The 72089-nt window shown below is 39.2% G+C and overlaps 1 protein-coding gene across 4 annotated transcripts; it reads left to right on the top strand.

Moving 5' to 3' along the window:
• The first annotated feature begins 18031 nt into the window (after window positions 1-18031).
• Window positions 18032-69993, top strand: top2b (DNA topoisomerase II beta). 4 transcript variants are annotated; one of them, XM_079590172.1, is made up of 35 exons: window positions 18032-18537; window positions 19865-20044; window positions 20297-20387; window positions 21040-21103; window positions 21694-21839; window positions 26902-26999; window positions 27125-27337; window positions 28177-28350; window positions 28700-28801; window positions 31189-31326; window positions 31597-31735; window positions 35500-35657; window positions 36296-36421; window positions 36562-36672; window positions 36765-36870; window positions 36953-37062; window positions 37200-37292; window positions 49582-49696; window positions 49913-50034; window positions 50330-50478; window positions 51954-52185; window positions 54733-54867; window positions 54967-55167; window positions 57261-57456; window positions 57705-57796; window positions 59595-59750; window positions 61908-61991; window positions 62081-62278; window positions 63585-63738; window positions 63956-64120; window positions 64444-64612; window positions 65132-65214; window positions 65292-65381; window positions 66780-67003; window positions 68587-69993. In XM_079590172.1, the coding sequence occupies exons 1-35, from the start codon at window positions 18496-18498 to the stop codon at window positions 68749-68751; spliced, it is 4821 nt and encodes a 1606-aa protein (XP_079446298.1). In that variant the 5' UTR covers window positions 18032-18495; the 3' UTR covers window positions 68752-69993. The 4 variants fall into 4 exon arrangements, with proteins under 4 accessions (XP_079446298.1, XP_079446296.1, XP_079446297.1 ...); XM_079590170.1 differs by having other exon boundaries at window positions 19850-20044; XM_079590171.1 differs by having other exon boundaries at window positions 66780-67009; window positions 68587-69765.
• Window positions 69994-72089: the final 2096 nt, after the last annotated feature.

The raw sequence follows: 72089 nt of genomic DNA, 5'->3' as shown, positions 1-72089 counted from the left end.
AGGAAATTACTACTCAGCTATGCATTCTGTTAATTTTGTGAATTGGTAAGTTTCGTCAGGGCGTGAAGAAATACAGAGCTGATTATCATCAACATAACAGTGAAAACTAATGCCATGCTTCGTAATGATATCTCCTAAGGGTAGCATGTAAAGAGTGAACAGCAACGGTCCTATTACTGAGCCTTGTGGTACTCCATACTGAACTTGTGATCAATAAGACATCTCTTCATTTACTGCAACAAACTGATAATGGTCAGATGAGTATGATTTAAACCATGCTAATGCAATTTCACTAATGCAACATAATTTTCGAGTCTATTTAAGAAAATGTTGTGGTCAATGGTATTAAATGCAGCACTAAGATCGAGTAACACTAATAGAGAGATACAACCATGATCGGATGATAAGAGAAAATAATTTGTGACTCTAATGAGCTGTCTCAGTACTTTGGTACGGTCTAAATCCTGACTGGATATATTTATTTCTAAAAAGGAACATAGTTGTGAGGATACTGCCTTTTCTAGTATCTTTGACAGAAAGGTAGATTTAATATAGTAATTGATCCGAAATTGATTAATTCTGTAGGATCAAGTTGCGTTTTTTTTAACAAGCAGTTTAATAATAGCCAGCTTAAAAGTTTTTGGTATCCTAATGATAAAGATGAATTAATGATATTAAGAAGAGGATCTATGACCTCTGGAAGCATCTCTTTCAATAGCTTAGTCGGCATAGGGTCTAACATACAGTACATATTGTTGATTTAGATTATTTAACGAGTTTAGAAAATTCTCCCTCTCCTATAGCAATGAATTAATATTTTTTTTCCTTAGGGAGACTACAATGCACTGCCTGTTGCGATACTGTAGTAGACGGTTGCATAGTTATAATTTGATCCCTAATATTATCAATCTTGTAAGTAAAGAAGTTCATAAAGTCATTACTGCTGTGCTGTTTGGAAACGTCTGGGGTTGAAGCTTTACTTCTCATTAATTTAGCCTCGGTTTCAAATAAATACCTAGGGTTTTGTTTGTTTTCTTCTAAGAGGGTTGAAAAATAAGCAGATATAGCAGTTTTTAAGGCCTTTCTGTACGCAATCGTGCTCTCTCTACATGAAATGCGAAAAAAACACTAGTTTTGGTTTCTTCCAGTTGCGCTCCATTTTTTTCTGGCCGCTCTCTTAAGGGCCGGAGTGTGCTCGTTGTACCATGGTGTTGGACTATTTTCTTTAATCTTTAAGTGCAAAGGAGCAACTGTGTGTCAAGTCACCTTTATTTATATAGCTTTTTTTTTTTACAATATAGATTGTATCAAAGCAGCTTCACAGAGATAACATGAAAATAATACAACAAAATTTGTTTCTAGAAGAAAATTGCGTCATCGTCCACCTTAAGTAAGGCAGATCAATAATATTGTTGAATATTAAATGTCCCCAACTAAGCAAGCCAAAAGCCTAGGCAACAGTGGCAAGGAACCAAAACTACACCAGGTGACAGAATGGAGAAAAAAACCTTGGGAGAAACCAGGCTCAGTCGGGGGCCAGTTCTCCTCTGGCCAACGAACGAACAGTGTATGCTTCAGGCAGCATTACAGGTCAGAAGTCAGATTGGATAAGAACATTCAGAGTATTTATCTATTTCCATCTGAGTCATCACGCCGGTATGGAGACAAGTTTGTTGAGGATCAATGCCGATGGCTGTCGTGTCGATGAGGCCTTCACAGGGCTGATGAGGCTGGCACTTCAGGGATGCGTTGTGGATGGGTCCGGCTTACTTCAGTAAACCTAGGAATAAACAGAAAGACTAACATTAGCGTAGATGCCATTCTTTTTATAATGTAACGAGTACATCAGGTGTTATAGGAAGTGTCCCCGGTTCCGTCTGACCTAATCTATGCAGCCTAATAATCATTTAACTGATTTGAATAATATAAATGTTATAATGTTCTATATGAATGCCAGGTAAAAAGAGATGTTTTTTTAGTCTAGATTTAAACTGACAGAGTTTGTCTGCTTTCATGACAATTTTAGGAAGACTGTTCCATAGTTTTGGTGCTAAATAGAAGTATCTACCGCCTGCAGTTGATTTTGACTATAATGCATTAAGAGCTCGCTCAAGTACTGGGGAGCTAAACCATTTGGTGGTTTGTAAGTAGTCAGCAATATTTAAAAATTTACACAATGTTTAATAGGGAGCCAATGCAGTGTTGACAGAACGAGGGTAATATGGTCATACTTTACGGCTGCGTTTTGGACCAACTCGACTTTGTTAATTAAAAGTGCAGGGCAACCACCCAGTAGAACATACAATAATCTAGCCTTGAGGTCATGAACGCATGAACTAACTGTTCCGCATTTTTCATTGAAAGCATATGTCGTAATTTAGATATATTTTTAAGATGGAAGAATGCGGTGCACTAAAAAAAGAGAGAATGCTGGAAAAGAGAGAGTCAAAAGTTTCTGTTGCAATATCTAGTTCTTTTAAGCTATCTGGGATGCTAAGGAGATGAAACTGATCAGGATATTATTAGTAAAGCAATCTTTAGTGGCAGAAGTGATAGGTCTAACATATTTGTAACACAGAGTCGGCTTTGGGAGAACAAAATAATATAGAATTCATAGACAATTGGAAAAGTTTTTGGGGCAGACCTGACCTGTTAAAAAGAGATGGTATTCATCCCTCCTGGGATGGTGCTGCTCTTCTCTCTAGTAATTTGGCACATAGTCTTAGAGCTCAAACATGACTATCTGGGGCTCAGGTCAGGAAGCAGACAGACTGACTTAACCGACCATCTGCTAGCGCCTCACGTCACCAAGGTCAGATAAATCCCATCACATAGTGCCTCTTTCACCTAGATATCATCATATAGAGACTGTGTCTGTTCCCCGAACTTGGAAATCCAAAAAAACTCCCAAACCCATTTAAGGGTAAAAATGTGATTGATGTTCAACAAATAAAAAACAAATATAATGCAGATGAACAAATGATAAAGCTTGGGTTGCTGAATATTCAATCCCTTTCTTCAAAAGCACTTTTTGTTAATATGATAACAGACCATAACCTAGATATGCTTTGTTTGACAGAAACTTGGGTAAAACCAGACAATTACAATACTTTACATGAGTCCACCCTGCAAGATTTCAACTATAAACACGAGGCTCGTTTAAAAGGAAAAGGGGGAGGTGTTGCTGTAATTTATAGCAATATCTTCAGTATTACTGAGAAATCTAGTTTCAAATATAATTAATTTGAAGTGTTGGTGGCGCTTTCTGTTACGTTATGTAGCGTAAGTGATAAATCCTGTTCGACTTTTGTGCTGGCTACTGTATACAGGCCACCAGGGCACAATTCAGATTTGATCAAAGAATTTGCTGATTTAGTACTGGCTGCAGATAAAGTTCTAATTGTTGGTGATTTTAATATCCATGTCATGAAAAAGATGCATTGGGATTGGCATTTAAAGACATTCTGAACTATTGGAGTTAGACAACACGTGTCAGGACCTACTCATTGTCATAATCATACTTTAGATCTAATATTGTCACATGGAATAAATGTTGATGCCGTTAAAATTCTGCAGCAGAGCGATGACATCTCAGATCATTATATAATCTCATGTATACTTAATTTAGCCAAGGCTGCAAAGCCGACTCTGTGTTATAAATATGGTAGATCTATCACTTCTGCCACTAAATATTGCTTTATAAATAATCTTCCTGATAAGTTTCATCTTGTCAGCATCCCAGATAGCTTAGAAGAACTAGATTTTGCAACAGAAATGATTGACTCTCTCTTTTCCCTTCTTTTAAAGAAGATTAAAGAAAATCCAACGCCCTGGTACAACGAGCACACTCGGGCCCTTAAGAGAGCAGCCAGAAAAATGGAGCGTATGTGATGCCCCAATTGTTGGTTCGTCACAATTGATGAATGTGGTATTGTCGCTGTATGTGAAAATACATTGAGTGGATGGTGGTTCTGCCAGACCAGTGGAGGGCGCTATGTGAGTGCAGTGTGTTGCGAAGGGTCTGCTGCGTTGCACGTCATAACCATAGTTGCCCACTTATAATACGCGACTTTGGGCTTTAAAAAAAAAAAAAGTCTTGTTAAAACAGCACGGGTTGCGGGTTGCGTTTTTTTGGGGCTTATTAAAAAAAAAAAGGTTGCTTGTTAGGAAAATCTGACAAGCAACTTCGTTTTCTTTACATCTATGGTCACGGTAGCCGTTTTCTCAATCTCCAATGCATTGATTGACAATGTCTGTTCACAGCTATAGCCAATCAGTGCAATCATGTAAGTGCTGTGGTGTAATTCGTCAAAACATTCCGCCGATTGACCTCGTTCAACATGCAGGCACGTGCGATGCTGTAATCCAAGCTATGATAGACTATGATAGTAAATGCACATATTTCAATTTCCACAAACAATGCCTCCAACGAAGTGGTCCAAGTATGGCAAAAAGTACAACAACGACTGGGAAAATGATAAACAACTTAAAGACTGGATAGGTCAAGTGGTTGGTGATCAGAGTAAAGTGATGTTGCCGGTAGTGTAAAACGGAGATTCGTGCTCACCATGGAGACCTCCTACAACATGAAAGCACAGAAAAACACAAGCGGAATGCCAAACCATTTTCCTCAACACGTCTAACAGACAAAACCTTCGACTACAAATCTAATGGCTGAGCTTCAGCAATCAAGCTATATAGCTTGCCACACAGCAGTTAGTTCAGTTGATCACTTGGGTAAATTGGTAAATTCGGCCTTTGAAAAGGACGTGAGCATCCATCGTACAAAACGTACAGGACTTATCAGCAATGTCATAGCCCCCTACATGTTTAAAGACTTGCTAAAAGATATTGGAGAGGCTCTGTATTGACTGGTAATCGACGAGAGCACAGATGTCGCTTCGGTAATGCAGCTGTGTGTGGTTGTGCGTTAGGTACTTCAGTATCTCATTAAACAAAATTGTTTCAACATTTTTGGGTTTAGTAGATATGCAGGGAGACGGCAGAAGCAATCGCGACAACACTGACGCAGTTTCTTGACAGTATCAGTATCTTGTGTGTAGGCATTGGAACTGATGGTTGTAGTGGTTGGACAGAAAAAAAATATACCCACCTTCTCAAAAAGAATGAGAAACTACAACTGCTTAAGTGCGTGTGTCATTCAATTCAACTTTGTGCCACAAAGCCGTTGAAACACTGCCTCGCAATCTCAAGTTTTTAATTTCACATTCGCACAACTGGTTTTCTCACAGTGCACTGAGGCGCAGAGAATATGCCAAAATTCACCAATTAATCAACCCAGGTGAAACGCCATTGATGCTAGAGCAGCTTTCAGACACTAGATGGCTCTCCATATGTGACTGCTGTGTCCGTGTGTTAAAGCAATGGGATGAGCTGAAGTTACATTTTCAGCTGTGTAAAGATGCAAAACGACCAGATGTACCGTCATCCTGTAAATAAACTGTACCTGGAGTTCCTTATGCCCATCTTACATGAGTTTTCTAGAGTCAACAAATTGTTCCAACTCGAAAATGGGTATGCATTTAAAATGGACTGCCTATAGTCATTTTTCCGTACCTCAAGAGTAATCACAGCCAGCGCCATACCTCCTTCTGATTCCAAACTCCTTGATGTCAATTTGAATGACACAACCAATCATCTGCCCGTGTGTGCAGTTAATTTCGGCTTGCAGTTTACTATTGCTCTTAGAGAGGCAAAGCTGGACAGCACAGTCGAAACAAATATGAAGAACAGATGTCCGGGATTTCCTTCGGGAAGCAGCAAAGCAGGTGCAAAGCAAGCTCCCAGCAATTATCAATACCTGGAAATCCATGTCATCATTCAGCCTATCTGTGATTTTTTCAGAGAACAAGCCACAGTATCCATGCTGAAAATGTACGCTGGTGATCTCGGGGCCCTGGATGCACAGTATCAGGCAATGAGCTTCCATGAGTGGAAAATAAAGGATGACTGTCAAGCAGAACAGTTCTGGGCCTAAGTTCTGAACTTCAAGGACAGCAGTGTGGAACAGTGTTTTAAAGATCTGGCCCTGTTTGCGCTCTCCCTTCTTGCGATGCCTTTGAGCAATGCTGACGTTGAAAGGGTTTTTTCCTCAAAATTAACCATGTAAAATCTAAATTGCGGAACAGAATGGGGCAGAAAACTCTCAGTATCGTGCATTCGCTACGGCCTAAGAAGACTCTTAGAATTTGTTGCAAGGACTTTGTCCCAAGCCAAGAGATGTTGCAGCGCTTCAGTGTTGGGATGTACAGAGGTGGAGAGGAGACAGCTGGGGAGATGATGGACAGTGCAGGGGAGGAGAGGGATGACTTTCATTTGTAAGGTAAATTTGTAATTTTTTACAATGTTCTTTGTAATATATTAATTATCACAGGCTTTAATAAAAAACAAGTAGGCCTAATACTAACAGAAGATACATATGGTTCAAATTTATTTTATTAAGCTAAATATGTTACAGCTCCCCTTAATGCTCGTCTTTCTTTTCCTGCTTGTCTTTTTGTCCTTTTCCATGTCTCCAATCCTATCCAACCTCACAGGTGATCGGAGATGAGGATATTGCGTGCCCTCCGCTTTGTTGCAGTTCGCTTTTTTAAAAATCCTAATCCGTTTATCCTTTTCTAATAAAGGAGTGGTTTCAGTTTAATATGTTGCAAGCTCATTTATTGGTAATACATAATAAATGATAATGCTGAGTTGCTTATCTGGTCATAACCCAGCAAGACCGGAGCTGATCACACGCATATTGTTGTCCTGTGTTTATTCCACCATTCCACAGGTTAGTCGATTGTTTTACTGTATATGTCAATCTCCATGGATGTTGAAAGAATACACGTTAGTGCATATTAAGGGTTGCAAATTGATTAGTTTTGATCAAGTTTTACATGGTTAATCACAAAATGAAATCGCGATGTTCACCCGCGATTGAATGGTAGCCTATGTATGCTGCATTACAGAGTTGATTGAAGGTGAACATGTTTAAATGTCATTATATCAGTCCTAGTACTGAGCCTTGTGGTACGCCATACTGAACTTGTGATTGATAAGACATCTCTTCATTTACTGCTACAAACTGATAACGGTCAGATAAGTATGATTTAAATCATGCTAGTGCAATTCCACTAATGCCAACATAATGTTCAAGTCTATTTAAAAGGATGTTGTGGTCAATGGTGTCAAATGCAGCACTAAGATCAAGTAACACTAATACAGAGTTACAACCACGATCGGATGATAAGAGCAAATCATTTGTGACTCGAACGAGAGCTGTCTCGGTACTATGGTACGGTCTAAATCCGGACTGAAAATCCTCGCAGATATCATTTCTTTCAAGAAAAGAACACAGTTGTGAGGATACTACTTTTTCTAATATATTTGACAGAAAAGGCATATTAGAGATCGGCCTGTAATTGACTAGTTTTGTAGGATCAAATTGCGTTTTTTTAACAAGCGGTTTAATCATAGATAGCTTAAAGGTTTTTGGTACGTATCCTAGAGACAAAGATGAATTAATGATATTAAGAAGAGGATCTATGACATCTGGAAGCATCTCTTTCAGCAGCTTAGTCGGTATAGGGTCTAACATACACGTTGTCAATTTAGATGATTTGACGAGTTTGCAAAATTCTTCCTCTCCTATAGCAATGAATGAATCAAATTTTCCCTCAGGGAGACTACAATGCACTTCCTGATGCGATACTGTATTAGACGGTTGCATAGTTATAATTTTGTCCTTGATATTATCGATCTTATAAGTGAAGAAGTTCATAAAGTCATTACTGCTGTGTTGCTTGGAATATTTCTGGGCTTGAAGCTTTCTTATTCGTTAGTTTAGCCACTGTTTCAAACAAATACCTAGGATTATGTTTATTTTCTTCTAATAGGGTTGAAAAATAAGCAGATCTAGCAGCTTTTAAAGCCTCTCTGTAAGCAATCGAGCTCTCCTTCCAAGAAATCCGAAACACCTCTAGTTTTGTTTTCTTCCAGTTGCGCTCCATTTTTCTGGCTGCTCTCTTAAGGGCCTGAGTGTGCTCGTTGTGCCACGGAGTTGGACTATGTTCTTTAATCTTCTTTAAGCGCAACGGAGCAACTGTGTCTAAAGTGCTGGAAAAGAGAGAGTTAAAAGTTTCTGTTGCAATATCAAGTTCTTCTAAGTTACCTGGGATGCTGAGATGATGAAACTGATTAGGAAGATTATTGATAAAGCAATCTTTAGTGGCAGAAGTGATCGGTCTAACATATTTATAACACGGAGTCGGCTTTGCAGCCTTGGCTAAATGTAATTTACACGGGACTAGATAATGATCTGAGATGTCATCGCTCTGCTGCAGTATTTCAACGGCATCAACATATTCCATGTGATAGTATTAGATCTAGAGTATGATTACGGCAATGAGTCGGTCCTGACACGTGTTGTCTAACTCCAAGTTTACAATGTCTTTAAATGCCAATCCCAATGCATCTTTTTCATTATCTATGTGTATATTAAAATCACCAACAATTAGTACTTTATCTGCAGCCAATACTAATTCTGATAGAAAGTCCACAAATTCTTTGATAAAGTCTGTATGGTACCCTGGTGGCCTGTATACAGTAGCCAGCAGAATTTTCAAACGTGATTTATCGTTTACACTATATATTTTTACATTAAGCACCAACACTTCAAAATAATTATATTTACAACTAGATTTCTTAGTGGTTTTGAAAATATTACTATAAATTACAGCAACACCTCCTCCTTTGCGTTTCAGACCAGGTTCATGTTTATAACCGTAATCTTGTGGGGTGGACTCATTTAAAGCAATGTAATCGTTTGGTTTTAGCCAGGTTTCTGTCAAACACAGCACATCTAGGTTATAATCTGTAATCATATCATTAACTATTAGCGCTTTTGAAGAGATCGAATATTCAGCAACCCAAGCTTTATAATTTGCTCATTTGTATTATATCTGTTTTTTATTTGTTGAACATCAATAAAAATTTTAACCTTAGATAGGTTTGAACGTTTTTTGGATTTCCAAGTTCGGGGAACGGTCGGTTAAGCCAGTCTGTCTGCTTCCTGACCTGAGCCCCAGATTGTCTCTAAGATTTTAATTTAATTTATCTCTAAGACTATGAGCCAAATTACTAGAGAGAAGAGCAGCACCATCCCAGGAGGGATGAATACCATCTCTTTTCAACAGGTCAGGTTTGCCCCAAAAACTTTTCCAATTGTCTATAAATTCTATATTATTTCGCGGACACCACCCAGACAGCCAGCCATTGAGTGAACACAATCTACTAACTATCTCATCACTCCTGCGAACAGGAAGGGGGCCAGAGCAAATTACAGTGCTTGACATCATACTTGCAAGTTCACACACCTCTTTAATATTAATTTTGGTGATCTCCGACTGGCGGAGTCGAACATCATTAGTGCCGACGTGAATAATAATCTTAGAGAATTTACGTTTAGCATTAGCCAGCACTTTTAAATTTGCTTTGATGTCAGGCGCTCTGGCTCCCGGCAAATATGTGACTATGGTGGCTGGTGTCTCTATTTTCACGTTCCGTGTAATAGAATCGCCAATAACTAGGGCACAATCAGAATAATTCTCAGTGGGTGTTTCACTGAGCGGGACAAATCGATTTGTTATCAGAACGGAAAAGTGGTTTTTTGATCCGCGACTAAAGCGGTCTCTCACTGTCACCCATCTGCCCTGCTGCACGGGCTCTACTTCAGCCGGAATCGAATCGTGTAAAGGGTTCACTAGGCTAGGCGCATCCAAAAAAGTATCTAAAGCTCTAGCACCGTTCTTACTATTCTCGATTAATGTTTGGATGCGTGTCTCTAGTTCTGAAATCTTCTCCGTCAGCCTGACTGTCTTATCACATATAATCACATATTGCCGACAGAGAAGGCTATGGTAAACATGTGACATGAAGTGCAGGTGACAATAACAGGATGAGACATTACTCACCATGTTTGCATTGTGTGAACAAATAACATGCAAAGTATAAAAGTATAAAAATAATTTGTAAAAACATTGTAAAAGCACACATTCACATCCATGAGATGTTATAAGTTAGCCCTCATACGCATTTACGCTCAATTTTCATTTTCCTTCAGTACTTGGTCTGGGATTGTGGTGTATTCTTTGGTTTTCTGAAATAAAAATTTCACCGGTCAAATCAGCGAACAGAGGGAGTGGCTGCAGAACGATGACGTTGATGTCATGCGTTAGTTTGAGTTGTAGTTCAGTAATGGCAGCGGAGAAAGATGCGAGCGATCACTGATCACTACACAGCATTTGCGGCAGATCCGAACCGAGCGCAGCGGCGTATTGTTAATGATTACACCCAGCTTCGACAGTTGACTGAAAACATTATCACTGTCCTTAGTGTCAAATATACATTTAGAGTTTGTAATTGTTCCGTGAATTCTTAAATTCGAAGAACAAAACCTGCAGCTCTCGTTGACAGACATCTTATTCTAAACACAATCCTCTGATCATTCGGATATGCGTTTACGGCCAGTTTCGGCGCATGACATACGTCACGACCAAACATTAGCGATTGGTTATGGCAGATCCTCAGTGGCTCTGGGCAGATCCAATAGTTTTAAACTTCAACAGAGTACCTGCCTACAAGGAAGTTAATGCTTGTCAATGGAGAGAGGCCAGACTCTCTGTACAAATGAAATGTACGAGAGTCTGGTAGAACCAGCTAGTTAGTAGCATCAGCAACAAAAAATACAATGACAAATAGCCATTTTTCACATAGCTAACAAACTTAAGGGTCTTGCACATGGCCTGAGATGAGGGCAGCCAGTCTGTCCCTTGTAGCATTCCCAGAGCTCTCGTTAACCGCTAGGGGCTCACAGGATGGTTGGGGTTCAAGGATGTCCAAATCTGCATCTTCATCTGGCTCCTGCATCTTTCAAGGCTCTGAAAAGGGTAAACCTCCATCTGGTTTTCATCATCACTAAAGCTCTTTGGATTATGCTGCGGGCCCTGGCATGATAAAAATTGAAGCGCCCTTGTATTTGTCAATTAACTGGCTCCTTGTAAAGTGTGATTAGGCAGACAGGTGTGTCCAAACAGGGATAGCCACCATCACCCATCAGGATGTACCTGTAACCTGCATGTGGGAGGATACTGTCTTGCCCTGTAAAAGCTGCTGTTCTTAATGATGCGTGTGTCATGAACTGATCCTGGGTAACCAACAACGATATCTAGAAACCTGCTATTAGAATCACATGGCTTGCATGTTAAGTTAATAGAATCCTTTGTAATTCAGGTAGTCTAATCTGTACTGTTGAGGAGGTTTAATTCTGACATGGCTGCCATCTATTGCTCACACAACATTGCTGAATGCAGGCCTTCCTGATAGCAGGACAAATCCTTGACCAACTGCATGAAGCTCTCCTGCCAGTGGGAAAGAAATGGCTCGCTTTCAGGTTGGTCATTATATTTCGTGCAAATCTGTGGATGCTGCGATGGACTGTAGACTTGGGCACATTGAAAATCCGGGATACAACTCAGTAGGACAGTCCATGAGCCAGCCAGTAAACGTAGATCAGGACTTCCAGTTGGTTACCCCAGCCATGATCCTGTTCCCTCTGGAACCTCTGCAGACCATGCATGACTCTCCTGCTGAGGCAAAAGTCCTGCTTCGGCTCAGCCTCTACATTAAAGGAGAACTCCGGTAAATTTTAACATTGAGCTCAATTTTTAGTAAATTTGGAGTGCTGTCAGTACAGAGAACAACGACAAAAATCGGTGTTGCCTACACAGTGTTATCCTCTTTTTAAAATTTGCACCCTATTGACTTGAATGGGGTCTAATTTTAAACCTGCTTTTATTTCTCTTATCATCCTTGATGTGTCATACAAGTGCCCAGCCATGTTGAGTTATTCCTTCAGAGTGAACACGAGTGCATCTGACTGCAGTAGATGTGAAAGATATGAATAAAAATGATGTTATTTCAGCCAGCACACATACCTGTATTTAGTTCCTGTTTTAAGTCCAAGTCCAAAGTAGTCGATTGTCGAGTTCACGCGCGTGATCATAGGTAACTAAACCTATGCGTGTGAACTCGACAATATTGTGAAGTAAAATCAAGATTTTGGGTCATATTATTTGCTACACTCTAAAACATGCTGGGTTGTTTTAACCCAATTTTGGGTCAAATATGGACAAAACCAAACGTTGGATCAAAAATGCAATAAAAATGTAACCCAATGGCTGGGTTTGTCCTTATTTGACCCAAAATTGGGTTAAAACAACCCAGCATTTTTTAGAGTAGATAGCAGAAAAGGTTCCCACAGTTTTACATAGAGTATACATTTTTAGTAGTTATATTTTAATAAATGAATAGTGTTCACCACAATTAATCGACTATATTGTAGCCTGGTCAGAAATAAGTATATTAATGGCTGCTATTTTGCACAAGTTTATTTGTAATGGCCAGCAATAGGCCTATGTAGTTTCTTCATTCACTGTGACCTATACCTGCACTGGATGGCCAATTTCACATGTATTTAGTGTATTTTCAAAATACTGTATTTGTATTTAAATACATTTTTGCACAAAGTATTTTGTATTTGTATGTAAATACATTTTTCCACACAGTATTTTGTATTTGTATTTTAAATAAATGTCAATGTATTTATGCCCATTCACGGTATTCCATCTTATCAGACCAGCACACATATCACACAATATAGCTAGGCTAAATGCAACAAAATATGTTAATATGTTTGCTGTCCATCCTACATACCACATACATGTCCATCAGCATTCGCAGGCGTTGAAGACGTCTCTGTTTTCTTGTCGCGGCAGACAAGTGCAGAAAGATGCTTACAGCCCATATGACAGAGATTGCCACAGTGGAGGACGGCATTTTGGCATTGTTGTCAGTCATGGAGAAATCCTGTAAAAACTTGTTGCTTCCGTAACGTCAGAGCCATCGACGACGAATGATTACGTATCGGGTTCATGAAGGATTGTTCCATTTCGTAGGGGAATATTTCAACCCCTTTGCCATAGTAAATCTGTTTTAAGGGCCAAGGGGTACACTCGAAAACAAGGGGTATGGGCAAGGGGTGAATTGGGATTGAGCCTTAGAAGAAAACAAACACAACCCTAGGTATTTATTTGAAACCGTAGCTAAATTAACGAAAAATAAAAACTTCAACACCGGACGTTTTCAAGCAGCACAGCAGTAATGCTTATCTACAAAGCACTACCGGTAAATGATTTAGCTCCCTAGGACTTGAGCGAGCTCTTAACGCATTATAGTCCTTCACGTTTATAGCGATCTCAAAATTCGGGCCAGTTGATAATCATAAGAATATCAAAATCAACTGCTGGCGGTAGATCATTTTCCTATTTAGCTCCTAAACTTTGGAACAGTCTCCCTAACATTGTCCGGGAAGCAGATACACTCTGTCAGTTTAAATCTAGACTAAAAAAACATCTCTTTTTACTCGCAATCACATAGAACATTATACATTTCTATTATTCAAATCAGTTAAATTATTATTAGGCTGCATAGATTAGGTCAGCCGGAACAGGGGACACTTTCTATAACACCTGATGTACTCGTTACATCATAAGAAGAATGGCATCTACGCTAATGTTAGTCTTTCCATTTATTCTGAGCTTTACTGAAGTCAGCCGGATCCGGGCCGTATCCAGATCAGACGGTGAACCTGCGCCTGGACACGACCACAACGCATCCCTGAAGTGCCAGCCTCATCTGTCCTGTGAAGGCCTCATCGACACCTCAACAAACTTGTCTCCATACCTGCGTGATGACTCCGACCTCCAACCAGATGGAACTGGATAAATATTGTGAATGTTCTGATCCAATCTGACTTCTGACCTGTAATATTGCCTGAATCATAATCATACACTGTTCGTTCCACTGGCCCCCGACTGTGCCTGGTTTCTCCCAAGGTTTTTTTCTTTATTTTCACCTGGAGTTTTGGTTCCTTGCCACTGTTGCCTTGGCTTTTGGCTTGCTTAGTTGGGGACATTTAATATTCAGCAATATTATTGATCTGCCTTACTTCAGGTGGACGACCACGTCCACGGCGGACACCGGCTCAGGAACAGGAACGGACACCGGCTCAGGAAATGGAACGGACACCGGCTCAGGAACAGGAACGGACACCGGCTCAGGAACAGGAACGGACACCGGCTCAGGAACAGGAACGGACACCGGCTCGGCGGTGGTCATCTTGTCCAGAGACACTGGATCGTCAGACGTGACGTGAACAGTCTCTGGATCCGCAGAACTCATGAGCTTCCTCCATGCATGCAGAGCCGCCAATGCATAAAAAAGGAAGACAGCTCTCTTGGCCATGGCAGGACTGATGGTGGACAGCCCCGGGGTGACCTCCGGGACGATAGCGGGCTGCTCGGTAACTTCCGGGATGATAGCGGGCTGCACGGGCACGGCCTCCGGGATGACAGCGGCTGCTCCGGAACGGCCTCCGAGATGACAGCGGGCTGTTCGGGTAACCTCCGCGATGATGGCGGACTGCACTTGCACGGCCTTCGGGATGACAGTAGCCTGTTCAGGGACGGCCTCCGGGACGACAGCGGGCTGCTCCGGGACGGTCTCCGGGACGACAGTGGCCTGTTCGGGGACGGCCTCCGGGACGACAGCGGGCTGCTCCGGGACAGTCTCCGGGAAACAGTCTGTTCGGGAATGTTATGATGGCAGGAAGTCTTCCTTCTCCCTCAACGTTTTCGAAAGCGAATAGATGCTGCTGTCTCTCCGGAATTCACAGGGAGCACAGTGGTCTCCTCTCCACAGTGAAGCCCACAACGCAAAGCACATACACATATATTCATACCAGGCGGAACCTCTCCAGATCGAGAATTCCCCTTCTGCTGCCTCCTCTCCCTCTCGTGGCTGGGGAGGAGACGCGAAAACCCATACCGCTGGATCTATGCATGACGGAGTCCTTCTGTCACGATACACACACGGGAAATGGTAAGATCCATTCACAGTATTTTATTAGGGTAATCCGTACTCACAAAACCAGTCCAGGCAAGGGTCAAACTCCAGAATAGTCAATCCAAACTTTATTTTTTTGTGTTGATTTCTTGTGTTACACATTTCTGGTTTCACAAAGATAGCCTCATTGCATTTTACATTTTTTTTTGGCATTCAACAGTCCATTCAACTCAGCCATTCAACCCTAACCACATTATTGTAAGTGATGAATTACTGAAGTTATAAGTGAAATTACATTTTATGTTATGTTTACTTTGTGTGAGAAATTGCTAAATACATTTATCGATAACTACATAGGCCCATAGGCCCAACTACATAGGCCTATTAGTCGAACTAGCTAGATTGAAAAATCACAAACTTAGTGTAAAAGCAGCATACATTAAGTTTGACCTCCTGAAGAGCACAATAAATTTTTTTATGGTTAGCCACCTCCTTCTCCAGATTGTATGTAACTAACTGTGAATGTATACAGTAATTACAAACTGTTTTAAAAATTCAAATATTATTTTTTTGTGCTTTTTGAAATAACAATATATCCTGTCTCTTCCTAGCTTTATAATGGGTGTGAATAGAGCTTGAGGTTTTGAAGCTCCATAAAGCTCATTCACCCATCATAAAAGTAATCCATACGGCTCCAGGGGGTAAATGAATCGTTCTGAAGCAAAGCGATATGTTTTTGTAAGAAATAAAATCCATATTTAAAAAGTTTTTATACAGTGAACACTGACCAGGCGCATTGCGTAACGAACAAAACAAAACACATGAATTAGAAGTCTAAAAAGGAGCATTTTTAAAGAGAAATGTCTGCAGAGTTTATTGTCCAGCCCTATTTGTTTGAACCACGAGAGGCATCTACTCTCAAGTACTGATCAGAGGTCACTCTTCTGCCGGAACTAGACTCAGATAGGCTAAGGCTATTACCGGAAGCCAGTGATTATAGTTTATAAAGTTATAAATATGGATATTCTTCTTACAAAAACGCATTGCTTCAGAAGGCATATTACTCCCTAGAGCCACATGGATTATTTTTTATGATGGATGGATGCACTTTTTGGAGCTTCAAAAACTCAATCTCTATAGCTCCCAGAGATGGGACCAAGTCACACATGTGCAAGTCTCAAGTAAGTCTCAAGTCTTAACCTTCAAGTCTCAAGTAAGTCCCAAGTATTTTTTTCTTGGGCAAGTCAAGTCAAGTCACAGGCTATGTCAAGTCAAGTCAAGTCAAGTCCTGTAGTAAGTCAAGTCAAGTCCAAGTCAAGTCACCTTATTATTGTAATTTTAACTGCAGAATCTGATCTTAATAAAGTGAAAAGACAAGATATAAGTAACTGTCAGTAAATGACAATAATTTGGATTTGCATTGTAAATACTCATGTTCAGTAAAATACATCATGGAATCAAACAAAATTGTAACTTTTTCACTTCTGCCAACAGTGTTTGAAATGTTTTAAATTTTCAACATTCGAGTCCATAAAACAAATAACAGCTTAACATCCAACAGACTCCTCTCTGAACACCTCCCTCTCTCTCAAACACAGTTTACATACAACATTAAACTTTGTTACATTTCTCCTCTCTCTCTCACACACACTCACTCTCACACTCACAAACACACTCACTCGCTCTCTCTCTCTCTCACACACACACACACACAACTCTCTCACACACACACACACACACACACACACACACACACACACACGCGCGCCTATGCGCGCATCTCGTCGGTTATTGGTTAGAACACTTTATTTTGCCTTTGAGTGGTTGGTTAACACTTGTTGGTAGCAATTGTTTTTGTGTACAGATCTCGGAGCCTAGGCTGCTTACAGAGACGCGTTTTTTTTTGACGGCCTGCTCATGAAGCGGGCATCTAGCGGATCGTTAGGAAAGATTAGATGAATATGATTATTTATGTTTGGGCTTTTTTTGGGCCTGAAATCGCTGATACAACCTTTAATGGCTTTAGCTATTATTACATTAGCTAACTACCAACTAACCAGATAACATTAACAAATTGACAAGCACTGGGCAGAATGGCTCTTAAATGACGGACGAAATTGGAGGTGTTGTCTGGCTGTCCGCGATGTTAATGTTGCATGTCTTGCAAAGCGCTGTTCGTCTTTTGCCATCTTGTGAATAATTATTGAAGCCGAAAGCGATGAACCGATCGGTACCCCTCCGGCTGACATGTTGATCTGATCTAAGTGGGCGTGGTGTGCGTAAGGTACGAGAGGGCATGACTGATGTCGTGATCCAGTCATGACAACGCTACTGTATTCTCAGCCTGCGCTCCAGCTGGATCAACTTTTTTTTTTTAAATAATTTTTATATTTTATATTTAAACTGAAAACATGATGTGATTAACACTCAAGTCATTCAAGTCATCGTGTCTCAAGTCAAGTCCCGAGTCTTTAACTTCCAAGTCCGAGTCAAGTCTCAAGTATTTTATTTTTTGTCAAGTCAAGTCACAAGTCATAAAAATAGCGACTCGAGTCGACTCGAGTCCAAGTCACCAAGTCACAAGTCCCCATGTCTGATAGCTCCCGTTAGGAACTGGACGTAATAGGCTTGACGGTGCAATATTATGGGATAATTTTCATTTTTGGGTTAAGTAACCCTTTAAGTAACCCTTAAAGTCTTCATGACTGAAGTAGCGTAGCAAGAATAGGGAATCAGTGTAGCTAGCTGCCCACTCTTTTGGTAAAAAAAAATCACTACTTGACTGCTCTGGCCTCTGGCAACCATCAGTCTATGCTTGCTGGTCTGGCTTTTTGTAGTGGGTTGTTTTGAACCTGATGTAAAACGGGGACAGGTCAGGTCGACTGGACACCCTACCGTATTTTTACAGACAGAAAGGGAAATTGCTTGGGTCTGTGGCAACGGGACAAGTCAGTTATTCCTGAAATTTAAAGTGTGTGACGTTGCACGACGCCTACCATACTGCTATTGGTTGAAATGCCGGCGCCTCAGATTCTTTGGCATCTTATTGGTCGGGTGGAGCTGTGGGGGCATGTCGCCATGCGGATGGTGTAGCCGGACGGACGCCGCGGCTGTTTGTTATTGAATGGAAATTCTTTTTATGTGGCAATATTCATACTTAGCACACGAGAAATTAAATGTATTTATTTGTATCTTTTATTAACTTTTTTGTTTTTATTAGCATGTAATTACGCAGTTTTTTAAAACATCTTTTAATATTAAGGAGCTATTTAAAAGTCTTAGTTAAAGCCCTAGGCCTTGAGCAGGCGCCGGTGGTCGATTTTAACAATAGCCGAGGAACAGTCAGGAAGAGCGGGCACACTTCCTCCATGAAATCAGCCCGCAGAACCTCACCTCCATCACAGAAGTAAACAAACAAAGGAAAGAGAAACCACGGTAGCCCAGCCCGGATGGTGCCCGGCGTTTGAGGCGTTTGGAGATCACATATGGACAATTCCTGATTATTTTTCTGGGCACACACAATAGAAAATGTCTAACGGTGCAGCGGGGAGCGGGGGCTTAACCTGGGTGGTAAGTCATATATGATTACTAACGTTGTAATTCACGTGTTATTACCACGTACATACTACGCGTATTAAAGATTATAACCACTATGTGTAACGTTAACTTAACAGTTACTCACGCGTGTGCTTTAGCCTTTTAGCTGCAATATTCACCCAGTTCAACATAAATTATCCCACAAACTCATCTGCATCTCCTTATTATTCATGCAGTGCACATAAAATTAATTTACTTATATTTTAAACGCCTCACATTTAATCAATTTGTGTATAAACATAATGATTTGTGAAGCTCTTCTTGGTGATGTAGAGGAAAGTTCTTTTGTGTTGATTCTCAGCTGTGAATAACTCTTTCCACTGATTTCAACTCTCTCATCTTTGTTAGAGTCAAACCTACAGATATGATGTTTACACACCAACAGACGGTTGCTCTTACAACCAAAAGTCCAAGATTATGTGCTGATCTTAAACCGGGACAGGGTGGAAGGGTTTATTTGGGTTTGATCACTCAAAGCCACAACAATAGGGCAGTTAATGGAGAGATAGCTAGATGTTAATTATAATAACTGATCCCAGGCCAGTACTAATGAACTACGGTAGGCTACTATGAATTCAAATGACTGATTTTAGATTTTTGCAAGTGACATTGTTAGACTTTGGGAAAAATAACGTACACCCAAACATGTAGAGATTTGCTTTTATTATTTACTTTTCTTTTGTAGATAATATTTACACATTTGTAATAGGAATCTTATATTTACAGTTAATAAATTAGGCTACAGATAGAATGTTACTACCCTTGCTATCATAATTAATTTCAGCCAAAAAAAAAAAGAATTCTGCTATAACGGCAACTTAATAAATGAGTGTGTGATGCCGTTTGAGACCATTACATTGTAAAAGTCACTGGAAAATGTGGAAATCTTACATCATGTTAATTCAGTGTAATCTAGGAAATAACCACTCAGAGTATTATAAAGCACTGACATTACACTGTTTTGAAAATAATTTTGACAAAATAAAAAAGACATGTTAAAAGATTATAGGGTAGGTTCAACAAACTACAGACTAGACAGACAGACAGATAATATAGGCTACACCACCAGTACATGAATTTACAGAGATGATCTATTACACAAGTATAGTTGCAAAGCAATTAATACAGGCAATCTAGATGATTCACCAAATATTTCAGCTACCTTTTGTTTCTGTAAAATAAATCCAACCTCAAAAGCAACTAAAAGGTTCGCAAACTTTTTGAGAGAACCACTTGATAGCCGCGGACAAGTTTAACAAAGTTGCATGGATGTATCTAACAACAGACCCTCTTTGACAAGAACAATGGTGCGAAGAAAGAGGAAGTGAACGGCCGGGGAGATGCAGGGAAGAGTGAGTCGGGCAAGAAAGAGAGCTCTAAGAAGATGTCAGTGGAGAGGATCTACCAGAAGAAGACTCAACTCGAACACATCCTCCTCCGTCCAGACACCTATATCGGCTCCGTGGAACCCGTCACTCAGGTAACAGAAAACTTTTATCAAGAAATGTATCATTAAAATTTAGACTGACGTTCAGAAAAATGTGAATCCAACCTTTTATAATAAAACTAATTTTAAGTCAGAAACAAATAATTTTAGCATGTAATGCTTATAGTAGTAGAATTACTGTTAAAGTAAATGTTTAACTGATTGACTTCTTCAAAGCTGGTTTCAGTGTCATCAAATGCATTTTAATTACTTTATATAATAGCCTACTGATTGTGTGTTCTACAGCAAATGTGGGTTTTTGATGAAGAAATCGGAATGAACTTGAGGGAGATCACATTCGTCCCTGGATTATATAAAATCTTTGATGAGATCCTTGGTAAGATTTCTGTTATTTTCCTTTCAGTGAAAAGAAAAATCAGGATTGCCTTGTGATCATTTGCTTCCACGTCATTGTTCAGTAGTCTTCATTAAACTTATCAATAACAGATGTGCTCAGAAGTTATCTATGTTTTTCATGTTATTCAACTATTATGTTGTGCCAATCAATTTTGCAATCCTTTCTTGTCTTACAACTTGCAGGTTTGAAAGCATTAATAAACAGAGAGGTTTTTGTCTCTTGTAAATATCTGTAGCAAAAATTACAAAATGAATATTTAAGTTTTGTTCATTTCTCATTTCAGTGAATCGATTCAAAACTGATTCAACCATTGTTTTGTATAATCACTCAAAAATGTTCACAAGTCTCAGCGTGGCATTTTTCAGATATTTAAATGTTTTAGTAATATATTTTTAATAACATATATCAGTAATAACATTTTTCTGAATGTTTCTGCAGTTTGTCAACATTTTGCAGTACAATTCATTTTTGGAAATGCTTTATTTTTCTTATTGATACTATCACTAGTAGTAATAATATATATATTATCACTATTAGGATTATTTTATAGGCAATCTGCTATTTTCCAACATCTGTATGATAAATGTCTGTGATCTTTCATGCTGTAAGCAGTGATTTTCTTTACCATCAGTCAATGCAGCTGATAACAAACAAAGAGACAAGAACATGACCACCATCAAAATCACCATCGACCCGTGAGTACAGCTTTAACAGTCTCATTCGCATCTGCACTGATTAAAGACTCTGACTCTAAATGCTCTTGAATCAAGTAAATGTTGGTGCTGGCAGACAGTTGACTACTGCAGTGGCAAAATGTTGATGTGATTGATTCTTGGGAGAGCATGCAGTGGGTGTTACGATCTAATAAAGTCCCATGTCTGCTCATTTCACATTCACTTCACCTCCAACACACACACACACACACACACACACACACACACACACACACACACACACACACACACACACACACACACACACACACACACACACACACACACACACACACTGCTTCTGTCTGTGTTTGCTGTCTCTAGATTTGCAGATTTAGTCACTTTCTTTGGACAAATATTTTTATAATGCTAAACTGTCCTAGGCAGATGTTTTGTATACTATCCTTTTCTTAAACACAGAAAGACATACTACAGTTCTTCTTTTGAGAGAATTTTAAATATATTGGAATTTTTTATAATATTGTAGCCTGATCTTGTTGGAAAACACATTTGTAAATTCTGAAAATTCTGTTTCTTTGCGTTGTAATGTCTTGTCCTCCTGGTTCTAAAAGAGAGTCCAACACCATTGCCGTGTGGAATAATGGGAAGGGAATTCCTGTTGTTGAACACAAAGATGAGAAGATGTACGTGCCTGCACTGATCTTTGGACACCTCCTCACCTCTAGCAACTATGATGACAATGAGAAAAAAGTCACAGGTAATACAAGCACACCCTATATACTACATACAACCTATATAGGTGTGCAATGGTGCATCTTCAAATACTCCTCTGCTGTTTGTTTTTGTTGGTAGTGTTTTGCTCGTGTTTTGCTGGTTATTGAACTTGTCCGTGTCACATAGGGCTGGGCACCGAGTCTCGATACTTTTTAGGTACCGACCGAATTGCCTCGATACTATCGAGTATCGAAAAATGACATGTTGTTCGGTTCCAGATTTCGATACCTAAGGAGTTAACTCGTCAACGTCAGTGCTCAAACAAATACATATGAAATGCACAACGACACACATAAAGTCGCTCACGCACACATACACACAAACTCTATTCACACGAAACACGCGGAACTCTCCGCGCACACTCATATGAGACGCGCGCGCACGCACAAACTCTCGACACGCATACTTATTAGCCGCGAGCACACACACACACACACACACAAACTCTCCGCGCACATATTCATATGAGACGCGAGCACACACACATAGATGTGGAAAAATCGATCAAAAGTCAAAAGTGTGGGTACATTTACAAAATAATTGCTGCAAAGACCGGTACCACGACAAACACGATGAAGACCTTGACAGTGCACGGAGTAAACTTAAGAGCAGAAAGTTGCTTCGTCTTCGACTGGTAAATGAAGAGATATCTTGTTGATCACTCGGACAGTGTTTATATTGCAATAAATAATAACCTACTGAATGTACACTGCCGTTCAAAAATGTGTTGGTTAATGGTTAGTCAGAATTTTTTTTCAGTAAGGATGCATTAAAGTTATCAAAGGTGACATTAAAACATGTGTAATGTTACAAAATATTTCGTTTTTAAATAAATGCTTTTCTTTTGATTTTTTTATTCATAAAAGAATCATGAAAAAAATTATCATAGTTTCCAAAATATTAAGCAGCAAACTGTTTTCATATTCTGAAGGGTCATGTGACACTGAAGTAATGATTTTGAACATTCAGCTTTGACATCACAGGAATAAATTCCATTTTGAAATATATTAGATACGATTTTAAATTGTAATACTATTTCACAATATTACTAAAGTTTTACTGTATTTTTTTATTCAAAAATTCAGCTTTGGTGAGCATGAGCGCTTTATAAAACATTTTTTATTCCTTTGTGCACTGGCTAAGGAGCATGAGTCAAACTGAAAAAATAAAACTAAATAAATACAAAATAAAAGTTTTTCTGAGGTAATATGTTATGTAATCTTGTTAAAATAGATTTCATAAAATTGGTATCGAAAAAAGTATCGTTAGGAACCGGTATCGAAACTGAGGTATCGAAATTGGCACCGGATCGAAAGATTTTGAACGATGCCCAGCCCTAGTGTCACAGAATGGTTAAGCAGTCTAATGGGTTGACCAGTGTTGCACAATTAATCATATTTAACACAATTGTAAATTTGATTAAAATAGTGCACGCAAACACACATATCAGAAAAAATTAGTGAATAGATAGACAAAATAGATTGGTGTTTATGGCTTAAACTGGCTTAAGCCAGTTAATTAAGGCTGGTTAATTTTTGACATTTTCTCACTCAGGCAAGGGTGATTTTTGCAGTGTGGCTCAAGCTGAACAGATGCTGAACACAGTGAGACAAAAATGCACTATAAACCTATTTATCAACATGATATTTTGCAGTACAGATGTGAAGCAGTACAAAATAATGAAATGAAGCTGACTCACTCTGGAAGATTCCCAGAAAATTCCCCCGCAAATGACCTACCATATTTCGCTGAACACCAAAGTCCTGTGATAATATTAGTCCCGTGCGAATCGGCATCTCTGTGATCTGGCTGGGTCGTATATAATTTTTTTCAAGGTTTTTGTTTCCTGTGTGCTTTTTTATCCATTTTTCGTGAAGAAAGGAGGCTGCGTTGGAGTGTTTTGATAGTATTTTGGGTGCTGGGTAATATCGCTACACGATACAACTATAAAATTTGCTGTGCTGACAGACAGGACAGACCAGGTTACTTTTGGGTTACTTTTGATATTAAACAAAGTCTCACCATTTTTTAAAAGAAATTTAAACAATAAATACCGTTTTGTGGCTCTTTCATGTGTCTGACAGATCGCTGTAGAGCCTCAGTTAAAGCTGCTCGTGAACCGATCATCTCTTCATTCTAGTTAATTTATAGCATCAAATAAACATGAATGAACATCAGAAGGAATGTTGTTTTAAACCACGGAAAGGCGTCAGTACACTCCGTTTTTCAAATTAAAATCCTCCAATGTTAATCTACTATCCTGACCGCTTTGTCGGACATAATGGCGGATGGTGAAGTATGATTGGTCAGATCGCCTGTCAATCAAGCTTCCTGCGAAGGGTCAATTGACATCATATCCGGGAGATAAGTCAATAAATTTGAGTAAAATCACAGGCTTTGTTTTTACCGTGCGAATGCGCCACACGATATTCAGATGTGGGAGGGTCATTTCTAAATCACACGGGGTCCCCAGATAATACTAATCCAGTGCGAATAGGGCTAAAGACAACTGAAACACAGGTATAAATGCAAGGGCTAACAAGGGACAGGTGAAGGTGTTAACTTACTATGGAAATTGTTAGGGTAACTACAGAAACTAACAATGTAGGCAATGAAACAAAGGAAACAGAAACTAAACATAGGAAGACAAAAAAACAATAACAGGAACAATAGGTAAAAAACGCTACAAAATAAAAGTCCATTAAACAAACCTAAGAACCACAAAATCAAGGCAACATGTAATACTAAGATTTACAATCAAAATAAAATCCAGTCAGTTTTTAAAATGTACATATTTCAGGTAGATGACAAATTATCATCAAATTAAATGGAATAATCTTTAAATGGTGTGTCATGTTAATATACATTCTACTTTATTCTAGAGAGCTGTTATTATAAAACTGCAGTATACTTTTATTATATTTGTAACAGGGGAAGTTACAAGATCATCATCCAGTTACTTCTTTGACACCCTCAAGTAGCAAATAATATTAGAGGATAAATTTTCTTGTTTGTGGTGCGTACTAAAGCATATATTTTGGGGACACATTTGAACGCGGAAGAGAGCTAAATCGGACAAAACCGATTTATATTTTAAATATATATATATATTTTGTTCAATTGTAAAAAAGAAAAGAAAAACGTTTTCCTGCTAGGGTTTGGGTTTAGTTGTTGTGTCCATAACTAGCTGTATATAAAAATAATAGAAATCTATGTAATCTCCCTGTTTAGGTAGCTGAACAATTTTTTCTTGCTTTGGGCAACTGATCATCAAAATGTCTGTGCACTGCCTTGCCTTGTGTTCGCATCTTTAGTGGTTGTTTAATTCTTTTTTAATCGCTATTAATAATCACTATTATATCAAGATAAATAATCAACAGTTATGATTTTTGTCATGATCATGCAGCCTTATGCAAATGTAGCGAATTAGCTCTATGAAATATTAATAACCAATCATAACTTGTTATAATTGATTATGAATATTTGGAACAGTTAATAGAATTAACTTAATGTACTAAAATTAATATTACAATCAACCTGTTCGTCCCGTGAACACTCAGCGTTAATTGTTTATTAATTCTAAGAAATACTCATTTCCGGGGGAGGGAAATGTCTTTCTTACAGTACAGTACTACTAAGAGCCTGTAGTCAAAATCTAAATCGTAAAGTAAACTTTGTTGCAAGCAGAGAATCAGAACCAAATACGTATTGTGCACAAGTTTTATTAACTAAATCACAAACATAACTAATCTAAACACATACATACATCCATAGGTAAAAGGGTGAGTGACAGAATGGAACCGGAAGCAGGAAATGGAACTATGAAAAATATCCATTTAACTATGAAAAGAACCATCAGCTTATCATTTTCAGAGCCCCTCATTACAAGTATACTTGTTGCATGGTCTTTGCAGTGGACACAATTCTTGAATTTGTTGAAAATTAAAGTTGTTGATGGTTCTGTGAGTGTCAAATGTTGTAGTTGCAATCGTTTTCTTCTCTGTTGGATGAAGAAGATATGATGAACTTGCATAGTTAGTTTGACGCTGTTCTCATGGCTGGAGAGCAGATTGTGGCCTGCTGGCCCTGGGCCGGAGAGGACACGCAGAGCAAATGGTGGGAGTTGCGATGGACTTCTTTTGCATTGAATGAAGACGTTGTGCCAAATTCCTGAGGTTGTTCTTGATTCTGTTATGGCTGAGATAGTCCTCTCTCTCCTGAATGAGCACATGGCTGGTTGTGAGTCAAGGCCTGCTGTCCTGGGGTCTGGGGCCTGGTGCGGCCCCGCAGAACAGCAACCCGAACGTACAAGAGAAGGCCAAGAGAAGGTAGGGCTTGTGGCGGGGCCATGTAGCTAAAGCCTGACAAAGGTCCCACCTTTCAGGGTTGTCTCAACCAATAAGAAAGAGGGAATTTCTAAGCGGGAGATTCTTCTGTGGGGAGGATTTATGACGCTATCTCAAGTGTGGTTAGACATCTGCCTTCCCATTTGTGTCCATTAATGCTCAGCTAGATCTAACAAACACACACTGCATTCTAAGAGAAGGTGATGTACACTAAAGTGTGAGTCATTAAATGAGGATTAATTGTATAGGAGATATGATGGCGTTACATTGACCGTTGGTTGTAAAATAAAATACATACCGTAGTATCGAATACATAATAGTACACAAGACAGTAAATCTTTCACACATTTTCTGGGATGCATGTTCATTTATAGATCAGTTCGTCTATGATTAATGCAGCAAAGTCTGTTTTAAAGTCTGTTTCTGTCTTCTCTGTCTTGACCACGTGACCACATTTTTAACAGCAATAAAACCAACTTATCTGATCGTAGTCATGGTAACCAAAGACCCTTCTTGCCCTTGTTGGGGGGATGGGACCACAGATCCCAGAGTGAGTTTTAAATATTATTTGTTAACTATAACAAATAATTGTGTCTGATTTGTCTCAATCGTTACACAAATTAGATGCAGTTGTGCTGTTTGTTCATGTTAAGGATGAGTTTTCAGCTGATTGTAACTCATCAATCTTGTGTTCTTCAGGTGGCAGGAATGGATATGGTGCTAAACTCTGTAACATATTCAGCCTAAAGTTTACAGTAGAGACAGCCTGCAAGGAGTACAAACGCAGCTTCAAACAGGTATAGCCGTTTTACTGAAGGGTGATTTGAAATAAAGGAAATATGTTGTGGTTGTGATAAAACTGCAGCTGTCTTGATGTCTTACACTTTAACTTAAAGTTTTTCTCCTTGCATCTCTCCTAAAGACATGGCAGGAGAACATGGGAAAGACCAGTGAGGCAAAGATCAAAAACTTTGATGCGGACGACTTCACGTGTGTCACCTTCCAGCCTGATCTGGCCAAATTCAAGATGGAGAAACTGGATAAGGACATTGTGGCTCTGCTAACACGCAGGGCTTATGATGTGGCTGGCTCTTGTAGGGGCGTCAAAGTCATGCTTAATGGAAAGAAGCTACCAGTAAGTCACCTGTCATTTCCTTAAAGTCCCTGTAAAGGCAATTCTAAAAAAAAAATTCTAAACACATTATAAATGTTAGAAATGTATTGCTAAAACATATTACAAAGACTGTGAACTGTGAAGTACTGAATTGTGGAGTTAGACCGTTAAGTAGTTTTTCACCATTGCTGTGTTCCGGAATTTTTGGGCGGGGCTAAAACGGGGGCTCGATGACGCACTGGAGCCCCTGAGTTCCTGCCCCCTCCCCTACTTGATGACGCACTGGAGCCCCTGACACTGGCCCCTCCCCTAACAATAGAGCACATTCACATCAGTTTGCCGCTCAATCGCGAGTTACTGTCAGTACTATTAGTTACTACAGCCTACAGTTTGCTAGCTAGCTATGCCTTTGTCACGGAAATGCGTACTACCTGGATGCGATCACGTCGTACAAAACAGATCGGTTTCCTTATTTAAATTTCCTAAAAACGATCACATCAAGAAGAGGTGGATTCATTTTGTGAAGAGCCACCTTGATGGAGAGCTAAAGATCACCGCCAAAACCCGCCTCTGTAATGATTATTTTACATGGGATAGATTTATAAACTTTCATCGGAGACAACTGGGATTCACTGATAATCCGCTGTTACTGGTGAAAGGGGCCGAACCGACTATCTCCCGCCTCATTCAAATTTGTCTGGGTGGCTAATAACACATTTTTCTGTGGTGTGACAAACTCAGAACACATACTTAATTTTGACTTTACAGGGACTTTAAGTAAAAAAAGCTTTATAGACAACAGTGTAATGAGGATTTTCTTGTTGTCTCTAATGAGCATGTTTTTGTGTTTCGTGCTGCAGGTGAATGGTTTCCGCAGTTATGTGGATCTCTATGTGAAGGATAAACTGGATGAGACGGGAGTCGCTCTAAAGGTGGTGAATGAAACTGTGAATGAGCGCTGGGAAGTGTGTCTCACCATGAGTGAGAAGGGCTTCCAGCAAATCAGCTTCGTCAACAGCATTGCCACCACCAAGGTCTCTGAAACACACTGTTACTTATTCCTGAAACTAGGGATGTAGAAAATTAAAAAAAAATCTGAATTGTTGGTTGGCTGTCTAAATGACTAGTTAACTGAAACCTCTGCATAATTAAACTAGTTTCAGTATGCCAGACCCCAATCTGATTGTTTTAACATAGCAGTGGAAATTAATTGTGCAATGCTTAGAGGGTTGAACCAACTAAACTAACAACAATAACAAAGCATTCTCTGCTATACTCTACTCAGCGCTTCTGATATACTGGTGTTTTTTTTTAATCATTCCTCTGTTGTTTAGATGTTTCTTTTAAAGTAATGTGATACTCATGATATGTGTGATATCTTAGGGAGGAAGACATGTTGACTATGTTGTGGACCAAATTGTGTCGAAACTGATTGAAGTGGTGAAGAAGAAGAACAAAGCTGGAGTCTCTGTGAAACCATTCCAGGTTTATATTCACTGCTCAACACACTCACAAGATATAATATCTATTTAGACTAGGGATGTCAATTTTCACAATTTCCCATGATCAATCGTCAATTAATCGATTAAGCCTTAATACTGCAATATGCGTCTGCTGTGGCATGGCCAACGGCATGACAGGGTCTGCAAATCCTGCTCAAAACGCTATGCTCCTCACAAAATGAATGAGAATGGTTTTTAATCTAAATAAACTGCTAGTAGGATTGTAAAATGTTTCGATGCGATTGATAATTTAATTAAATTAATTATTTAATAATCAAATATAATGAAATATACGGTAATCAAATACTAATACAACGTGTCACAAACACCGCCTCAGATCATACCTGTCAACATTTGGGTACTAAAATACGGGAGATCTGAAAGGGGGGGGGGGGGGGGGGGGGGGGGGGTGTATTGATTGGTTACATTTTTTTACTCACGATAAAAACCTTATGTTTTTTTATATATTTTATAATGTCATAATTTCACATTTAATCTCCAAATTAATGTAGAAACAACACAGACAGTAGCCTATATTTTAAATATTTGTCTAAAAGGTAGGAAATATACAGAAATTGAATAAAGTTATCAAACAGTTTGCACTGCATAAATGTTAAATTATACATAGATTAATCCTTATTAAAGTTACAAATGTTCTTTAGTCAAGAGCTGTGAGTGTTTTTCTCTGTTCCCTTTGTTCTTTGATTAACTTTACTGACGGAAAGCTTTATTTGGCTACTGTGTCTTTAAGAGTAGCCGCTGCTGACCACACGCGCCTCATTCTCTCACAATTCTTCTTTCTTATGTTCATTCAAAACTATTTAACTCATTTAAGAGTGCTCAGTCTGCTCTTATGAGGATACTCGACAAAACGGACATTTTTGCAGAATTGCGTGTGTTAGTTCGGTCAACTTCAAGCTGAAAGAGAACTTGATTCTGGTGCTCAATTTGTCTTTGTGAATGGTTTAAAACCATTTGCAAGAATAAAAGCGCATTATATAATGTAACGCCAGCCAAAGGATGACAGAAAAAACGGATGCTGCGTTAATTACGTGGAATATTTACCACGGAGTCTTCTCCTCCCGTCCCATTACCAGTGATCGCTTTATTCAATTTCCAACGTCGAGCACGTCAACAGCGCTACTGAGTTGTAGGTTGCCAGGTTGAGCTCACAAATGGGTTGAAATGTGTATGATGTGTTGATTGCGAGAGTAGGATGGTTTTCATGCAAGATCTGGCAACCTTGGAATAATATATTGATGTGATTATTCATAACGACGTTTGGAAATACAAATTACGGGAGTTTCACGGGAGAAAGGACAAAACGGGAGGGGGGCGGGAGATGGGTGTGAAATACGGGAGACTCCCGGGGAAAACGGGAGTGTTGACAGGTATGCCTCAGATGCGTGCAGAATGTGTGACTGTTGTGGAAGTGCTCTCCCTGGAACAACGCACTGAAGACGACAACTAAACCCAATGCATTCACAACGATTTAATACAATAGTGTTTTCATGTTATGTAACATGTCAGTCCCAAATTATTCATCGTTATTATTAGTCGTGCATTTCAGTTTGAGCTGCGCGCGCTGAATGAATAGGCTATCGTTAAACTGGAGCACTTAGTTTGCTAGCGCGTTATTTGCAAAGAAACGCATCCTATATGAGATTAATCAGATATATTCAAAATAAACATAATATTAAAATGATTTCTGCACAAAATGACGCGAATGGAGAAGTGAACTTGAACTAAGTTACGTGCCATTCATTCAGAATGACTCATGTTGTGGACGCGCTCTTCCTGGAGCAACACGACACGGCAACTAAACTCAAATAATACACAATGTTTTATTACAATATTGTTCTTTTCATAATGTTATGTAATATGACAGTCCTCCCAATCGTCATTATTAGTCGTGCAGTGCCGTTTGAGCTGTGCGCGCTGAAGCTGATCACGCTTTACTACAGCGTTAATTCAAGGGGTACAAATGCATCCAATATAAAATAAATCAGATATAGATAAGCATACACAAAATGAACACAATATTACAACTTACATTTGCACAAAACAAAAGGCTGCGAAAGTGCGAATGAACACGCAAACTTATAGTCATAATGAAGGTGTAAAATGGTCCCAAACAAAACGAGCTCTTTTTGTTTCGCGGTTGAGCAGAACGCATCCGAATGAACCTGCTTAATCGATGATCGAGAAGTTGTATCGATTAAATGTATTATTGCCAATTAATCGATCGTCGATTAATCGTTAACATCCCTAATTTAGACAATTGGAAATGTGTCTCGTCAATCTCTTAAAATGTTGAGTGCTAAGAATTCACTGTTTCAACTGTTCTAAGAAAATGTTTTTTAATTTCAGGTTAAAAACCATGTCTGGGTATTTGTTAATGCCCTGATCGAGAACCCAACCTTTGATTCCCAGACCAAGGAGAACATGACTCTACAGACCAAAAGCTTTGGTTCCAAATGTGCTCTCACTGAGAAATTCATCAGATCTGTAAGTGTGTGATTATCTCTTATCTTGGTTCTGATGACAGAAAAAACCTAAAAATTTCACATTTTAATTTTAGACTCCCTTTCATTATCAAAAGCTTCTGGACAAAAAAATAATTGCATGAATTGAACTCTGCATGAAACTGAAGTTGCGACCAATGAGTTGTGCAACACGTAACATGCATTAAGAAAATCAATTGGGAATATTTGGTTTAATGCTGACTTCAATAACCATTGAGTTGTGGTAATATCTGAGTTATTTGTCCCATCATAGGCCACAAATTGTGGTATTGTGGAGAGCATTCTGAACTGGGTGAAGTTTAAGGCTCAGACACAGCTCAACAAGAAATGCTCCTCTGTCAAACACAGCAAGATTAAAGGAATTCCCAAACTAGATGACGCCAATGATGCTGGTGAGTTCATGACAGATAAAGCCCTTTTCTCTTTTCTGCTGTCCACAGCCATATCAGCAGATTTTAAAGATCATGTTCTGCTTATTAGAACTTAGCGATATGGTCCAAAAATCATATTTATGTATTTTTAGACTGAATATGTTATATATCTTGGTATTTTCTATGAAGTAGGCTAAATGTTCACAATGGGTAAATGAAGCTTGCAATGCACTTTGTTTCAGGGCAAAATCCTTTTTGAGCTGTAAAGGCCATACATTACATAACCAAGTTTAACACACTCTTGTTCGTACTGCAGTTTATGGTGCTGTTGTAAATTGTGGTAGAGATTTGACATACTTCCACTTCTGAATGCAACCTGTTTATGGCATTCCCTACAGATGAAATGGTTTTGCCGCTCATCTGATCTTTTAAATCTTAATAATCTTCAATAATTGAACTATGGCTGCAAAAAATGTTTATTTTGATAACTAAATAATCTGTGTCTGTTGATTATTTATGTGCATGAAGAAAATTACAACTATAGGCTTTTTTTGTACAAAGACGAATGTTGGGAGCAAAAATTCTTTGCGAACTTCTTCTAAACTTTTTCACTTGAATTTGAAAAAAATGTTAAAAGGTTAGTACAGGCTTGTTTATACCTGGTCACGTTTTCTCCAATTGTAAAAAATGTAGGTGTAAATGCCCTCCGAACAGCTTTCGAAACTCAAATCCGATCACGCAAACCACTTCAGGAGGTTTGAGACGCATTCCAAATAAAACTGGTTAAGTGAAAATGAGTCTGGTTTTTGAAACCAAATATGTAAATTTTACTCTTCTATAAATGGTAAAAAAACGACACGTCTGAGAGCATGTTATAAGCTCCTGGTAGCCAGATATGACAGCGCATCAGCAGCACGCATCGCTGCAGATGAGTAGCTTCATCAAGCTGTCGTGCAAACTGCCGCAAACGAAATCACGATTTTTTGGTTTCAAATAGAGATCACGATTCTACCACAATTCTGAACAGACAACTAATTAAAATAACATGTAAATTACTTAAATTACTATTAACATGTAAATTATTCTGACAAAATATAAACGCTGCAGTCTATTTCATTTTTTCATTAATTAGAAATAATATATAAAAAATTTTGGTTTGAATGAATGATTCAACGAACGATACGACTCACTCAAATACTTCAATTGAATCAGTGTCTTTTATCCCAGTAGGCTACTTCTGTGATCGTTTGAATTATTGTAAGACAGAAATAACAACACTGTGGTTGAAAAGACTGTTTGTGAAGCTGTTTCATAACTATACATGGTAAATGCTCCCTCTGGCTCAGCAGCAGCGCAAACACAGAATTTAATGTTCCGGTGGGATTTTTGTCAAAGGTTTAATAGACATGGGCGAATCGTTGTCATTTAGAAATAAGATCGCGTGGGTGTTTGAATCGAGATTGCGATCTTTTATCAATCAATCATGCTACTCTAGTGTTCTAAGATCTTTTCCATTACACCTCGATGAAAACAGGGAAAAACTGTTTGACTTCCTTTCTTCTTTGTGAGAGTGAGTGTCAGAAATGGAAAGTTGCTGCAGATATCAGTTATAGCACATATCAGTTAAAGCAAATTAAGTATAAAAAAATATGATTAAAAATGAAAAAAACGAAAAAAATTATAATAATGTATATCATCATCTTGATAAGAAAATAGAATTGTATACCACTGCCTTTGTTTATTTCTGCTTTTCCATATGTGATACCTACTCTCAGATAGTGAAATATAATTTTCATTCATGGGATTGGTCTAAACACACAACACACACGCGAAGATCGACCAAACATTTGTGTTGGTGTGAACAGGCCTTATTTGTGAAAACATTCAATTCCTGTTAAAAAGTTATGTTTTTGTAAGAATTGTAAGGATTTTTATTATTATTATTTTTCTTCTGCAGTAACACTGATCATGCAGCCCAAACCGTAAGTGCCAGAGACTTGAAACTTGGCCAGATAGTAGTCCAAAAATCAAGGAGAGGTTGAAGGAGTTTGACCCAGATTGGCCAATAGGTGGCGCTATAGCACCAAACAACATTTTTGCTTAAATCTCATTAACCCTTTGTCCCAGAATAATTTTGTATTTGGATAGCTATAAAAGGGCCATTTAGAAAATGTGACTTTGGAAAGTGAAAAAATAAAGGCAGTTTGCATGACAGCTTGATGAAGCTACTCATCTGCAGCGATGCGTGCTGCGGTAGCGCTGTCATATCTGGCTACCGGGAGCCTATAACATGCTCTCAGACGTGTCTTTTTTTTACCATTTATAGAAAAGTAAAATGTACATATTTGGTTTCAAAAACCAGACGCATTTTCACTTAACCAGTTTTATTTGGAATGCGTCTCAAACCTCCTGAAGTGGTTTGCGTGATCGGAATTGAGTTTAGAAAGCTGTTCGGAGGGCATTTACACCTACATTTTTTACAATTGGAGAAAACGTGACCAGGTATAAACAAGCCTGTACTAACCTTTAAGAATGTGGTAAACCATTGTAAATCATGCTAGAATGTGGTATATCATGGTACCGGTAAGTCATGCTAGAACATGGTAAACTATGCTAGAACAGGGTAAATCATGGTAATCTATGATAAATCATGGTAAACTATGGTAAATCATGCTAGAATCACGGTACTCTATGGTAAATCATCCTAGAACATGGTAAATCAAGGTAAACTATGGTAAGTCATGCTAAATGTATGGTAAATTGTGGTTACATGCTTTCTAAATAAAACTTAATAACTTTTTATCCATTTGTGCTTAAAGGATAATTCCGGTATTTAACACCTCGAGTCTATATTGTAGTTTGTTTTGGATGAACAAGAGTGGTGGACAACATTTTTTTGACAATGGTTCCTCTCTCGAGTTTTTGACTATATAAGAATTGGCCATGGACCCATTTAACATTGGAGTCAATGGGCATGTCCGAAAATGTCATTAAAACAGCCAATAATGTTCGTTTACAAAACTGTGCAACTCACCGAGTGATTAGTGATGTTAGTTGATGTTCCAGAAACAAAAAGTGTTGCGAAATACAGTTTCTGTCGTGTTTTATTCGTCATTGAGCGGAAGTTACACGGTTGTGAAGTAGTTTCATTATAGCAAAATAAACGGATTGGAATCATATATTGCAATGATATATTGTTTATAATCATCAACGAACACCACTAACCACTCGGTGAGTTTAACAGTTTTGTAAACGAACATTATTGGCTGTATTAATGACATTTTCGGACATGCCCATTGACTCCAATGTTAAATGGGTCCATGGCCAATTCTTTTATAGTCAAAAACTCGAGAGAGGAACCATTGTCAAAAAAATGTTGTCCACCACTCTTGTTCATCCAAAACAAACTACAATATAGACTCAAGGTGTTAAATACCGGAATTATCCTTTAAATGCTTGAACCCCACACAAATGCTGCTCGCAGCTTTATTTTATATTGTAATTGTTCTGCCTCATTTATTTTGTTTTGATTTATTTTATTTAAATTAGCTATATACAATACATAAATGAGAAATATATATTTAAGAGAAGTGGTGCAGAAAATATGTTTAAAAGTAAAAAATAATGTTACAATAATTTTTTTTTTTGCTCCGTAAGGAGTTTTGCTCCGTATTGCATATTGTAGCAGCTTCTTTGCTTGGCAGATGACTTAAAGTACAGTAAATATGAAAGTGCTGTTTAAAATGTTTGATTCATCTGTGAGTAACTCTTGCTCTGTCATGTAGGGGGTAAACACTCTTCAGATTGCACTCTGATCCTGACTGAGGGAGATTCAGCCAAGTCTCTGGCTGTGTCCGGTTTAGGAGTGATCGGGCGAGATCGATATGGAGTGTTTCCGCTTAGGGGAAAGATCCTCAATGTGAGGGAGGCCACACACAAACAGGTAAGCTGCAGGAATCTTGACACGGAAAGACAAACCATACTAGAAAACAATAGCTGAGAATGTAATGATGTAGTACAATATTGACAAAGGTACATGAGAATGCTTTATATTTATAAGCGCTTCTAACAGACCTGGTGTTCACTGCGTCTTGCCCTCTCATGCTTCGACAGATGTGTGTGCTGTTTAATGCCTCTGATTCATGTTTTCCTCAGTGCATAGCTTTCATTTTATCCTTATCTGTAAATGTTAGAAAGTCCCGTGAGTATTTCCATTTAGCATATTCTGACAACAACTGTCTTGTTATACTTCAGTGTTCAATGAGCGCGTCAAACAGACGAAGCACAGATAGAAATTAAGTGTAGGTTTCAAATTCTACATGTAAATCAAGTACCGTAATCATATTTATGAGAGCAGTAACAGTAAAGGCACTGAATAGCCCATTAATGTAATATAATTACCATGTTCAGACGAGTGAATGTGTGTTCTTCATGCCTTTTACAAGTTAAGATTTTGATAGCCCCGCCCCAGTTAAATCTCATTGGTCCAAAATTCTACTTTAAACATATTTGCTTATTAAACATGAAGTATGTTTTGACTGATTTTTTTTAACTGATAGTTGACCCTTGCTTTGATTGTAGATAATGGAGAATGCAGAAATCAACAACATCATTAAAATTGTGGGTCTTCAATACAAGAAGAGCTATGAAGATCCAGAGTCCCTGAAGAGCCTACGCTACGGCAAGATTATGATCATGACTGATCAGGTGTGATTATGTGCTTTAGTTGGTCTTAATCTGATAAATTTTTTAAGAGAACAGATCTTTTCTATTCAGAATCCATGAATCAGGTTTTTTCTTGAGTTCCCTAATTCTCTATGCATAACTTATGTTATGTGTACTATCAGGATCAAGATGGCTCTCACATCAAGGGTCTTCTCATTAACTTCTTCCATCACAACTGGCCATCTCTGCTGAAGCACACCTTCCTGGAGGAGTTCATCACACCCATTGTGAAGGTATGATCATCATCACACAACAACAACAACAACAACAAAAAAGTTCAGTTTATCAGGTTTCTTTATACTTGTTTCTACAACTTTCTCTTTAGGCCAATAAGAACAAACAGGCAGTATCATTTTACAGCATCCCAGAATTTGAAGAATGGAAGAAGCACACAGACAATTTTAAAACTTGGCACATAAAGTACTATAAAGGTTTGTTTTCTGTTTATTTGAAAAAGTCTGCATTAAATAACAAGCAGCATTCTTGACTATATTTTAACTGCATATTTGTCAGGTTTGGGTACCAGCACAAGCAAAGAAGCAAAGGAATATTTTGCTGACATGGAAAGACATCGAATTATGTTCAAGTATAATGGCACAGAAGATGATGCGGCCATTACACTGGTTAGTTTTTTCTGCTGCTGTTCATAATGTTGGATCTTGTTTGTACTGCGTTTAGTGCAACATTACATTTATTCAGATATTAATTGCATAATATAACTTTGACATATTGGTTAACATTGTCTGTGATCTCTGCTCAGGCTTTCAGTAAGAAGAAAACGGATGACAGGAAAGAGTGGCTGACTAATTTCATGGAGGACAGACGGCAGAGGAGGATGCATGGACTGCCTGAGGTACAGCTGTCAGTTACACACTACAGCTCAAATGAAAGAGAAATGTTTCTAATTAGAGATGCACCGATTGATCGGCTGGTGACCGGAATTGTCCGATTTTCACGTGATCAACCGGCCGGTCAGTCTGACAAATGCCGATTTTATGCCGGTCAAATGCACTCGGGCGCCGCATGATAAACATTGCGCAACATCAGCATCACACGTGCACACAGAACGCACATGTAGGAAACCTTGTGAATTAGTTTCACATCGGAAGCGTGAGCAGCGCGTATTTATTTCGGCGTGCATGTTAATCAATGAGTGCATTCACACCGGGAGCAGGAGCAGTGCGTGAGCGTCAAGCAGGAGCGTCGCGTTAGCAGCAGTGAAGCAGGGGTTTTGCCGCCGAGTCTTTTTTTTCTGCGCTGCTCAATTGAAGTGAAAGCACACATTTGATGAACAAAATAAATGTGATTTCACACAAAATGCACAGAATTTGCATGTCCTAGTGTGCTTTAACAAGAATGTCAGAAAAGAAAATGAAGACTCATTATATTTATAGAAAATGTACCCATTTAAACTTGTTTTTATTATTCAGTTTGGGTAAAAGTATATAGTGTTTTATAAAAAAATATAATATAGAAAATACATATTTGTGTGTGCTGTAAAGTGGTTAGAAAATGTTTTATCGGTATCAGCAGGTCAAACTCGATGAAAAATCGGAAATTGGAATCGGCGCATCTCTATTTCTAATGATAAACATAACCCTCTTAAAACTTTATATAGAAGTAGCGAAACAGAGTATTAGGACCTGTTCACACAAAACAAGTGTGTGAATGTATTAATGGCATGACTTTAACTTTTCAGTTAAAGTGCTTTGGGTTAGGGGATATGGAAAAAAAATATTTATATGCATCATTTAACCTTGACCAAATAGTAGTCAAGTCAAGTCACATTTATTTATATAGCGCTTTTACAGTACAGATTGTTTCAAAGCAGCTTTACAGAGATAACAGGAAAATAATGCAACAAAGTTTGTTTCCAGAAGAAAATTGCATCACAGTCCAGCTTAAGTAAGTTCAGTGATGTTTAATTTTTGTTGTTAAAATTTTTATTAATTTAGTTATTTTATATATATAGCCGCTCTGGAGAAAACTGTGATGTCATTGTCCAGCTCAGTTCAGTTCTCATATAATGGTGTCAATGCAGGCAGATCAATATTATTGTTGAATATTAAATTAAATGTTACATTTAATGTCCCCATCCAAGCAAGCCAAAAGCCAATGGCAACAAAGGTGAAAAAAGGTGACAAAGGCAACAGTGGCAGAATGGAGAAAAAAACCTTGGGAGAAACCAGGCTCAGTCTGGGGGCCAGTTCTCCTCTGGCCAACAAACGGACAGTGAATGATTATTATTCAGGCAGCATTATAGGTCAGAAGTCAGATTGGATTGGAACAATCAGAATATTATCCAGTTCCATCTGGTTGAAGATCGGAGTCATGCCGGTATGGAGACGAGTTTGTTGTAATTTAAATACTGATATATATATATAATAATCGTGATTATGATTTTTTCCATAATCGAGCAGCCATCGGGTGTTATAGGAAGTGTTCCTGGTTCCAGCTGACCTAATTTATGCAGCCTAATAATAATTTTACTGATTTGAATAATAGGAATGTCTAATTTTAAAAAAGATGTGTTTTTAGTCTAGATTTAAACTGGCAGAGTGTGTCTGCTTCCCGGACAATATTAAGGGAGATTGTTTCAGAGTTTTGGTGCTAAATAGGAAAAGGATCTACCGCCAGCAGTCGATTTTTGATATTCTAGGTATTATCAACTGGCCAGAATTTTGAGATTGCAATAGACGTGAAGGACTATAATGCGTTAACAGCTCGCTCAAGTACTGCGGAGCTAAACCATTTAGTGCTTTGTAAGTAATCAGCAGTATTTTAAAATGTATACATTTTAAATGTATTTATGTTTAATAGGGAGCCAATGCAGTGTTGACCGAACGGGGCTAATATGGTCATACTTCCTAGTTCTAGTAAGAACTCTAACTGCTGCGTTTTGGACTAGCTGTATTTTGTTTATTATGCGTGCAGGGCAACCACCCATAAGAGCATTACAATAATCTAGCATTGAGGTCATGAACGCATTAACTAACTGTTCCGCATTTTTCATTGAAAGCATATGTCGTAATTTAGATATATTTTTAAGATGGAAGAATGCAGTTCTCTTACGTAGAATTCTCTCCTACTGCGTCGAAGCGACGCTACGGGAAAGATATTTCTTTTTCGAGATTGAAGCCTAAAAATTAATCCTTAATTTTGTAAAATATGTAAAACGCTTTTCTGTAGCATACAACCTTAGGCGGAGCAAATCGCGCGCCCATTGGCTGCTCCGCCAGAAAAGCACAGCCTATGCGAGGCCAGTGACGCCGACCAATGAGGGTGCCTCGCGCCCTCTGCGTCATCTCCCGCCGAAACGGGCGTGGTCTAGGCCTATAAATACGAGCATAGCTGTCTCCACTCTGATTTTCTATTCTTCACGAAGCTACACGCATCGTAGGACCGGATTCGAGCCACCACAGCCGTTTGGAACAAGCACCTCAGCAGGACGCGCCTCTTACCTGAAGCCGCGTGTCATCGCCGCCTTCAGTCGCCGTTCCCTGCTGCGCTTCTCCGGCGTGGAATATCCTTTACATTATGTGTGTGTGTTTTGTGTGTGTGTTCGCCGTCGCGTCACACAGTTTTTCCACCACTAAAAGAGCAGAGCGTCTTTTTCAAGATGCCTCGCACCTCCTGTGGCTCGTGTAGAGCCCCGCTCAGCGACGGGGACCACGTGCTTGTGTTTCCTGCCTGTGAGGATCATGCAGCTTCAGCTCTCGTCGATGGCGGCTGCCATCACTGTGATTTGATGCCTACGGTGACTCTGCGGACTCGCCTGGGGTTCATTTACTGAAGCTGCATCTTTCCGCCTGCTGTAGTGCCGCGCCGTGAAAAGCGCCGTGCTCAGCGGAGCCCGGAACCTCCCTCCACCACGAGGTGCTCGCCGCTGCTGCCGCCAGCTTCTCCGCCCGCTTCGCTGGACTCTCTGACCGACGGACAAGGGCCGCCGCGTCCGTCATGGACGAGGAAGGTGAAGCCGCGTCTGTGGAGGACGACTGCTGTTCTCTCCTCGCTTCGGGTAGCGAGGATTGGGCGAGCTCCGAGGATCTCCCCTCCCCCGCCGCTCGCGAGCGTCGACGGAGAAAGACCAGCATCGATGCGCTTACCGGCTGGATGGCTGCTTTTCTGCAGAGTAACGTACGTTACCGTCCTCACGACCCGCGCCTTTTTCGAGTCCCGGAAAGCCCCGTTTTCAGCCAGGATGCGCACTTCTGCTTCGAGGAAAGCTACAGTGTTAAAATCCCGCCGCGGCCGGATTTCACTAAAATGTCTCGCTCGCACAGTCCCAACATACGCGACCGTGCCAGTGTATTTTGCAGTCACCAAATCGGCATCAATGCCCGTTTGCCTGCACACAAACGCCGTTTTCACGACGCCCCAGGTAAATCTGAAAATGTATTTTCTGGTGTGATGTGTGTATCCGTAATGCCCACGACCCAGTGCCCATTCGTACACACAAGCACAGCCCTACACAATACAGGGCTTGCACACATAAAATCGACTCATGTCGGTTGTGCATCACATGTAAGTTAGTGAACGTGCCCGCTTTTCAGTGCCCACAATCACTACACACTGCATGTCCCGTGGTTTCTGTAAAAACGAAACGAATGCACGGTCAGTCGGTTCTGATAGACAGTACTCTCTGTTAGGGCTGAACGATACATCGAATTTTCATCGTCATCGCGATATGAACTCCCGCGATGAACACATCGCAACAGACAGCCTGACACGATGAATAATGCCTGGTTCAGATTAGCACTAACTTACACGTTTTTGACTCCTAAAATCTTGTCGTGGACAAGAAACATGTCAGACAACACGTTGCTTTCCAAACCAGTCATCGCGTGCCGTTACACACACATTCACTCGCAAACATTCACTCGCACGCACAGACACACAAACACACATACTCACTGTCCCTCGCTCACTCACTCGCTTACTCACGCACGCACGCACACACACACACATACGCTCACACGCTCACTGGCGCACACACACACTCACTGTTGCACTCACTCACGTCTCGCCTCGCTCACATATTCAACCCGTCGTCGAGGACCGTTAAAGAATTAAACATGCTATAGTCTTTCTGTCGTGATTCGTGAAGCATTGCAGACGCGACGTAGGTTGTCGCCCACTATGAAACACTATACGAGATGAAACGATCGAATCTTGCGTCCCGACGCCCGTTGTCATTATTACGAATCTCCACGACACCCATACGTCAAACGGATCGTGCCAAAATCGCACTAAAATCGTGTATTCTGAACCAGGCAGGTAATAAACGTTTGACCTATCACGCAAAGAACCTATTAAAGCACTAAGACATGGGAACAGTATTAACAATCACATTTATCGCAAGTCATATCGTCATCGCAATATTAAACAATGTTATCGCACATCGCAGCTTTTCCTCATATCGTGCAGCCCTACTCTCTGTGCTACACGGTGTCCCGGCCACGGCCGATGATGTAATGTGTGTAACTGTATGCCCACGACCGAGTGCCCATTCGTACACACAAGCACAGCCCCACACAATACAGGGCTTGCACACATAAAATCGACTCAACGTCGATTGTGCATTATATGTAGTGAGCGTGCCCGCTTTCAAGTGCCCACAATCACTACAAGCTACATGTCACACGGTTTCTATGAAACGAAACCGATGCACGGTCAGTCAGTTCTAATAGACAGTACTCCCCAGTGCTATAAATGTAGTCACGCACCCACATTTATTCTCAAACATGCCGTACGGGGCTCGCACCGCGCGCTCTCTCTCTCAGCTGAGAGAGCTGAGCGCGCGTGCGGGCTGCCCGCTCGATTAAGCGCGCCCCCCGCATCATACGCTGCAATGGCGCCCATGTTACAGCACACGACTGCTCTCGTGTCGCCGCCATTTCACGACCAGAGCCCGGTTTTTCAACCCGTGCAAGCACAGCCCCGTACAACACAGGGTCTGCACACATAAAATCGACTCATGTCGATTGTGCTTTACATGTAGTGAGCGTGCCCACTGTCCAGTGCCCACAACCACTACACACTGCACGTTCCGCGGTTTCTGTAAAAACGAAACCAACGAACGGTCAGTCAGTTCACAAACACAGTATTCCCGGTGTTATAAATGTGCCCGCTACCACGCGCCCACATTTATTCACAAATATAACGAGCCCTACGGGGCTCGCCCCGCGCGCTCTCTCTCTCAACTCAGAGAGTCGAGCGCGCGCGGGATGCACACTGTGTTAAGCATGCCCCCCGCCTCAGACGCCACGGCGTCCATGTTACAGCACACGGTTGCTCTCGTGTTGCCGCCATTTCGCGACCAGGGCCCAGATTACATTCAACCCCTAGTCACGCGTGCAGATGCATGGGAAAGACTTCCTGGGGTCTCAGAATGGGTGCTAGAGACTATAAAAGAGGCTATTCGCTACAGTTTTATCGACGCCCTCCCCGTCACACGGAGAGAGTCGAAACCACGGTAAAAACAGAAGTAGCACATCTACTTCGAGCCGAAATAGCGAAGCTATTGAGCAAAGGGGCCATAGTGCCTTTATCTCAAGCTCAGAGCGAAGGGGGTTTGTACAGCAGATATTTCCTGGTACCGAAGAAAGACGGGGTCTCAGACCCATTTTAGATCTGAGGCGTCTGAACAAAGCGCTAACAAAGCGAAAGTTCAGAATGCTCACGACCAGAAAAATCCTCGCGCAGATTCGCCGAGGAGACTGGTTTATGGCAATAGATCTGAAAGACGCGTATTTTCACATACAAATTGCGTCACGTCACAGGCGATTTTTGAGATTCGCCTTCGAGGGCCGGGCATATCAGTACACAGTCCTGCCATTCGGCATGTCTCTAGCACCTCGTACATTTACAGTGTGCATGGACGCGGCGCTGGCACCCCTGAGACTCCGAGGCATTCGAATTCTGAATTATTTGGACGATTGGCTGATTCTAGCTCAATCGCCTTCAGAACTCATTCGCCACAAGACCCTAATACTCGATCACCTCGAGCACTTAGGTCTGAGAGTCAATTGGGAGAAAAAAGTTCACTGTTTCCCAGACAAAGGATCTCCTTTTGGGACTGGAACTGAACTCGCTGTCTATGACAACACGGCTGTCATCACAGCGCAGGCGAAATACCCTGCAGATGGCGAAATCCTTCCGCAGCGGTCATATAGTGCCGCTCAGGAGATTTTAAAAAAATGCTAGGCCTCATGGCCTCAGCCTCGGCAGCTCTACAGTTGGGCCTGCTGCGCATGCGCCCACTGCAGTTCTGGCTGAAAGCGCGCGCACCGCGCCGAGCATGGGTTCACGGTCGTTATCGCCTCAAGGTCAATCAGGAATGCATTTCAGCCCTGACACCATGGAGAGCGTCAGACTGGTACCAGTCAGGTGTAAGCCTGGGGACTTCCTCGAGCCTGAAGGTGGTGGAGGACGCGTCCACCTCAGGCTGGGGAGCACTGCTCGAAGGCAGACCGTTCTTTGGCCAGTGGGCGGAACGAGTCGAACTACCGCACATAAACTGCCTAGAAATGATGGCAGTGGACTTAGCGCTGAGGCGTTTTCGTCCTCGGATAAAGGGACACCACGTCCTGGTCCGTTCGGACAACACGTCGGTAGTAGCCAGGGTGGCGTGAGATCCCGGAACCTCTTTAGGTTGACGGAACGCATACTGGTATGGGCCCAGCACAACCTGCGCTCGCTGAGAGCAATGCATGTGCCTGGTCATCTGAACGTAGGACCAGACAGACTCTCACGGAACAACGTTCCGACGGGAGAGTGGTCTCTACACACACAGACAGTGCGTCTGTTGTGGAAAACGTTTGGCAGAGCGGAAATAGACCTGTTTGCAAACCAGGAAAACTCTCACTGCCCGGAATTCTTCTCAAAGAGCACGAACGCGCTGGCCAGTGTCTGGCCCCGCCGTCCGCTCTATGCTTTTCCACCTGTCTCATTCCTGCCTCAAGTGCTGGAGCGGATCAGGGAAAGCGGATGCTCAGTGCTTCTTGTCGCACCATATTGGACGAATCAACCTTGGTTCCCAGTTTTGATGCGGCTGAAGAGTACTGCCCCGTGGCCGATCCCAGTTAGGAGGGACCTCCTCTCGCAGGCCATGGGCTCGATTTTGCATCCTCACCCGGATCTATGGTCCCTACATGTGTAGGCCATAAACGGGTACCCACTAACCTCCCTAGAGGAGTGTTAGACACGATCGAGCAGGCTAGGGCCCCGTCTACTAGACGGCTCTACGCTTCCAAATGGTCGGTGTTCTCTGGTTGGTGTTCAGACCGAGGTCTGTCACCACTTCAGTGCGGGGAAACGGAGATTCTCTCCTTCCTGAAGGAGCTATTGGATAAGGGGGGAACCCCATCCACGCTCAAAGTCTATGTGGCAGCCATATCAGCGTTCGTTAATCCAACGCTTGGCCATTCACTGGGCAGAAACGACCTGGTGGTCCGTTTCCTTAGAGGAGCCAGGAGGCTAAATCCTCCGAGGCCTTCTTCAGTCCCCGTTTGGGACCTTTCTACGGTGTTGAACGCTATGAAAGGGGCCCCTTTCGAGCCTATTCACTCAGTTGACATGAAGCACCTGTCTTTCAAGACCGTGTTTCTTTTGGCTCTCGCTTCAGTGAAGCGTGTAGGGGATTTGCAAGCGCTCTCAGTTAGAGCCTCTTGCATGGAGTTCGGGCCCAACGACTCTGTAGTCGTGTTGAAACCGAAGCATGGGTACGTACCTAAGTCCCTCAACACACCGTTCAGGGCTCAGGTCATCTCCCTGTCGGCTCTGCCGGCCTCTGAGGACGGAAATAGCTCCCTTTGCCCGGTCAGGGCATTAAGAGCTTATGTGTCCCGCTCCGCTGTTTTTCGACAGTCGGAGCAGCTCTTTGTTTCGTTCAGTGGGCGCTCTAAAGGGCGAGCTGCGACGAAACAGAGTCTATCTCGATGGGTAGTGGACGCCATTGCGCTAGCCTACGCATCTAGAGGTTTGGAATGCCCTCTGGGCATTAGAGCACATTCTACGAGAGGCATGGCCTCTTCGTGGGCTTGGTATAAGCGGAATCTCGTTACAAGATATCTGTATGGCGGCAGGCTGGGCCTCCCCGTCTACATTTATAAGGTTCTATAACCTAGAGGTTCCTGCGTTGCAGGCTAAACTGCTCTCGGTCTAGAAGACTATGTATAGTGTTCCTGCTCCGCGCTGCGGCCCAGGGGCCTCATTTATAACCGCTGCGTACGCACAAAACAGGCCCTGAAAGAGGCGTACGCCATTTCCGACGCATAAGTTGTGATTTATAAAAACAAACTTGAGCGCACCTACACGCAAACTCTGACCCATGCGTACGAACGTTTTGGAGACGGAGCAGTTTGGCGACACCGATGGTGAGCTGGAGTTAAATGTCTTTTTGGTCACTTTTAGACAGAAAATCGAAATAAAATTATACATTTACAGAAATATAATGCAAAAATAATTTCACTCACCAAGCCTATCACTTGAAGCAAATATCCACAGTTTATATACTGTCTATGATATCCACACCTTAAATGTCCGCGCCAGCGAGCGCGTTGGGCCGTTTAGTGAAACTGACGCATATATCTAACGGCAGATGAAGTAAAACTGTAAATCTTCATTATGAGTCCTAATCATAAATAGGCTACAGTGCATGTTCACAGTAACAGTTTAAATAAAATAATGATTTAAACTATGTTTTATTTCTGATATAAACATTTAGATTAAATATGCCATTCTAATTTTCTAATTAATAGAGTTAAACACTTAAACTACATGACATTTACTGAAAAAAAAAAATATATATATATATATTCAATAAATAGCCTATAAATATTTGTTGTGGATGCAATGCTTTTGAACACTTTTCCTTTGGCATGCTGTGTTTTAATGTTTTAACTACAGAGATAATTGTTTATCATGATAATAGCAGATTGTGCAAACATAATGCACAACAAGGTCTATCTGTTTCCATTAAAAATATAAATCAATTAAAAATACTATTTGGCCAGAGGAAAAGATTGAGAAAAACTTTCTCTGAAATGTATTTAACACTATTTGATTTATTTATTCAAAAACAAGGCAAGGATAGGCTACTAAATTATTTTTATTCATGTAATGTGACGGCACATCCGTATTTCATATTTTCCTAATGTCTTGTACCGTTAAACCTGTTATCACGTGGATGAATAATCATATGCAAATGATATGCAGATGAGGATATGCATAGTAAAACTAGGCGTTGTAAGCTCCATATATGGTTATTTCGGGGAGGAGACGCATGTGCGCACAATCTTCCGCTGAGTGGGATTTATAAAGTGAATTCTGCGCAGGTTCTGGCGTACGCACGGTTTTATAAGTCTGAATATTTTTTTACGCACGCCATTTTTGGCTTTTGGGCGCACGTACTCTTTTGGTAAGGATCCTACGCACAGTTTTATAAATGAGGCCCCAGGTCACTCCTATGTTTTAAGCATCACTCACTGACAATGTGTCCCATGAGCATGCTATTACCCCTCATATATATCTATTATTACATATATATGTTATTATGCCCTTAGAGGCACTACTATAAAGGGATGATGCTAATTTTTAGCCGCTCTCCCTATACATTCTTGGTGTAGGCGCTTGTATACCAGGGCGCGAGCGCCCTCGGGTGTCTGTGTCGGTCCAAGAGCACGCACGGCGTGTTACAAGGGTTCCCGTAGCGCCGCTTCGACGCAGTAGGAGAGAACTCTACGTAAGAGAACGTACTCGGTTACTCACGTAACCTCGGTTCTCTCTAGGAGAGGGAACGGGTACTGCGTCTCAGGCCGTGCGTGCCCACACTGTGTCGCTTCAGTGACGAAAATCAGAGTGGAGACAGCTATGCTCGTATTTATAGGCCTAGACCACGCCCGTTTCGGCGGGAGATGACGCAGAGGGCGCGAGGCGCCCTCATTGGTCGGCGTCACTGGCCTCGCATAGGCTGTGCTTTTCTGGCGGAGCAGCCAATGGGCGCGCGATTTGCTCCGCCTAAGGTTGTATGCTACAGAAAAGCGTTTTACATATTTTACAAAATTAAGGATTAATTTTTAGGCTTCAATCTCGAAAAAGAAATATCTTTCCCGTAGCGTCGCTTCGACGCAGTACTCGTTCCCTCTCCTAGAGAGAACCGAGGTTACGTTAGTAACCGAGTACGTTTTACAGATACTATAAACGTGGTTTTCAAATGAAAGATTGGTATCAAAGACCACATCCAGGTTCCTAACCGACGACGAAGACTTGAGAGAGCAGCCATCAAGTGTTAGACAGTATTCTAGGTTAGTATGTGCGGAGGATTTTGGTCCAATCATTAGAAACTCTTTTTTTTATAGAATAAGTAAAGCTACGTTCACACTACAAGCGACTTTGTCGCTGCAGGTCGCCAGTGGGTGGCGGTTAGGTCGCTAGTGGGCGTTCCCGCTACTGGTTGCCTAGTAATGTTTGTGAGTGACATTCACGGATGTTTCTCCATGTTGTAGACAACAAATCTGTTTTCTTGCCACTACAAAGATTTTGGAAGGAAAATTCTAAATATAAATGGAATCAGTATAACATGCATAATATTAAAGATGAACGAGAAACTGTGAGTGCTTTTTGCCATCGCGGCTATTTAATTGCTATTTAACTGTATGTACACGGAGATATATCACAACTTATAGGACAGTTTCTGACTGCTAAAATTAGCTTCTCGTTCAACTTGCCTTTGTCAGAGAGTGACGGATGATCACGCACGCTCCACTGACTTCACTCCTATTGGTTGTCGCTCCCGAAAGTCACTCTTCATTTGCATAAAGTTAAAAAGATCTCAACTTTGTCGCGTCGCCAGACACGCCCCACGCCGGAAAACGCCCGCTCCCCATTGAAATGAATGGTAACGTGTCGCTTGTAGAGTGAACGCAACTTAATAGGAAATTACTCGTCATCCAAAATTTTATATCAGCTATGCATTCCGTTAATTAATTAGACTTGTCACTACACCAGATTAACAATTGAACAAAACCTTACATAAAAAATTACACTCACATAAAGCGATATATACTATACTATATACTATACAGCAAATCTGACACAGATACTGAGAAAAAAAAGTGTGAAAACTCTTCTTATGTGCTTGCGCTCATGACCCTACTGAACATCTGAACACAAACAGCGATCAAATGCACAAATGCACATTGATCTTCTTTCGTCTGTTCTCCAAAATGTAATCAAATGTATATTTCTGGGTGTTCATTTCATACTCTGGGCACAATGGATGCTTATTTAATCTATAAATTAAGGTATGTCCAAAAAAACTGGTAATGTCATACTTTGTAGTAATGGTAATTGTGTGCTTTTAGCGTAATTGTTTGGTTGTAAAAAAAAAATCTGTATAAAATGAAATTGTATGTAGCTGTGGAATCGTTCACAGACAGGTAAATGTTCAACTAATAAAGATCTTCATCACTGGCAAACAATTGGATGCATCGGCAGATTTGCTTTCAATTGACTGTATATGTCCTGTAGCTTTCCTGTAGCTCAAACAGTAGAGCGTTGGCGCTTGCAACACCAAGATCATGGGTTCCATTCCCAGGGAAAGCAAGAACTGAGAATGTGTACCTTTGGATAAAAGCGTCATGAATAAATGTAAAATGTCCACGACTCCAAGTGAGAAATCACTTCAGATGATTCAGAACGTACAGGGAACTGAACAAATAATTCAAACTGATTCATGAACCAATTTAGACAGTTTTTCCAACTTGTTTGATCATGATTAATTTGTGAATGTCCCAGAAAAAGGAGACTGCGTTCTTGGAATAAACGTAACAGGAATTGCATTAAAATAAAGTAACGAGAGGAATGTGGCCCAGCGTAACGAAGTAAAAGTAAATTTTTTTTTCAATTGAAATGTACTCAAGTTAAAATAAAACAACCCACATTTAAATCTAAATGTGCAAATTTTCAAAAAAAAAGTACACGCAACGGATTAAATATAGTTCACTACTACCTACATCTGATAATACACATTTTACGCATTATGCATCCCCATCCCTACTAACTACATAAGCTGTTTGAAACTCACTACTGTTAAAAAATAATTTTCTGATCTTTCATTCATCTTTGTTTTCTTTTCACAGCAATACCTGTACGGCACAACAACACGGCACCTGTCTTACAATGACTTCATCAATAAAGAACTCATCCTCTTCTCCAATTCTGACAATGAGCGTTCGATTCCATCACTTGTTGATGGTATGCATCTTGATTTACGTTTTTAACATGTTAAACTCTGGATTTCTCTTCTTAGCTGAGTAAATAAATGTTGTTGTTTTTGTGTGTGTGGAATAATTGCAGTTCTGATTATGTTTGACCGAAGTAATAATGTAGATGTGAAATTTCCAAATGCTGCTTGCCTGTAATTTAACTGGGCTTCTAAACTTCAAGTCTACTTTCATCTGCTGGATGCAGGTCTAAAGCCAGGTCAGAGGAAGGTGTTGTTCACCTGTTTGAAGAGGAATGATAAAAGGGAGGTTAAGGTGGCCCAGCTGGCCGGATCTGTGGCTGAGATGTCTGCATACCATCACGGTGAAGTTAGTAGCAAACATTTATTTGAATTTCTAATTTTAATCTTTAATTTGTTCTTGGTCATTATTACTTTGATTTACTGGTTTTCTTGATGCATTGATTAAAATGTGATTCATATGCGTTAGCCTTGAAATATGTATTTTAAAACATGAATTGCTTATTTACAAAAAAAGAAAAAATCAAGATATTATAATGTTGAAAATGACCAGGCATCAAGTCTACACTTATTTATTGAAATAAATCTGAAATTGAACCGAATTAAATATTTTTTTTTGACAAGAAATGTTGTCTTTTATGCAGCAAGCCCTGATGATGACTATCGTGAATTTGGCCCAGAACTTTGTGGGCAGCAACAATGTCAACATCCTTCAGCCTCTTGGCCAGTTTGGTACCCGTATCAATGGCGGTAAAGATGCTGCCAGCCCTCGTTACATCTTCACTATGCTTAGGTAAGATTTTATTTGTTTTGATTTAATAATTTTTTAAGTGAGTGCTTAGACCATGTATAATAGAGCATTTCTAATAATGATTAGATTTTAGAAATGTTGAGATCTTCATGATGATGCTTTTTAGGGCTGCAATTAATGTATATTTTGATAATTGATTTTTCTGTCAATTATTTATTTGATTAATCAGATGAAAAAATCCAGTTAATAAAAATTTGATGGTACTCCAAAAAAATGGATTGTACTCCAAACAATGTGCAATTTGAAGGCTATGAAAACAAATATAGTAAATACATGAGCAATATCACGCGAGTAGCAGTGCGATATGGCTGTATATCAGCACGGCTGCAATTCGGCCGTAGGTAATCATAGCGTGCTTATATACAGCCATATCACAAGGCTACGAGTGTGATATTGCGTTTATACAACAGTTCGACGGCACAAGGGAGTAAATAAATAAGAAACAACAACGGAGTGTCTTTAAAAAAACCTCTCTTGTGCACAACTACTTACTTCCGCGACGGATTTAAATCTCAAATTGACAATTTGACAGTTGAGCCCAAGCCTCCATTTCTAATTCTAAAATGTCACTTTAGACCTAGTTAGTTACAAAGGAACGTTGAGTCGTATTTGTTGTATTATGTAGAGTATTATGGTATTATGAGAGAGAGATCGACTAAACGAGTGCATTACCTGCATCTGATATAGCATCATTCTTCAGGTCGATGTTCATAAATATTATATTCAAAAAATCAGTTTGAATGTCTGCTGAGGAACATAGAGCTATTATTTGCCAGGTGCACGCCAGGAGCGATTCACAGCCGAGGAGACCGACATTCTCGTCAGGGCCGTAAAACACAGAGAAGTGACATTGGGGATGATGGGAGAAACCCACCCAAATTAGCTTCGGTTAAACAGGCGTATAATTTTTGTAAATGTGTAGCCTAATCTAGATTTTTTTTAAAAAATCTAGATAGATTTTTTTCCACATCTTCACGGACACAACAATGATTTCCCTCGTGTGTTAATATTTTTCCTTGTAATAATGTATGGTTTGCAAAAATGAAAACTGCTGCGTCTGTTTATATTAGAGAATCAAAGTGTATGCGCGTTAACACGCTACATTATGGCCAAGCATGCGCCCTGAAAATACCATATGACTAACACGCAACGCGCCACTGTCTTTAGGCTGGGTTTTTCCTGGTCAGTGGCGGAATTGCTTTCTAAAACTGAAAAAAAGCTCCACGGAACTTTTGTGCCAGGAACACGCCTCCTCTTTTCGCCGAACCGCCCGCCGCAAACGCGCAAGTTCATTCCCTAATTTACCGATGTGCGTCTATGGAGGGAAAAGTCCGCTGTGCGTGGGTGCAGAATAGGAATGATACATGCGTCGGTGTACAAAGTCAATTGCGCTGGGTGCAAGATAGGGCCCTAGATCTTCAAATTCACCAAAATTCTACAAATTTTTTTTCACACAGTCCATTGGCCAAACTGCTGTTTCCTGCTGTGGACTCCAGCCTGCTGAAGTTTTTGTTTGATGACAACCAGAAGGTGGAGCCAGAGTGGTACATACCCATAATTCCCTTGGTACTGGTAAACGGAGCTGAGGGTATCGGGACTGGCTGGGCATGCAAGATCCCAAACTATGACCCGCGAGAGATTGTCAACAACATCAGCCGTATGCTCAACCACCAGGACCCTCTCCCCATGGTAATACCTTATCCTCACTTTTTTACTGATGCATGTTTAATAGTAATGTGACAGCATCAAATTTTCATATAATGATTTTCACTGAAACTTATCACAGTATCCACTATAATTTTAACTTAAGAGCAGGAGTGGCCATATGTGATTTGTATGTGTAAGGCTTCCGCTTTTATTTTTTTATTTTTATTTTTAATTTATTTTTGTTATGATAAATTATCGTAAAAAATCGTAATTTTGCGTCATGGGAGGCTAAAAACTACAGCCAGTAGAAGGCGCTACATCCGCATGTATTCAACCCGCCCATAGATCTCACTCACAGAATGTACAAATAGTGTCAGCCATCTTTTATTTGGAAGCTAAGCTAACAGGTTCTTATTCTGTGGAGGTTATTCTCTTATTCAGGTTCTGCATTCTGGGAGTTGTTGTCTTTCATTACATTTTCTGGCTTTTCTCAGTCTAGAAGGCTCCAAATTCAAAAATAATTTCACATTTCTACTACATAAATGACCCATTTTAAATACACATTAATCTTTCCAGAGGTGAAGTATCCCTTTAATTTTGAGGTGAACTGCAAGTGCCATTCATCCATGTTACGCTATGATAGAATAACCAAAGAAAAAAAAAGTGAAGGGACCAGTGTTTTCCATTTTTGGAGCATGTTTGTGTCTTGAGTCTAGCTACAGTGATACACTGCTGCCACTACTGCTTATTAGGGGTGTAACAATACATCAATCAAATGTCTAACGATACGATGCATCGATGCCACACATAAAATGTATATACGGTACCTTTATTTTGACACTCTCCACATCCTCACGTAACTTTTATCAGCTGAAATAGACGCCTGACAAGATTGACTGAACCCTTTGTCACAAAAGCCGGTATTTTCCACTGTCAAGGCATCGCTAGTTCATGTTTTACAGCAGAAACGACAATACCGAAAAGTCTGTTTTAGCAAATCAGTGCACAGTATTCAGGTCAGGTGACAAGGCTGCTAGTCACTTTGAAAAGACGTGCTAGCTGAGAGGAGTTTCGTCAAAGCTGACTTAAGTGAACGAGGATGGATTTCAACGAACTTGATATTTTCTTCGGGACGTAAAAGGAAAATCTTGGAATCTTGCTAAAACAGCACGTTTAGTGGTGAGGGAAAAGCTCACTGTATTGCGTGTACGTTAATCACAACAACAAAGTTTTACAGGTGTCTATGTCAGCTGAGGAGATTAACGTTACAAAGATTAACCAAGTGTTTTATTATGTATCATAACAATTACTTGGCTTTGTTTAACTCTGAAACATGAAATGTGGAGTTATCTGCTTTTGCCACAAAGAAAAAAAAATACTTTCAATTAACTTTAATTTTATAAGTTACCTGCATTTTTTGGTTATTATTACTTAATCAAAACAACCCAGCTGCAGTTTGATTGATATTCAAATGCACAATAACAAAAAAAAAACATGATATATGAACATGAACAAGAACGGAGTTATCTGTCTTCTGTTAACTCCGTTCTCTATATTTCCTTCCCAGCAAAGGTCCAGACAATACTTTTTTGGAACAGTTATACATTTCCATAGGGGCAGCTGTAGTACTTTGTAAAAGAAAAAATCCTAAACACTCAAAATAGTCATCAAAGATGAGAATCTTGGGCCCCAAGAGCCAAAGCAGTGATGTCTAAGAATGTGTACCAATATTTACCCCAAAAAGTAAATGTTTCTCCCAACTGGACATGAATATAAAAGGTTATATCAGATGTTTTTATCAGGCTATCAAGATTTTTTTCTTCTTCTTCTTCATTTATCATTTAGACACCTATGTGTATGGCACATAGAAGGCCTTGGGACTGAGAAAACATACTGGGGGTGCAGGGTTTACCTCTTAAGAAAAGTATGGGTCATTTTTATATTTTGCTCAAAGCAATAAACTACAAAAAAAATCCAACGTACATAATCTTATAAGCAAAACTCTCATCATGTGTACAAAATAAAGTTAGCTAATAATTTCAGATTTTTTTTGTCTTCTCTTTCCATCTCTAAATAGTTTTTCAATTAAATCATGCTAAATATGGAAAAAACAAAACGTCTAAAGGTGCCACACATTAACTTATTTGTCCCAAACCCGGTTTAGTTAAACAGTCGGAGTCATCTGCATGACAGATAAAAATAATTCTCGTTTCCTGCAGCATTTTAGCAAAAGTATCTATTTTTCTGCTCACTGTGTTTCTGCTGTTGTTAAAATAACCGTGTCATCTGCAGCTCTTAATGCTGCGCTTTATGACTTTATCGGGAGAAAGCAACATACAAGGAGTTGAAAGGGCTTGAATGAAGCGCGTTTGGGTCTTCATTCAAATATTAGAGGATGTTACGGGATGCTCACTTTAAACTATAGAAACGTTAAATGGCGGTAAACCCGCGATCCACATAGAATTAAGGTCCGCCATTTGAATATCACTGCCATATACCATATCTTCTGATAGATGGAGGGATCATCAATTTCATGTTCAGATTAAGTTAAGATTACTCATTCTGTGCCTCTCTTTATGCTTTTCTTAGCTGCCCAGCTACAAGAACTTTAAAGGTATCATTCATGAGCTGGGACAGAACCAATATTTGGTCAGTGGAGAAGTGTCAGTCCTGGACAAAAATACCATTGAGATTATTGAACTTCCTGTTCGCACCTGGACTCAGGTAAGGTCACTGGTAGAAGTCTCGATTTTATGACATTAGATCTATTTATTGGAATCCCGTGTGCTAGTGATGCCAAAAATGACATATTTTTTCTCTCAGGCGTATAAAGAGTCGGTTCTTGAGCCCATGCTCCAAGGAACAGATAAAACTCCGCCTCTGATCAACGACTATAAGGAATACCACACTGACACCACAGTGAAGTTCGTGGTGCGCATGACAGAGGAGAAGCTGGCACAGGCAGAGGCGGCCGGCCTTCACAAGGTCTTCAAATTGCAGTCGTCCCTCACCTGCAACTCCATGGTACGAAGCTCCTTCCCTCCTGAAGCTCTTGAATCGAGCTAACAGTTTCACACCTTGATCAACACCGATTTTTGTCGTTGTTCTCTGTATTGACAGCACTCCAAATTTACAAAAAATTGAGCTCAATGTTAAAATTGACCGGAGTTTTCCTTTAATTTTGTGAATTGGTAGGTTTCGTTAGGTTTTGAAGAAATATACAGCTGAGTATCATCGGCATAACAATGAAAGCTAATTCCATGTTTCCTAATGATATCTCCTAATGGTAGCATGTACAGAGTGAACAGCAGTGGTACTGAGCCTTGTGCGCCATACTGAACTTGTGATCGATAAGACATCTCTTCATTTACTGCTACAAACTGATAACGGTCAGATAAGTATGATTTAAACCATACTAGTGCAATTCCACTAATGCCAACATTATGTTCGAGTCTATTTAAAGGGATAGTTCACTTTAAAATTAAAATTCTGTCATCATTTACTCACCCTCAAGTTGTTTCAAACCTGTATTAATTTATTTCTTCTGCTGAACACAAAGGAAGATATTTTGAAGAATGTCAGTAACCAAACAGTAGTCTGTACCCATTGACTTCCATAGTAGGAAAAAAAAATACTATGGAAGTCAATGGGTACAGACTACTGTCTGGTTACTGACATTCTTCAAAATAGAAGAAATAAATTAATACAGGTTTGAAACAACTTGAGGGTGAGTAAATGATGACAGAATTTTAACTTTAAAGTGAACTATCCCTTTAATAGAATGTTGTGGTCAATAGTGTCAAATGCAGCACTAAGATCGAGTAACACTAATAGAGAGATACAACCACGATCGGATGATAAGAGCAAATCATTTGTGACTCTAACGAGAGCTGTCTCGGTACTATGGTATGGTCTAAATCCGGACTGAAAATCCTCGCAGATATAATTTCTTTCAAGAAAAGAACACAGTTGTGAGGATACTGCTTTTTCTAGTATCTTTGACAGAAAAGGCAGATTCGAGATCGGCCTGTAATTGACTAATTCTGTAGGATCAATTTGCGTTTTTTAACAAGCGGTTTAATCATAGCCAGCTTAAAGGTTTTTGGTACGTATCCTAGAGACAAAGACGAATTAATGATATTAAGAAGAGGATCTATGACATCTGGAACTCTGACTCTATGACAAAAACATCAATGTATTCACTCATCCAAAAATTATTAGATCGGCTTGACGACAAGTTCCATGATTCCGCAGGAAATTTTGCGTCATTAACCTATGCCTTTGTTATTGTAAGAGGTTAGCGACCCCTAGCGGCGAAAAATAAATAAATACATATTGTATCTTTAACTCAACAAAATAAGTTAAACAATTTTCAACTTTTTTATGTTATAAAAGATTAAACTATTTTTAACTTCAAATGACTTAAAGGTAGGGTAGGTCAGAATTGTCGAAAAAAAACTTTTATTCAAATTTGTTTAAACTGTCTTTATATACCAATGCATAATTAAAATGTAAGTACTCTGATAAAAAGAGTATAAAAATCGAGTGACTCTAGACCGTTTAATCTTCATTAAACACAGCTCATTAATTCCATTCACTCCCACCTAATAACGGGTGCGCGAGCCAGTAATAACGGCGGTAGTCATGGCGACGTCGAGTGACAGTCGCGCAAGCCAATCCTGTGATTCGTCCCGAATGGAAATAATGAGCTGTGTTTAATGAAGATTAAACGGTCTAGAGTCACTCGATTTTTATACTCTTTTTATCAGAGTACTTACATTTTAATTATGCATTGATATATATAGAAAGTTTAATCAAATTTGGTAAAAAGTTTTTATATAAATCCTACCTACCCTACCTTTAAACATCCAAGTTGATTGTACTTACAAGTTGTTTGTACTTTTTACAGTGTAGCAAATACCAACAGATAAACTTGACACTATTTTCTGTGAGTTTTTCAAACCTAAGTAATCTAACACAGTTTTAAGGATAATTAAAATGTGAAGTGATAATACTAACCGCCTAGACATTTACCGTGGTCTATTGTGAAACGGGTAACTGAAGGTGTACCATATGATTTGTTTTTTGCCTCATGCTTTTTTCTCTCTGGTCTGTAGGTGCTGTTTGATCACATGGGCTGTATGAAGCGCTATGAGTCTGTGCAGGATATCCTGAAGGAGTTCTTTGAGCTGCGCTTGCACTATTATAAACTGAGGAAGGACTGGCTGGTGGGCAGTCTGGGCGCTGAGTCGGCCAAACTCTCCAACCAGGCACGATTTGTGCTTGAGAAGATTGAGGGAAAACTATCAATCGGTGAGATATTTATCCAAATGTCTGTCAGATTTTAAGATATTTTTGGTCTGCATTTTCTTCTGAAATATACTGTATGTATTTTTCCTGTCTTTTTGGTGGGTAAGTTTGAATTTTCACTTCATTGTAAGTGGTAAGCTTTACTGCAGAGGACAAATTAATGAAGCGCTCTTTAAATTAAAATTTGAAACAATAAAAAATGAATGTCATGTGTGCTCAGTGTGTTTTAAGTTTGTATTATTTTTTACCAGAGAACAAGTCAAAAAGAGATTTGATCCGAATGCTGGTGCAAAAAGGATTTGAATCCGACCCCGTGGCTGCCTGGAACAAAGCACAGGAGAAGGTATGTGAGGAAACAGATAATAGATACAGCTATGTGTTTATATGCATCTGTTAGAGGACAGCTCATGCATTAAAATAAAGCCAGAGCCTGACCCATACATTTTAAGAACAAACCCACAATTGAAGATGTGTAATATTACTTTAACTTTAATATTACTTTTTATTATTAATTATTTAAAAAAAATCAGAACTCAATGCAAACACCATAAGTTTAAATCCTTACTGATTATGAAATCTGGTTGTATCACGCACATAACGAGTATCTTTACCAGTTTTCTTGTCTCAAATGTCAAACATGCACACTTGGGGTGTAACGATACATGTACGGTGCTTGCAGTCGCATAGTCTCAGCCTCAGACGTTTGATGCATGTGGCACACTTTTCTGTAAACACATCAGAAGTTTCGAAGTTGTCATCTGATTGGTTGAATTCTACGGGATGTCCAAGAGAAGTGTGTTGCGTTCTTTAACGGTCCGCCTGGAAACAAATGCTGTGATGCCAAAACCCCTCATGGAAGAAGAACGCCGTCGTGTTTTTAACTGTGACAATGAGCGCTTATCTGGATCAACTAAACGCTGGATTTTCAAAAATATGTAAATTTCCCGGCACCATTGTTGCAGTAAACTTGCACAACGTTCTTGACTTAATTATTTATAGATGAACGCCGGTCTGTTATTGCAGGGACATCGACATTATATTTTCACGCCCTTACACATAACGCGGAACAAAACTAACTGTGATTGGTATGGCATTAGATATTATTTACACTGACTGTAAATGCGTGAGCCATGGATGCATTTACACTGCAATTACAATTGCATAAATAATGTTATGAGATTAATTTTTTAACATAACATTTTGAATATTGAAATCTGAAATGATAGAATCGATGAAATTATATGTTTAAATATGAAACTAAAACAGCCAGTAGATGGTGTCAAGCCACTGTCTTAACGAGTGAGTTCAATTATTAATTCAGACGATTCGTTCAAATAGGTTACTGATTCGTTCATTAACAAAAAAAACACGTGTTTTCACGCAGCAGTTCTGTGGAGTTTGGAACTTTTTTTTTCTTTCTGAAGAAACAGCAAAAAAGAAAGAATTTATTTTTCAACACTCTTCCCATGTGATAGTATCATATTATGTTATATAATAAATTATCACATACATAGGCTTTTTTATACCATTTTTTATTGTAACAGCCCTATAGTAGTGCCTTATTAACGGCTACAAGATGATGCATATAGCCTACTATTTAATAAGGTTTTAAAAAATGCCCCAGGAAATCAATTTATAGCGGAAATATCACCTCTTTATGGAAAATTTGTTGCATTAACTTCTTTTTCTCAAAGCTAAGCACAAGAAATACATCAGAACAAACTGTAAACTGACAGTAAAACGGACTTAACTCAACTTGTGTGATACATATACTGTCTTGATCTGTGTCGTGCTTTCAGCGGCTCGTGATATACTGTGCCTTGTGACAAGCTTTTGGCTTGTCAGAGCTATACACTGTCATTGACTTGCACAGTTTAATTCCCACGCTTTGATAGTACATAGAGCTCTTAATTTATTTAAACAAGCTGTGTTACTATGAGAAATTATTACCTCAAAATATAGATCTGTATGCAAGTGCAAGGTACTTCATCTACATTAAATACATACATCTCTTTTGCTCACATGCCAGCAATTACCGACCCCTGTTCTAAGTGTTTTAACAAGACTTTTGTAGTTTAGTTTAACTTTTTACTCACTGTTCATATCTCACTGTTTCTCTTTGTTTGGTCGGATGGCGACAGTCTTTGGAGGATGAGGATGGTGATGGTAATGACAGTGACATCTCAGTGGACTCTGGCTCCTCCTCTGGGCCAAATTTTAACTACATTCTGAACATGTCTCTGTGGTGTCTGACCAAGGAGAAGGTTGAGGAACTCCTCAAGCAGAAAGACCTGAAGGTATCACTATTACATTCATCAGTGTTACATTCAATGATTCATATCAGTTTTTATACACTTAATTAATATGACTGAACTTTGTTACTGTAATGTTATATCATGTGTGAAGCAATGTTGGAACCTTCTTTTCAAAGGAGTCACCCAAAAATGTAAATTCTGTCATTATTTATTTTGCTATAAGGATAAACAATATAAGGACAAACATTCGTGATGTTTGTCCTTACAACAGGAACATCACGTGAGCATTACAAAGATAGAAACGATAATCCAATATTTATACCGGTTGCCAAATTTTTACAATTTTTCTGGTTTACTGGTATATTGCCCACTTCTGTTCCCGGTTTTCTAAAGTCATGTAAAGTCTTTGTGTGAGGAAAAGGCAAGGGGCCTATACCATGAAGCCGATTTAGATGGCTAGCCAGGTATGTTTCAGCGTAGTTTGCGCTAAGCTAACCCTGAGTTTTGGGCACCATGGAAGTTGTTTGGCTTTTAGCGTGTTCATCGTCATAGTAACTTAAGCTCCACAGTTAACCTGGTCCGGGGCAGGTGATGTTCCAGGTAAGTGCAAACCACACTTGGACCTATCAGCTGTGAGCAAAGTGACACATGTCTGATGCAATAAAGTCACTCCACCTGTTTCTAAATTAAAGGCCACTACATAGCTAATTATTTTTAAAGACAAAATCGTCTGGCTTTTAGTAATGCTAATACTTATTTAGAATAATTATTTTGTATGATTTAGATATTATTTATGTAATTATTATACCCTTAATCGATCACACATGTAAAATTTTAGTTAATCAATTATTATTATTACGCACAGCTTAAATTAATAATTATATAAAGGTAATATAAATACGCTTTAGAATCAATAGATGAAGCTATAAAATGACTACATGTGAGCTTAAATGTTACATTTTCTCTATACCTTTATCAACTGTATAAACTAACTTCACAACTTTTACTTGCACTCATATAGCAATACTTTTTCTTTTAGTTGTCTCTTACATAGACAGCTATTTTCTTCTTGCTGTGTAAATTTGTTTAAATTCTTAATATTTTTCAATCTTGCAATATTCTGCAGAAGAGAGAAGTGAATTGTGCTGCTTCTCTTGCGAGAAATTAATCGCAGTTTCACTGTTCCTCAGCATCTGATTGGCTGTTCGCTACTGATGTCACACCTAAACTCCTAAACTCAGGATCAAAGCCTGAGTCGACAGAGAAAGTTGTTGATCAGCATCATGGTACCAACAAAGCCTGGTTGGATTGGTTTGGTTTTGTCAACTCGAAACTAATCCTGTAACCCTGAGTTTGTTCAACTACCATCATGGTACAGGCCCCAAATGTTGTTATTCACTGAAAATCGGGTGTTTGTTTATTTATTAGACAGCAACAAAAATAAATGCATAACAAGATGCCATCACAGTGACATTATACATTTAATCAGAACTGTCGAGGATAACACAAGAAAGTTACAAACTTATTTCCATTGTGGTCCTCGTTGTAGTCTGATAAAGATGGCAAGCAAGCTATAGATGACTAAAGTGACACTCAACCACATCCAAATACAAAAATAAAATAAACACAAATACATACACTACAATAATAAATACTCCTTAAGACTACATAAAAAACTCAATCTAATTAGCATTTAGCAACCATTCACCACATGCTTGATTAAAACAGCGATCCGACTGGCTTAACTTAATCTCAACTGGGAGTTTGTTCCATTCCATTGCTGCCATGTACAAAAAGGTGTTTTGCCCAGAAGAGCTCTTAAATCTACAAGGTACTATGTATGTGGCACTGCCTCTAGTTGAGTAGCTATGAGAGTTCCTAATAAGTTTAAAATAGTTTTTAAAGTACCTTGGCTCATTTCTATGCAAAATCTTTCGTGTTAATCTCAGTTTCAACTGTCTCACCCTGTTTTCGACTGTCAGCCATTTTAAATTCTTAAGTTCAGAAGAGCCGACATGGTTCCTATTGTTGAGGTTTAAAATCAACCTGACTAATTTATTCTGTGCCGTTTGAAGTTGAACTTTTATTCTGTACATTTATTCTGTATTGTAGGGTGAACTATTCATTTGACTAATAACAGCAGCAGGTTGAAACCTTTGCTGTTAACTTTGAGTGTGTGCTCTTTAATTTGTTGTATAGAAAGCAGAGCTGAATGAACTCCAGAAGAAAAATTCAGAAGATCTGTGGAGGGAAGATCTGTCGGTCTTCATTGAAGAGCTGGACGTGAGTCTCATTTATAGATGTTAGCTTAAGGATTGGGTTGAATCATGATGTGTGTGATAAAGTATTTGAGAGTTTTGTCTTTCTTCCAGCGTATAGAAGGGCAGGAGAGGGAGAGTGTGAACTCTGCGAAGGCCCCGAAGCTGGTGAAAGGGAAGGTGGGCAAACCTAAAGTGAAGAAGATGCACCTGGAAGAAACTCTGCCCTCTCCCTTTGGTCGCAGGATAGAGCCACAGGTCACACAGGCTATGAAGGCCGATGCCTCCAAGAAACTCACCAAAAAGAAGAAGGTGTGTGTGTGTGCGTGTGTGTATGTGTGCTGTATAGAGAGAGAGCAGCCTACTGTAGCTGAAATGTGTTATACTTACTCTGAACGTTATTACATAATATGTAATGTATTAAATATATTACATATAGTTGGAGAATACAATTAACTGTGATTTTTATTACGAAGCTAATTCAGTATAATTCAGAAATGTATGATATTGTGGAAGAACAATGGTAAATTTTTAATAATCAAGGGCTTTAGAGTCTAACCTAGGCGTTGGGAACCTTTTCTGACCAAAGATACATTTTATGTTTATTTTTGGCTAATGCATTTTCTTAAAAGAGCCACAGCAAATAAATAATATAATATTATATAAAAAAAATATATATTTTTTTTTCAATAATAGTAACTTTATTAGGTCCATAGCTAACTTAAACAGTCCCACCCACTGAAAGCTGCACGTGCACGCATTATCATACAACACATTTATAGGACATAAAAGGTCTTTGGGGCAAAAGCGAAAGTACCCAGTGAAATGTTTATTAGCACAGCAGAGCACCAGTTTCAATATGTGTCTGTCTAATCACTTTTAATATACTTTTACATTTTTGCTGTTTCAAAAAATATTGATTTTCACCACAAACTACCACAAACAAACAAACTATGTAGCTGCTTGAATCTGAGTTCAGGAGCTCTAGGTTACCACAGAAACGTAAGTGGTTTACCACATGATTTTTGTCAAAGAGCCTGGTGTGGCTTGCGAGCCATTTAGGTTTCCGTCTACTGGTCTAACCTGTCCTAGTTTCAGAACCTTTGCATTTTTTCCCCTATATAAAAGAGGGCTTTTTTACACAACAGATGTTACTGTTCTCTATGTAAGTAAATGTATGTCTGCATCCCAACTCAAACGCAGTGCTTTACTGCCAAATATCTTTTTTAACAAGAAATATCATGTAATATTATTAGTAACTGCACATTTGTGAAAATAGAATATTAATATTGTGATTATCAGTTTATGTAATTGTCTAGAGCAGGGGTGGGCAACTTCGGTCCTGGAAGGGCCACTGTCCTGCAGTGTTTAGCTCCAAACCTGATAAAAACTCACCTGCCTGTAGATTTCTAGCAATCCTGAAGCCCTTGATTAGCTTGTTCATGTGTTCGATTAGAGTTGGAGCTTAACTCTGCAGGACAGTGGCCCTCCAGGACTGAAGTTGCCTGTCCCTGGTCTAGAGCCATGTATCAATTATACCTAAATAGGCTGAAGCACAACTAATAAATGTCAAGCGTGGTGCAGTGTCTGTATCTAATGATGTCTGTGTTGGTGTCAGAGTGAGGTAGATCCAGCCTTGAAGTTGGAGTTTGATGAGGACAGCGCGCTGGGCTCCAATGGAGGAGAGAATTCCCTCATTTCTCCATCCGGCCTTCCCAACCCAGGAGCCAAACCAAAAGCTCTGCGGGTCAAGCGAGAGAAGAAAGAACCTGGTAACAATATTGGCACTGTATTTAACTAAAAGCATTTTTTTTTTAATGTTTTTATTTAATTATATATATATATATATATACACATTACATTTACATATTTGTGTAAAACACATTTACATACTTTCCCTGGGAATCAAACCCATGTCCTATGTACAAACCCAACCTCTACTGTTTGAACTACAAGAAAGCTCTATATATATATATTTCTTATCTTCAGGTACTCCGAAACAAAAAAAGCCACCAGGTGCTAAAGGTTCAGCTAAGAAAGTAAAAAAAAGGAATCCATGGTCAGATGATGAATGTGATGATGATCGTTCCGATAATGAGCTGGATGAAAATGAACCTGTTATTCCCAGGGACACCACATCCAGGAGAGCCTCAGGTGTGTGTGCTTCCATTAATACCTCTGTACAAAATGAAAAGTTTTATTGTTTTAATCACTTAAACCAGGCCTGAGTGATATGATCGTAAATGCGGTGTTATTTACACGTGAGTGTGGTGAAAAAAAAACATTTAATTATGTATCCATATATCTATGGAAGAAATAATTGACAAAAAATACTGCAGAGATGGTAACATTAAAACATTTTTAAGTTGAATTTACAATAAAAGTAAAGTATTCATACTGTTTTTAAATGACTCTTCCCATATGAAAACATGACATTTTAGACATAGCCTGAAATGTTCTATTGTGTTGTTTCACAGCTGTGAAGGCCAAGTACACATTTGACTTCTCTGAGGAAGAGGGTGGTGATGAAGAACAGGAGAATGATGGTTCAGCATCACCAGTTCACTCCTATAAAAACACAGAGCAGCAAAATGACGATGAAGAAGATGATGAAGACATTTTTCCTCCAAAAACAACATTTATTTTGTATGTTGTATATTCACATTTGGTGAATTTAACAAAGCCTGTCACAAGCAGTTTAATGCGATAGTTCACTTTAAAATGAAAATTATGTCATCATATAGTCACCCTCAAGTTGTTTCAAACCTGTATGAATTTCTTTCTTCTGCTGAACACAAAGGAAAATATTTTGAAAAATGTCAGTAACCAAACAGTTACCAGGTCCCATTGACTTCCATAGTATTTTTTTTTTCCTACTATGGAAGTCAATGGGACCTGGTAACTGTTTTGTTACTGACATTTTTCAAAATATCTTTCTTTATGTTCAGCAGAAGAAAGAAATTCATACAGGTTTGAAACAACTTGAGGGTGACTATATGATGACAGAATTTTCATTTTAAAGTGAACTATCCCTTTAAGTTTGGCAATAACAAGAATCTGAAAAGAATGGCAACTTTTTGTGAGGTCCACTTTTATTATTATTATTCTCAAAGTGACAATCAAATATGGATTCCAACTCTTTCATTTTAATGAAATAATTTTCAGGCCTACTTCACCAGCGAAGAAAAGGGACCCAGAGCCTGTATTGTCATCTAAAACGGAGTATGCTGACAAGAGCAGCGATGATGGTATGTACATGTCGGTTCAGTGGTGGTTTATCGTGTTAATAATGTGCATGTGTTAATAATGTTTATTTATTCTTCAGATGTGAAGTCAGACTGTGATGATGACAGGGGTCCAGTGTTTTCATCGTTTTCCAATAGTTCTGTTTTTGAGAAACCTCCAGCTAAAAAAGGTACTTGATCATGTTTAAATGCCAAAATGAACTTGAAACTGACCCTTTTAATTTCTTTATTTCTTCCTCTTATTGTGAATGATTCATGAGTGCATGTTATTACCAAAAAATAAATAAATAAATTGCCCTAGCAGTATTTCATCAAATTACAATAATGTATGTTATTTCCTGATCAAATCCTGATGGTGAAGATCTGCTTTTCATTGAACATCTTGTTGCACTCTTTAAATTACCAGTATAAATGCAATGGACTAGAAAGATATTGTACAGAATTTTACCACCTCCACTTCGTTTTGAGCCAGGAAAAACCCTGATCATGGCTGAATATTTTAATAATACATATCATATCCAAAGGAATTTGAGAGGCTGGGGTGGGTGGGACCTCGGTCACTCTAGGGGGTGTCTGGGGCATACAACCAACATTTTTTTGACTTGCATTGACTTGTACCGGAACTTTAAAGGGGGCTCTAGGGCTCTTGCGCTAGAGATGTGCAGATCAGCTCTAACGTCTCCTGAATCCGCTGTTAAAAAGAAATCATTCACCCGCCAACCGCGGGGTATGATATTCCTATGATATTCTCTCTTTTAGATATCTGCACCTGAACATCACATTACAATTATTCAAATTGTATAATTGTAAGCATGAAGTATTAAGCATGATGATATGGTTACATATTACACTAAAGTAGGCTGCTTTTAAATGAACATTAAACATTTATTTCAAATAAAAGTCAAAATTACATTTCCTTAATTAGCCTAAACACAGTGACAATTTAAGTTTGAAGGGATTAAAGCCTGTTTCATTACATCATTATTGGAAAACACTCTGAATTATTTCTGTTAAGCTTGTGTATATTTTTAGTTAAAGCTGTTAAGTTATAATAAAGCAATATCTCAATATCTCAGGTTTTTACTTTGTGTTTTATATAATGACCACTAGGAGGTGCTCTAGGCATATGTTTTCTTTGATTGGTTTTCCCTGAATTAAAAAAGTTTAAAATGAAAGTAAAAGAGTGACGCACATTCGTTTCATCTTACGGTGAAACGAGAGTCCCGTGTCTTTATTAAAATCAACACATTAATGATTTATCTCTCATTCCGATCCACCCGCAATTAATTGGAAAGTTCTTTTTTATTATTTGGCCCACCCTACTCGCGGGTTATACGCAGTATCCGCGGATATAACCACGATCCACACATCACTATCAAACGCTTCAAGCCGGAGGTGGCGCGAAATTTGACAGAGGCAGCCGCCCCGTAATTCTCAATGCAGGAGAAACCCTGCAGAGATCTTTACTAGTGGCCATGTAGCTCACCAGTTCAGCCCAGTTATGATCTTAACTAGTAGATGTGAATGGCCAGTTTCCAGTCTGTTCAAATTTTGTTCTGTTACTCCAGCTAAGAAACATGCAGACACGGCACCTAAACAGAAGAAAGCTCCAGTAAAAGCCAAGAAGCCTGATACATCCGTCTGGGACTCAGACTCAGACACGGGCACTAAAAAAGCTCCAGCAGCACCAAAAGGGGGCGGGAAAGGCCGAGGCAGGAAGAGGAAGCAGTCGAGCTCAGAGGAGGAGGTTTATAACCCTGTGAAGAAGACTGGAAAGACTGCCACAAGCAGGGTGAGTGTGCGTACCCACTACTACTAATAATCCTTCAAGCTATATCTGTATTACAGCTTGTGAAAAACAGTATTTCAATGCAGATAATGTAATGCATTTTAAATAGTTTATTAAAAAAGGCATCATATTATCTGTTTATTATCAAATAAATAGGAATGGAAAATTAACACATTGATTTCTGTGATTAATATTTGCTGTTTAATGCAGTAAAAATAGAAATAAGAATATAGAATCAGTATTGAATGAAGCTATCTTTGCATCGCTCCGCAAAGCGAGCGAGCGAGAGAGAGAGAGGGAGAGTGTCCGACTGATGGTCTCCATGTATCCAGCTGTGCTCAACCCGGTGTCCTCTTCTTGGAGGGGGCAATGGGCACGACATGCGAGACCCTCATGAAGGACCCTTGCATGTTGCCAGCTCCGTCGTTTTTGATTCATTATTCATGTGTAAAAACCACATCTTAAAATACACTTCAGTTGGATCATCACACAGGCCATTGGTGTTTGGACCCTGATGATTGCTGCTTGTGGCTATATTTTGCTCTGTGATTAATAATGGTGGTTCTTATTATTAGATGTTATTATGTATTATCAGTGTTAAATACAGTTTTTGCTGCTTAATATTTTTAAAGGAACACTCCGACTTTTTGGGACTTTAGGCTATTCAACTTATCCCCCAGAGTTAGATAAGTCCATACATGACTTTTTCATCTCCGTGCGTGCTATAAGTCTGCTTGACGCACCCACCTAGCCTAGCTTAGCACAAAGACTGGATGTAAATGGTTGCAGCTAGCATACTAATCCAAATAAGTGACAAAATAACGCAAACATTTTCCTGCATCACAGGAATAAACTACATTTGAAAATATATTAAAATAGAAAAAAAGTTCTTCTTAATAGTAATAATAAAAAAATTCTACCTAATTAAATTAATATAGTTAAAATTGGGCACAGTTAAATGTAATATTTATTATAACGTGTTAATGTGAATAAAGTTCACTTTAATTAAAAGTTTATTTTTTTATGTTCTGTTATTTGTCAATAAATGAAAATATAAAACAATCTGATCATTTGCTGTGTAGGCCTGACTTTCAGTTATACTACAAATATTGAATGGCTATAAATATTCCTTTTATTTCTTCATTGTAAGTTGGAGAAAGTCAATTTAATTAGAGGCATCAGTATCAGTATTAGTATTGGTATCAGTGATACTGGCCTTCATTCATAGTAATTAGTAAAAAAATGCCATTAAACAAATATTTAAGATATCAATATTTAACATTCTATCTTTATGTTGATACTTTTCGGCCTGCAGGGGGTGCCAACGGTCTGGTGATTATAAATCCAGGCTGGTGCTCAAACCTGTGCCAGTGAAAGCTTCAAAATAATGGCAGAACCACAATATTTTATAAACAATAAAACTGTGATGCACAGTGGTATAATGTAGCGCACTGCACTCAAGCTATACTCAGTGGTCAGATGCGTCCAGATAAGTCCAGTTCTTCACTTTGTCTTTAACTCTGGATCTTGCAGTTACCCATGAGGAAGAGTGCAGTGTCTTATGTTGTGTATGTGTTTGCATGTAGAAACCAAAGAAGGCAGTGTCTGAGGATGAAGATGATGACGACGCAGGCGTGAACAGCTTCAGTCGTCTGGACTCAGGCAGAGATCGATCCGGTCGAGCCAAGAAAGAAGTCAAATATTTTGCAGAATCTGATAATGATGATGACGATGACGATATGTTTGATTAGAAAACACACTCACACACACACTCAGTCCAGAAAAATCCTTGTTGAAGAACAGATTCACTGTCTTCTGCCCTGCAGAATTTTGTACATTTTACCCTCCATTTTATTTCTTCAATTGTGATGTTGAATTCTTTCTACTGTGTAGCTGTTTTACTCTTTTTATCGTTATTGCTATATTATTATTATTATTGTTATGATACATTGAAAATGTTGTTTTTTATCATTGAATTGTATTTGTCCTGAGCAGCTTTTAGAAATGTAGACTGCGGTGCGCTAGCGCCCTTTAATGGTTCAACGTTAGAGATGCCTCACCTTTTTGAGATGACTTGGAAATAAACATGAAATGTAAATTATTGGTTAGTCTGTAGCAATGGCAGTACCACTGAAATGTTGCAAAATGTTTGAGAGACCATTTTGTTTATTACATTTTGTTTATTACATGCTGTATATTACCACAGAAATGTTGACTCATCCTGCCATTTTTAAAAACGAGCTAAAATAGTGCTCTTGTAACGCAGAACCAGAAGTTGATCTGCATAGAAACGTTCTCCAAGGATGCAAAACAATGATTTAGAGACAACTGTAACAGCACAACCATTGTATGAAAGAACTGAACAAAATCAACACAACCTTTAACTCTATCTCACATTTTAAGCATACATTAACATGGACCATCCAAGCACTTCCAAACATTTTTAAATAAATAAATGTTTTATTGTTTTGCCAGAAGGGTTCATGGTCAAGGCAATGGCAAACATAAACTAAAGCACTGTTAATGTCCAAAAAAAGACAAAACAAAGGAATTATCTAAACTCCTTGGGTTCACAGGTCTTAAACAGAAGCTGAGAATTTCATTCTTATGAACTGTTTTTTTTTTTTTTGTTGTTGAAAAAACACAATGTTTTGTACGTGTTAAAGGACTGTTCCTTCGTAAGTTAAATTTGGGCCAACTTTGTGTTTAACAGTTGACTGCCTGTCAATGAAAAATCTACAAGATAAAAAGAAATCTAACATCTCAGACCAAACCCAACATTTTACTATCTGCTCTTCCATTGGTTCAGAGCTCATGCAAGCTCGTAATGATCTTCCCTTTTTTTCAAAATCAAAATGACAAATTTGCATCACTTGCTTTTTTTATGTACAGAGACCAGAAAACAAATGCAATGGTTTCGGCATACAGTATGACAACAGCAAAATTATGTTTCCTATTATTAAAGACAAGCACACTGTTGCATTTATGCCATGACCCAAGCTTATAACAATATCACATTCAGCAAAGAGCATTGAACAATCCAGATGAGATGCCTGGACCCTTAGCAGTCAAGCCGGCCCACGTGAGGTAATTTTGATAAGGGTTATCAAATGTGTCTTGTTATTCTTTGTTACTGAAAGAGATTTTTCAAAACACATTTGGAACATGGATTCTTAAAATCTCTTGTGACATAAAGTTATGATAGTTAGATATACAGTATGCTAACTCAATCAAACACAATGTCAGAAGAATTTTTTTTTACATCAGTTGTTTTTTTTTCCCTGTGTAACAAAGCATATTGGGTATATACAAAGGATACAGCTTTCATAGCTTAACATTTTAATGATTGAGGACTGTAGATGCGAAGGGAATTGTGGGGTTTTCGTTAAGACATTCATGAGCTGTTTTGTTTGTTAACTTCAAAGCTTATGCTGCTCCAACAAAAATCAAAGCAAGTTTTTGGTCCCACTTTATATTAAATGGCTTTAAGTACAATGTACTTACATAGAAAAATAAGTACAATGTACTTATTGTGTTCATGTTGTATTGTAAAATACTTTTTCTGCTATTGCGGTGTGATACGGGTAAGGTTAGGGTCAGCTCATTCCTTATTCACATTCAGACGAGTGAGTCTGTTCTCCCTTATGATATGTTTTCAGAGAAGATGTGCAGACAGGAGGAGAATGTTTTTAAATGGACAGTTCTTTTTTTTTATTCTGCCATCATTTCCTCTTTGAGACTAAGTAATATACATTTTTTTATCATTTTAATATCATGGAATGACCAAAGCCATAAGACTTATTTTCCTCGGAACACAAAAGAAGTTCATGCTGAAAGTCGTATGGGCTTGAAATTAGGTGAGGGTGAGGTAAATGGCAGATTTTTGGGTGAATTATCCTTTTAAGTAAAAAAAGTAAACAAAGATCCTATCCAACACTGGGAATAAATTATTAGATCAATTGATTGCAGTTATGTTCCAAGTTAAATTACACCATCAAACAAAATTATCCACTCATACAAGACAAGAGAAAATAAAATAAAAACTATTTTAAAAATCATATGACATCAATTCATCAAAAATAACATCTGTCTCAAAAGACATCTATCTTATCCTGGTCCTCTCAGGGGGGCAGTTTAAGTGCACTAAGGGTATAATAACTAAAATGCCTTTATGCAGACAAACTGCTTTACAAACGACCACACAGCCAGCACCTGCATTGTGCACCTTTATAAGAAAAATTGCATTGGATTTGATAATAAATCAGCCAAAGAGAGTGTCCCATTGCAAAACCGATAATCCAGCGACACTTGTATTTTAGGAAGAGGTATTTTACAAACTCAGGATCAGTTTAAATGAAGCTCTGAAGAGAAAAGAGTCGACTTCCTGATCAGAGCATCATATCACCATCTATTGTTTCACTTGAAAAGGAAATAATAGTAAAACAATGATTTCAAAACACAATCATATCAGCATTTCCACCACATGGGATGGATAGTTTCACTGCTTAAAATACTCTTAAAATGAAAGGTTTGGGATTGTTTACTCATCCTCATGTCATTCAAATCTGTATGACTTTCTTTATTCCATGAAACACATAAGGAGATGTTTTGAATAATTTTCTTGTTGCTCTTTTCCATAGAGTTAATGGGGACTGAGACTGTAAAAAGAGTACCCTAAATGTACCATAGAAGGTGTTTATACGACTTGTGTGCTGTTTTCCATGTGTTCTGATGGAATATGACAGCTTTGAGATTGATCATGAGAGTGCTGCAGGGATGACATAATTTTGTAGGCCAACCCTGGTATCACCCTGGTTCCCTCGACAAAAAGCCAAAAAGATTTTACATTGACTTTGGGATTGTTGCAGGCAACAAGCAGCGACCATCAATAATTTCATATTTACACCTGTTCATCAAAATAATCTCCATAAACACAACTTCTAGTAATTTTGAAGCCATAGCCTGAACTAAAAAGCTATAAATGAACTATACACTATGTCGCACACCTCCATCCTGAGCCCCTCCGGCAAATCCATTAAACTTTAATTAAAACCTACATGCTGGAAAGTTTGAGTTAGAATAGTTTGCA

The sequence above is a fragment of the Phoxinus phoxinus genome (assembly GCF_949152265.1).
Source record: "Phoxinus phoxinus genome assembly, chromosome: 19".
Taxonomy (NCBI): Eukaryota; Metazoa; Chordata; class Actinopteri; order Cypriniformes; family Leuciscidae; genus Phoxinus; species Phoxinus phoxinus.
The sequence above is the reverse complement of the archived record's forward strand: the minus strand, read 5'-3'. Positions and strand labels throughout refer to the sequence as shown.

What these genes read in the sequence shown, in the direction of transcription:
- top2b (XM_079590169.1), top strand. Translation starts at nt 18,496, where the DNA reads ATGTCTAACGGTGCAGCGGGGAGCGGGGGCTTAACCTGGGTG. An exon ending in TTATGATCATGACTGATCAG is followed by an intron (nt 36,422 to 36,561) that starts GTGTGATTATGT and finishes GTGTACTATCAG; the next exon opens with GATCAAGATGGCTCTCACAT. An exon ending in CTGTTCGCACCTGGACTCAG is followed by an intron (nt 54,868 to 54,966) that starts GTAAGGTCACTG and finishes TTTTTCTCTCAG; the next exon opens with GCGTATAAAGAGTCGGTTCT.